The 72,089-nt window shown below is 44.1% G+C and overlaps 1 protein-coding gene across 2 annotated transcripts; it reads left to right on the forward strand.

Annotated features, from left to right (window-relative positions):
- The first annotated feature begins 920 nt into the window (after positions 1–920).
- LOC147630312 (uncharacterized) lies at positions 921–45,900 on the forward strand. 2 transcript variants are annotated; one of them, XM_086810152.1, is made up of 10 exons: positions 921–1,218; positions 2,245–2,329; positions 2,439–2,480; positions 15,485–15,653; positions 22,528–22,580; positions 23,077–23,283; positions 44,442–44,488; positions 44,657–44,678; positions 45,328–45,387; positions 45,756–45,900. In XM_086810152.1, exons 1-10 carry the CDS (start codon positions 1,043–1,045, stop codon positions 45,762–45,764), a joined length of 870 nt encoding a protein of 289 aa, XP_086666278.1. In that variant the 5' UTR covers positions 921–1,042; the 3' UTR covers positions 45,765–45,900. The 2 variants fall into 2 exon arrangements, with proteins under 2 accessions (XP_086666278.1, XP_086666277.1); XM_086810151.1 differs by having other exon boundaries at positions 45,328–45,900.
- The last annotated feature ends 26,189 nt before the right edge of the window (positions 45,901–72,089 follow it).

Raw genomic sequence — 72,089 nt, forward strand, 5'->3', positions numbered from 1 at the left:
TGACAAACAAGTTACAAATACCCATTTGTAAAAAGTTATCTTGTCACAAAGAGCATGCAAAAACTACAAGATTAGGTTAATGCTATGGAATAAATTATTACCAATCTGATGCTGGAGAGAACTTGCAACAGCACAATACACGATCTGAATTATCCCACTTCAAGCAATATATTACAATCTAGTGCAATACTCGATGCAAATTATCCCAGGACAAGCAATATTCAAGAGTAATAAAGAAAACATCAACACAAAATCAAATTAACACAATATTCAAGAGTAATAAAGAAAACATCAACACAAAATCAAATTAACACAATATTCAAGAGTAATAAAGAAAATGTTAACACAAAATCAAATCAACACACAATCCTCAACGATTAGATCACACAATCATTGACCAAGAAACCCTTTCACCGAACCAATAAACCATTCCTCACAATGTCTTGTAATAGGGAGGACCAAAAACAATTGATTGACCACCACCAAACAAAAAAACATCGTGACTCACCCAACCTCCCAAGTCTCTACAATGCAACCCAAAAGAAACGTTTTGGTGCCTTAGGCGGCCTGATACACAAAAGGCGGACGAATATGTGCAAAAAGTGGCGAGGATCTCACATAGCGCAATCTCATTCAAAGAGTAGAAAAAGTATAAAGATGTCTGTTAAAAAAAAGTTGTCCAACACCTCTAGCAAAAAGTGGCGGATGAGCTATCTTGGTTAAAAATCAATATACTTTGCCAATCGAGCAATATGATTGGTTGATATACTATTAGTGGCAACGTTTTTTTTTGTGGGAACAATAGTTACATATCCAAGAACAACTTTACATCTGTACATTTTTACATTAGAAGATGATAGGTGGACCTTAATTAGTGGCAGCGTTTTAAACCTTATTTGTGATGTGTGGCCGCCCTTTGTGAAGTAGAGGGCCTCTTCAGGGCAAGCAAAGATAACACACGATTAATTAGCGAATTTAGTACACAAGGTATTTAAAACATTAAAAATTACTTAGTGATTTGTGTCTGTCTCATACAGAAAGAATGCAGGGAGGTAGTCCATCTTCGCCTGCAGGGCCCAGGCTATGGCGGCCTGCAGCACAACGCAACGTGAGGAACTCGTGGTCCTCCATCGCCAGGCACCTCGGAGCGTGGGCTGCTGCATCCAGGAATGGACTCTCTGCAGCCACATCTTTGGTCAATTCCCTTCTTTCGGAGAGGTCGGCATCAAAATTTTTGGCTTAATCCAATATTTCTCTCTTCGATTATGTTGGGTTTTAACACCTTTGATATGTTGAAGAGACCGATGAACTACCATGACTTAAATCCTTTTTTTTTTTGGGACTTAAAAAAAAGCTAAGTTACTTGAATGGGTATTTTTTGGCTCTTCAATTCATCCTTTTGGATTAATTGAATGGGTTTTTGGATTTTGAGGAATTGAATTTCAATTTACACTTTATATATGGACTCAGAAGGATTGCTTCGTCCTTTAAATGCTGTTTATCCCTCTGGAAGCTAGCTTTGTGGGTGGTAAGATACATATCTAAAGAGGAGGGGTTTTTAGCCCTTTCTCATTTAAGTACAGACTAGTCGCTTGGATGAGATGGTCTATATGTGGATATTTTCTAACATTTTTGGAAATAACCCTTTTGTGTTGAAGGTTACTATTCATGCTTTTTATGGATCTTTCCTTCAAAGAAGGATGATCTATTGGACTTATACCTAAACACCTTTCATATCCCCTTTGCAGTATGGTTTCATCAGAGGCAGGTCTATAGTGGACAATATTTTTGCTGTTGCTTTTGTCTTTGAATATGCTCAATTTTCAAGACTGAAAGTGGTCACACTTGAAAAATATGTCGGAAAAGGTTACGATAGGACTCGTGGGTCCCCCCCCCCTTTTTTTTTTTCAACAGACCTTAGGTCTAAGATCTTCCTGTAGTTATTGTTTTTCACCGCCCATAGGTGCCCGCTCATAGGTGATGCTGCCAAGGAAGCACCTTGTGAGGTTTTGAACCCAAGACCTCATGGTCCTAGACAAGCACCTTTATCACTTGAGCTCTCACCTCATTGGCAAGACTCACTGGTCTTTATTCAAGCTATTCGGCTAAAAGTGGGTTTTGGTGACATATTAGTTTTCATGCGTTGTCCATACAAGATTCTTGTAACTTTTGTAATGGATTTTGAGTTTTAATAATGTTGTTTGGTAATCAAGAAGATAGGCTTTTGGGTCTTTCAATTTGCAGGTATGTGGAGTCTATGGATTTTGGAGTGCTGCAGGCAATGAAATGCATACGGGCAAAGGCGCGCAAGAAATTCTTTTGGCAGGGGGTATGTCTGAAATTCCCTACATGGCTATATAAGTGATGGTTAATCTGCATTAACCCTGTAATTTTGAGCCATATTATTGCACTTGACCTTTGCTTTATGTTGCATGCAGGAGGGTTCTTGCATGGAGCTGCTCAGAAGCTACAAAGAGTTGGTAAATCTTGTAATCATACACTTTCTTGTGTTAAGAGAAAATTGTCCAATGATAAGATGTTAAATAAGCCTTGTGGAAGTGGTTTACTTATCAACAACCTAACAAGCAGACCACCAGGAAGGGGGTAATTTTTTCCTATAAAAAGGAAATTCTACCCTCCATTCTTCATATCTTATGCTTGCCTCCCCTATTCTTGAGCATAACGCAAAGATTCAAGAGTTCAAAGCAGCCTGGTGGTCTAAATCAGTAGCAATTTCAAGTAGATGGATGGAATCCACCAGAAGAAGCTTGACAGAAGTAGATAACAACTGACATATGGAAGTAGCAAAAGGCAAAAGTAACTCTTTGACAAGTTCTCGGTTTGGTAGTTGTGAGAGTACAAGTGAGGTATCAAGTGGCATTCAGCCCATTTCTATATTGATTAAGCGAAAATTCTGTAGGGGGATATGGCTGAATCTGGCCGCCTAGGAGATGCACTGTTGGCAGGCCAGCTTCAGCTCAAATCAGTCCACACATTCATACTAATTCGGGGTTTTCACACGACTATAATGCAATTAAACACTTAAAATAAAGGCACTCACTTTATCCACTTAAAACCGTAGGCACACTTAAATACTCGACATCACATTGGGACGCCCTGTCCTTGGAATTTATGTCACATTACCAGGGAGTATTTGTTTGTAAAGCTTTGGGGGGCCTCTTCAGTTCTCACACATGAGGTTATCTATAATTACAACAATGCTCTAAAAGATATCCACATATCATAGATCGCATGTAGACTCATGAAATCCATAGAAGATGTCCACATGGGTTTCTACTAAACTCTCATAGAATCCATAGACCACAGAATCTGTCTTCAAAATCTTCAAATCTCTTAAAGAGCAGTATCAAGGTATGAGTGGCGGCCAAGAGATAGGCAGCCCTGACAGTACAGGTTGTACAACCGGCAACAATAGAAGTACAAGCATCAAATATACGTCGTCAGAGTGTGCAATAGTAGCACCAATGCGTACAACACAAGATGTACGGCTGGTTCCATTAGTTCTACCAGCACAGATGGTTCAGAGATTCATAGAGTACATAAGGTACAAAGGTACAATTGGTACCATTGTCAAGGCACAAGTACACTTGTGTACAGAGGGCAGCCACATCAGCAAGTTCTGTCCACGCCCCACAAGTATCGTCCACGTCAGAGTTGTAGAGACATGTACGTAAATATGGTACGGACAGGTACAATATGAACAGGAGGTTGAGTGGCAGTAGGTGTACAAGTAACATCCGAGCAGCAGTACAAATATGCGTGGTGCAAGTTGTACGGACAACAGATATAGAAGCGGAAGAGAGAATAGCTGCCGGCCATGATACCAATCCTCTTTAAGCGCACACAAAAATTGGGTGACGAATACATATATATATATATATGTATATACATACATACATACATATGTATGTGTTGTTGGGGTAAAGGCGTTATGCCCACCCTTATAGTGTGTACAAGCCCATAAGTTATAGTACATAGTACACTTAGTACTTTTAATGTACTAAGTGCACTATGTGTACTAGTGCAATATACATGTGTGATAGGGGAGTCACACACTCATGCTTTTCATGAGTTGACTTATCCCCACATCTCTCTCTCTCTCTCCCTTGCTTCTCTGTGTATGTCTCCCATGAATGAACTTTAAACCCTAATTCAGGTTTCTCCCCATCAACTGGTATCAGAGCCCTGGAGCAGTCGTACTGGTCGTGCTGAATTCTGGTCGCCTTTCTCTGCCCAGCCAACCAGCGTGGGCTGCCCAACAGCCACGAGGTCTGGCCAAGCTTGGCGCTAGAGGGAGGGCCATCGCTGGTGAGAAGCGTCATCAGCACAGTCGACTACTTAGGCTTGCAGCAAGGGACCTGGACACAAAAGCGTCGACTTCAAGCGTGAGCGAGTGCTGGGCGTAATAGGCGACAGTGGAGAGGCTGGTGTCGTCGATATCAAAGACCCAAATGTATTTGCCACCATTGCTCGTCTTGTTGTAGGCTTTGGCGTAAGCTATGGCCTGCTGTGTGGCACCTTCAGAGTCGTCAAGGTAGGCGGAGCCCGTCATGTAGGCTGGCGCTGGGTGTAGACTGGTGCTAGGCGAGCGAAGAAATTGACGGGCGACAGCCGATGGTGCGCTCAGCAGCAAGCTAACACAAGCGAAGGCAGGCGGACACGCGTAAGACTGTAAGAGCGCTGCGATTCAAATCATAGGCTTTTTCAACACCTACCCGACTAGCGATTCAAAAAAGTCGCCTAGTCGACTTGCTCAAGCCCTACTGGAAAAGCGGCCATCCAACATCAGCTTCAGCACAGCACCCGGCAGCACCAGCCCAGAAGCTAAGCGTAGGCAGCCAGCAGCGTGGGTGTGCAGCACAGCAGGCGCATCTCCATCAACACGTGCTCCCCCCTTTCTCCTGCAACAACTGAATCTCAGCCTGCAAGTCAAGAAAATTACAAGGTATTCTGCTTCAATTTTTTTTGGGATTTGCAATTGAGCAAATACAGTAATCAATTGAGCAGGTACAGGTGCCCAATTGCTCAATTTTTGAGCAAAATTGGCAAAATTGGGTGACATTGGTCACAATCAGGATAAATTTGCAGGAAATTGGTCAAATCAGGATCAATTTGCAGGAAATTGGATGTCGAAATTTGGGGCTTTTGATGTAATTGTGCAATTAAGCACTCATACATGCTGTATGATGTGAAAAATCGCACATTTGGGCAAAATTGCAGCAAATTGCAGTGCAAATCAAGGGGCTTTTGTGCCAATTTGGTTGATTTGCATGCAGGCGATCGCATTTGATGTTGTGGATAATGTGCTGATGCCTTACAAGCACTCAATGTGCCTGTAAATCAAGGGGCTTTCATGTATTTGATGTATATGTGGCCAGGGGGAAGCATCGTGAACACTCTGGATGCCTTCATGTGCGTCAATGTACCATGCATGATCAGAAATTGATCTCAAATCAAGGGGCTTTTCAAGTTTGTATGCTTGTTGAGCTTGGCAAAGCAGCAGGCAAGCCATTTATGCCTTGAATCCTCAAAAATCAGCTTGCAGTCAAGGGGCTTTTGCCCAATTTCTGTTCGGGACTGTTGTATGCAGTGTTCGGGACTGTAAAAGTCTGATTTTCACTCATTTGGACAGCCAGGAGAGCATTTATTGCTATTGTACCTGCTGGTACAGATTTGGCACAGCTTTGTGCAAGTTTTGGCATGGCTGTACACTGTTTTGAGTGACCAAAAGGTTCAATTTCAGCTGCTGAACTTGCCGGTACAGGTTTGGTACATCATTGGTGAGCACTTAGTACTGCTGTACAGTACTTTGGAAGGGCAAAAGAGCACATTTAAGGTGCTGTCCAAAATCTGCAGCAACCAGATTTTGGTGTTTTCATCACATACAGTGGGAGAAAAGTTGCATTCTTGCTTCCGCAGTGGGAGATAAAGCTTGGGAGAACATTTGTGAGCACTTTGTGTGCTTAGGGTGCAGTGTTTGCACATCTTTTGGTGCAGTGTTAGCACATTTGCAGGGAGTCAGGCATTTACAGGTTGCATATTGCTATGGCAACCACAGGTGAGAGCTCTTCATTGCTTCACATCAAGAAGCTTGAAGGCTCTCATAATTATGATATTTGGCAAACCCAGTGCTACAATGTGTTGCTTCAGAAAAAGCAGCACAAGCCTATCAAAGAAAGGGGTGTGATGCCCGCTTCTCTTACAGCTGAAGAGTGGGAAGATATGGATGAGCTGGCAAGATCTACTATCATGTTGTCTGTGTCAGACTCATTACTTTTCAGCATTCGTGAAGAGAAGACAGCTTGGGGAATGTGGCAGAGATTGCAGGACTTGTATGCCCAACAAAGTGCCTCAAGCAAAGTGTATTGGTTGAAGAAACTCATAGGCCTTCAGATGAAGGAAGGGGCTTCTATGACAACCCATCTAAATGAGTTTAATGGTATTGTCAGCCAGGTTATCAATCAAAAGTTGGCAATGGACGATGAGTTCAAAGCCACCTTTTTGTTATGCACTTTGCCAGAGAGTTGGGACACATTCAGGACAGCCACTAGCAATTCGAATGCTATGCTGTCATATGCAGATGTTGAGGGTGCTCTTCTTCAAGAAGAGATGAACAGGAAAAACAACTCTGTTGGAAAGTCAAATGCAATGAATGCACGTGGGAGATCCCAGCAAAGGGGGAAAAGCCAAGAAAGGGGAAGGAGCAAGTCTCGCTCCAAAAAGGATTTGGAATGCCATTATTGTGGCAAGAAGGGACACATCAAAAAGCAATGCTACAAATGGAAAAATGATCAAAAGGAAAAGGGAAAAGGCAAAGACAAAGAGAAGGATAAAGCCAAAGATGTAAAGCCAAAGGGCAAAAGTGGAGTCAAGATCGAAGAAATCAATGTGTCACATGGAGGTGGCAGTGAGGATGAGGTCCTCTTTACTTCTTCACTTGATGCCCATTCACTTCTTACAGGTGGTCATGGTATGCACTCATGGATCATTGATTCAGGTGCCTCCTTTCATGTCACAGGTTGCAGAGACTTGTTTGTCAGGTATACTGCTGGCAATGAAGGAGTGGTTTATTTGGGTGATAACCATGCATGCAAAATTCTTGGCAGAGGTGATGTGAGGCTTGTATTTTCAGATGGCTCACAGCTTATGCTCCATGATGTCAGGCATGTGCCTGAGATCAAGAAGAATCTGCTTTCTACTGGACAGCTTGATGATGCTGATTATGTTACCACATTTGGTAGTGGAAAGTGGAAAATTAGTAAGGGCTCACTGGTTGTTGCCAGAGGCTCTAAGGTGGACACTCTTTACTTCATGCATGCAGGTGTTTGTCACCATGCTAATGTAAATGCAACCGAGCTGCCGGAAATTTCTATGTGGCATAGCCGGTTGGGACACATGAGTGTCAAGGGAATGGAGCAATTGTCTCGTTTGGGTTACTTGCCTTCTCTAAAGTTTTCAAGTTTTCAATTTTGTGAGCATTGTATATATGGTAGGCAACTACAGTGCCCCCACAAGAAAGCTCTTGGACAGAAAGATGCTCAGTTAGAGCTTGTGCATACAGATGTATGTGAGATGCCTCAGCTTTCTTTGGGAGGGGCAAAATATTTTGTGTCTTTTATTGATGATGCCACACGCAAGGTGTGGGTTTATCCTCTTCGTTTGAAGAGTGATACTTTCTCAGTGTTTCAGAAGTTTGTTGCTCTTGTTGAGAATCAAACTGGCAAAACACTGAAGGCTTTGCGTTCCGACAATGGTGGAGAGTACATGTCCAAACAGTTTCAGGACTTTTGTGATGCTAAAGGCATCAAGAGGGAGCTCTCTACTCCTTATGATCCTCCACAAAACGGGACAGCAGAGAGGATGAACAGGACCATACAGGAGAAGGTCCGTTCTATGTTGTCACATGCTGCATTACCTCATGGTTTTTGGGCTGAAGCTGTTATGACAGCCGTTCACCTTATAAACAGGTCACCTAACACGAGGCTTGGTGGGAAAGTGCCAGAAGAAGTATGGACAGGGAAGCCTCCGTCATACAAGCACTTGAGAGTGTTTGGTTGCGTTGCGTACGTGCACATACGCAGGGAAATGCGCACCAAACTTGATCCTAAGTCTCACAAATGCATATTCCTAGGATATGGTGACAGAGGTGAAATGGGGTATAGACTTTGGGATCCCATGAATAGAAAGATCATACGTAGCAATGATGTCATTTTTGATGAAACATGCATGTATAAGGAGCCTGCAAGGCAACAGGAGCCTGGCAGAGTCATCTTTGATGATGATGGACATCATGGACAACAACAAAGGGCTGTAAATCAGCCATTACAGCAGGAAAACCAGCCCTTAAATGGTGCTGAAAATGGTCCAAATGGACAGCCAGAGATGGCAGAAGATATCCCTATGGATATACCACAGTTGGAGGAGATACCGGGCATGATATTTCAGCCTTATGGCATGGAACAGGAGCCACCAATGGGTGATATGCAGGCTGGACAGCAACCTGCAAATGATGGTCATTGGGTACGGAGGTCCACAAGACCCTCCAGAGCCCCTGACAGGTTTGTTCCAGGGGTTGACTACTTGATGCTCACTGACTGTGGGGAGCCCTCATGTTATAAAGAGGCTTTACAGAGGGCAGACAAGGCTCTATGGGAGCGTGCCATGAAGTCAGAGATGGATTCTCTGCATAAAAATGGAACTTGGAAGTTGGTGCCTTTGCCTGCAGGCAAGAAGGTTTTGCCATGCAAGTGGGTATACAGGCTCAAAGTTGCACCAGATGCAAAGCCAAGATACAAAGCCAGGTTAGTGGCTAAGGGCTTTAAGCAGGAATATGGTGTGGACTTTGAGGAGATCTTCTCTCCAGTCAAAATGACCACACTTAGAGCTGTGGTCAAAATGACCACACTTAGAGCTGTGTTGGCTTTGGTTGCGCATGATGATCTGGACTTGATTCAGATGGATGTGAAGACTGCTTTTCTTCACGGTGATCTCCATGAGGAGATATATATGCAGCAGCCAGAGGGTTATGCAATAAGTGGGAAGGAAAAGCTTGTATGCAAGCTGAAAAAGAGTCTTTATGGGCTCAAACAGGCACCAAGAGAATGGTATCATAAATTTGATACATTCATGAAATCTCAGAAATTCAGGAGAAGTGACATAGATCACTGCTTGTACACCAAGAAAGCTTTGGATGGCAGTCTATTGATCCTCATCTTGTATGTTGATGATATGTTGATTGCCGGGAAATCTCGTAAAGAGATGGATGCCTTGAAGAAGAGGCTGCATGAGACCTTTGATATGAAGGATCTGGGTGATGCAAATCACATCTTGGGTATGCGGATACTTCGGGACAGAAATCAGCATGTGTTGTATTTGTCTCAGAAGGAATACATTGGCAAAGTCTTGCAGAGGTTCAATATGGACGGGGGGAAGAAAGCTAGTACTCCTTTGCCTCCATATGTGAAACTCAGTGCTATGGACAGCCCACAGTCAGATAGAGACAGGGCTGATATGGCCAAGATTCCGTATGCTTCAGCTTGTGGCAGTTTCATGTATGCCATGGTTGCTACTAGGCCGGACATTGCATTTGCAGTGGGAGTGGTTTCTAGATACATGGCCAACCCTGGCAAGAAGCATTGGGAAGCAGTGAAAGGTGTCATGAGATACCTGAAGGGCACACAGGATTTGTGCATTTGCTTTGGCAAACAGGATGCATTAGTGCATGGTTACACGGATTCGGATTATGCCGGTCATCCAGATAACCGGAAGTCTACTACCGGTTATGTATTTACATTCACAGGAGGTGCTGTGTCATGGATATCCAGGATGCAGAAGTGCACAGCCTTATCTACTACAGAGGCCGAGTATATTGCAGCCACAGAGGCTTGCAAGGAGGCATTATGGCTATCTCGGTTAGTGGTTGACTTGGGCTATACAAGGGATATTCCATTGTTGCATTGTGATAGTCAGAGTGCCATCCAGTTGGCAAAGAACCCTGTCTTTCATGCAAAGACGAAGCATGTGGATGTGAAGTATCACTTCATCAGAGAGGTGATAGAGAACAAGCAAATTCAGCTTGTTAAGATTCATACGGATGACAACCCGGCTGATCTGTTGACGAAGAGTTTGCCTCCGGAGCGGTTTGCTCATTGCAGACACTTGATGGGCATTGGATGAGGCCATTTTCAGCCTTGATATGGCCTTGTATATTATCATGTACATGCTGATTTTTTCTTTTCCTTTACTTAAGGGCACTTTGCCTTTAAGTGGGAGGTTGTTGGGGTAAAGGCGTTATGCCCACCCTTATAGTGTGTACAAGCCCATAAGTTATAGTACATAGTACACTTAGTACTTTTAATGTACTAAGTGCACTATGTGTACTAGTGCAATATACATGTGTGATAGGGGAGTCACACACTCATGCTTTTCATGAGTTGACTTATCCCCACATCTCTCTCTCTCTCTCCCTTGCTTCTCTGTGTATGTCTCCCATGAATGAACTTTAAACCCTAATTCAGGTTTCTCCCCATCATGTGTGTATGTATGTATGTATGTACGTATGATATTATATGTATGTATGTATGTATATGATATTATATGTATGTATGTATGTATGTATGTATGTATGTATGTATATATATATATATATATATATATATATATATATTCTACTCTTCTCCACGCTTTTGTTTTCGTTGCTTTTCTTTGTCCCAAATGTACAAGGCTAAGGTCCAAATCCATAATGTGTGTGATGTCCAATATTTCCCTAGTGCCTCAAATAATAATGAGTGTTAAGCCTTTTATTCACGAGCCAATCTCATGAATTTCGAAAATGGTGACATAACCCCTCTTCAAAACCATTGTCCTCATTTGTAAGAGGAATCATAAATCCAGAACTTCTTGTATAATCTAGAGATTCAAGACCATCAAGTCTTGCATGATTCAAGAGCCCTAAAAAACACTGGATAGAGGATTGATCACACTCAAAGTGACTAGAGCAACATCATATGTCCAAGAATAGTTTTTTCTAGAAAGTAAGTCTAGGAGTGCATAAAACTAATCCGTAAACCTATACACAGCATAATAGATAGTACAATGGTCAGGCTGAGACAAACCAATATATATATATACCTAGATGAATCCAAGAACATGCCCAAATTCACCTTATAAGAAAGTGCAATTTCTAACCTCATGGTAGTCATCCACAAGACAAAAAACCATCAACTCCATCATGCATAGTATGGACTAGATACTACGACATCCCCACTAATGTCATCAGTGCCCAATAGTGGGTGTAGAACTTGGTATCAATATATACTCCCATACACACCCCCCACGCACACACACATACACATAAGAGCATATATCCATACAAAAGGTTTGTGTATTGAGTTTCTGTCAAAGCTTCGGAGATACAGGGCAGACTCAACCATAATGAAGCCTAACACTAAGGATTATAACAAATAGAAAGAATTATTACAACAAAAAGGTAGTTGATAGGACATATGCACCACAAAAGATAGAAAGAATTAACACAATATCAACTGCCTCATCAGGAAGCTCCCGTCCAATCTGGTGTCCATCAACCAAATCAATGAACCATTCTGCTTCCGAGTAAGCCAAGTCCTGGAAACTTGCTGAAGATCACGCAAGGCCTTCTGAAACCTGTTGACCACTCCCTCTGAATCCGGAACCACAAAGCCTGGAGAATCCACCTCCTTTTGCAAGTAATCAACTGCCACCTGCCTGGCTTTCCAAGAGGTCCCCGTGGAAAGAACATCCTCATCTACAAGAGTTTCTTTGTCCCGAATACTACGAGACATCAGAGCATAAGTGACCTGTTCAGTTTCCTCTGACTGATGAACACAAGAACCACCAACATCAGTACTGGAAAGTTCCTGCCAACTGCTGCCATCAACTGGCAAGCTATCCACCATCTGGTCCCGGAAAGCCTGCATTTGCAGCGTATCCACACTTAAGTGGCCATTACCAGACTGCCACTCATCACAAACCTGAGGACCTAAACTCCATTCTCCACTCCGCCTTCCCAAACCACCTGGCCTGTTGCTTTGTCCCGGAGAGCAACAAAATGCTCATCAAACTCCACCCGTACGCCAGTCTTGCAAACCTAATGCACTGACAACAGATGAAAACCAAGTGACAAAACATACAACACCTGGGAGGAATGCTTCCCCCCTCTGCCATTTGGGAACTATCTCCAACTTGCCCTCACTGTGAACTGGGATAGGGCAGTAAGAATGTGACCAGAATACCTGCAGAGATCCTATAAATCTGAATGGGAAGGAGTCATGTGCCTGGAAGCACCACTGTCCAGAATCCACTCCCGAGTATCCGTTGCGGAGAATCCTCCAACCCCCTCCCTGCCTGAAGAAAATGAAACATCGGTGTCCATCACCTCCAGGTGCACAAAAGCTGGAGTCTTCATGATTGCTGTTGAGGAATCTTCACACTTCTCGGTCTTTCGCTTGGGACACTGCCTCCAATAGTGGCCTTTCTCGCCACAATCATCACAGGTCCTCTCTGCCTTTAGTTTCTTGCGATCAGCGACGACGGACTTCTTCTCAGAAGATTTCTCCGATGAAGCCTTCCCTTTGCCCGTGTTACAGCCTTTCGACCGTTGGCCAGTTAAGGCCTCCGAACCTCCACCCTGAGGAGGGTTCGTGAATCATTCCTCCTGGTCCAAGACCATGGGCACAAGCTCCTCCCACGTGATGGTGCTGAGCTTGCCCCACTGGTAATCAAAGACGAGTAAAATGCTGAGTACTGAGAGGGCAAATGCGACAGCAACGTTATGGCCATGTCCTCTGACGATATCTCCTTCCCAGCCTGAAGAACTTCCTGCTGGAGAGCCTGCAGCTCGTTAATATGCTCCCGCATCGTCAACGACTCTGCAAGGCTCATAACCCGCATCTGTACTTCCAAGGAAATCCTCTTCATGGGCGATACCTTGTTGTAAAGAGAAGCCAAATGCTGCCATATACCTCTGGCCAGCGTCATATGCTTTATATGATTGATTACTTGCGGTGTGCAGTTGAGGAGGATAAACGAACGGACCCTGGCGTTGACACGATCCCACATCTGTGCCTGTGCCTCCCGGTCCTTTTGGATCGACGGTAACTCCCCTTCCTCTACTTCCGGCCGTGGAACCCCAACAACGATGATATCAGCAAGGTCGTAAGACTCCAGAACAGATTCCATCATAACCTTCCATATGCCATAGTTGTTCCCGTCCAACTGACGGTCCACCGGGAACGTGGGGAGTGTGGGGATCTTCACATGCCTCTCGGCCATCTCTAACAGATCTGCCATTGCCGGGATGTACTCTGAAAAAAAAGGTGGGTGGGTGGGAACAAAGAAGAACTTACACCTGCAAGTGGCTGTCCAGCAAATCAGCCCGTCGTCTTCTTGCTTCTCCTCTTCCCAAACAGTCCCGTACAGTCCACCAATCAGTAACACAACAGTCCCCCTCTTGCTCACACAAATCCCAAGAACTATCAAGAGCCTAGGGCTTTGATACCATGTCAGAATGCGCAGTGGAGATGATGACCAAATTTAGGAACACGAGCAAACGCAATGCAGAAAAACAGCACAAGAGAGAGAGAGAGATAGAGGCGTGTAACTCTGCTCTATATACACACAGAAGATCCCGAATATGATACAAATGTGACAAGGGACAGGGGGGCCTTTTTATATGGCCCCCAAAGTGCAGTCGGCTTGTTTCAGAGGCAGCTGACTGGCACTAGACCTCCGCGACCAGCCAAAAAACAGTCGGCCAGCTGCAGGGGTGTCGGCCAGCTCATGTGGGAGGTCGTGAACCTGAAGCAACACAATCAGCCAGCACCAGCATGTACAAATGCAGTCGGCCAGCATCAAAGGTCCTCCTTCCACCACAGGGCTGCCACCCAAGCCACAGAAAAATAGGGAAAATTGGGGGAAAAATACGGAGAGTGGGGAAAAATGAGAAAACACCTACAAGGGCGGGCACACCCACAACAAAGGCCCTAGTGTCTATAGAAAGACAGGAGATGACTTCTAACAGGAGTAACTGTCTGCGTTTGGATTTTGGAAATAGCGTCATTGTGGAGAGCATGCCATCCCTCTCATCCCCACTATGAGGCGAGGTCTAGTCCTCCTCATGGGGGGGATTTTGATCGTGGATGGTTTATGTTGGTACTCTTGCTGGAATTCAACTCCGCAATGCACATGTGCAAACAACATGAAAGCTTCTTTTTGCAAGAGAATTTTTTTAATTCTCCAAACTCGGTTGTTTAGCCTTAGCTCTAACACCAATGTCAATGTCAATGTCAAGTAAGCCTTGCGGAATTGATTTGTTTTTTAGCAAATAATGCAATGAATCAATTAAACAACGGGATGGAACGCAAAATCACTTGCATACATGAGACGAACCCCCCCCCCCCCCCCAAAAAAAAAACTTGCGGAGTATCTGCTTACTGTTTTAGGATTGAATTTAAAGGCTGAATGCCATTTGATACCTAACTTGTGCTCTCACAATTAGCAAACAGGGAACTTGTTTAAGAGTTCCGTCAAGATCCGTCCGGTGACTTCCACCTGATTCTCTTAAGCTACTTTCATCGGGTTCCATCGGTCTACTTTGGAAGGAATCCTACAGATTTTTTCCCACTGGGCTGATCTGTCCTCTTTGGTGATTGCATTTTGCATAAGAACAGGGGAGGCAAGAAAATGGGGGGCAGAACTGCCTTTTTATACAGAAAAATTACCCCCTCCCTATCAGTCAGCTTGTTAGCCCGCTAATTACCCCCTCCCTATCAGTCAGCTTGTTAGCCCGCTAATTGATGGGCCAAAGGGTGAAAATGGCCTTTTTTTAGCCCCGAGGGCTTCATTGTGGCCTTTGAAAGTCTCTGCAAATGTGAGGCATTGCCTGATGGGTGGGGGTTCTTCTAGTCTTCATTCGATCTTTCCTTTGGTTCTTCCGATCTTGTCTTGCAAATCATTTTCTGCACACATTCCCACACAGAGCATAGAGCATCCCACTTCTAGCTGTCTTCTAGAGTCCCAGGCTTGTTCGTCTCCATATAACCAGTTGTCTGCAGGTGGCCTTCTCCCGTCATTGGCATGCACCTGCAACTACCATGTGCGTGCAAACACCAACTTACTGTCAGTCACTCAGTCAACCACGTCCCTTTGTGAGGGCTCACAAAGGTCTGCTAAACCCTAAGTCTCTTAGACTACCTTGGTCCTGTCCTTAGTCATCTTGGCACATGCAACTGAGGATTGATGCTTGTGACATTAGAACTTCAGGCTGTGAGGTTTTTGCTTCTTGGTGGCAGCACACCTACATATGCTTGCATGTGCAGTCATATGCCTCTATGAGCTTCATTAACATGATCTTTGCTCACTTTTCTACAGGTGAATATTCTCGTTTTAAGTAGGTAAAATTGTGGTTTGCATGATTGTTTTCCAGCTGGAGAATCTTTCAATGATGTTAAGAGCGAAAGGATCAATGAGGACTTACTTGAAAGGCCCAATTAGCAGCCCTCTTGTCGAGTTTTCTGATCGACAACAGCTGAGTGAGGACATGGGAGATGGAGATGGGCTGGCAGTGTTTTCAGCTCTCTCACTTTCTACACATGGTAGAACTCTCTCTCTCTCTCTCTCTCTCTCTCTCTCTCTCTCCCCCCACATGTTCATGTACTGGTAATTAGTTTTTTCTCTATTTGTTGTCAGTTTTCTGATGGATCAGCATTTTCATGCTACTCTTTGGTCTCATAGACCCTTTGGGTCGATCTACTTAGCGGCCTAGATGCCAACGACCCAGAGGATCATGACCCTCCATCCAGAACTGACAAATACAGATACAGGAGGCTCTTCGACGCCATGACATGCTTCCATACAGAGGCCTTATATTCTTTTGGCCATCAGGTTGGTATTGGCTGAGGCGGGCATCACCATTAGTTGATAATGGCTGGTTTACCTAATATTGTTTTTCATTTTCTTTGAGTTACTTTTTCCGTGGCTCAGTATACCCATTGTATCACTGACGGTCTCATAGACCCTCAAGGTCTTTTGTAGACATTAATATTACTTTCCTTCTTTCTCTTATTTACTCTTTGTATAGATACGTACTTGCATGATTGGGTCTCATAGGTGGTGTTCGGCCTCAAAATATGACAATATAATCTCTCTCGTGTCTCACCACGACCCACTGGAGTCATTGTGGGCAACGCCCACCAGCTACAACAGACTCAACGTGCACGGGCCCTAGGTGCACGGCAGCTCTCCACGATAGCAGCTCCAAATTGGGGAGATTCCCGAACGATATATAGATACTCCCCCATTGAGTGTGTTCTTGGTGAGTCTCTCAGCAATGTGAGAAATCTGTGCTACTGCTGTAAATCTGAAAACAGAGAATAAAACAGCATATGTATGTAGACAATAGACTGCAAATGATCAAGAACCTGAATATCAATGAAGGTGCAGCACGAGGGAGGCCTGTGAGTGTTGGTATGTACAAGTCAAGGCTGAAATCAGAGATGAAATGATGTGGGAATGAGGCACCTATTTATATAGGTCTTCATGAGCTGATCGGCTAGGTCCTACAGGCCGACCTGGACAAGAGTCCATAAAATAAGGTAAAAATTATAAAATGCTCCTAAAACTGGTGCAAAAAGTAGCAGATAAATATGCAGTGTAGGGCCTCATAAATGGGCCAGATACAAGCATGCAGGCAGTCCATGTGGGGATGAACCATATTTCCAACACCTCCTCTTCAGCACTAGATGGGCGGACCAATGCCGGCACGTTGAAGTAAGACCTCCAAGAAGCACGAGGGAGCGGTTTGGTGACGAGGTCTGCAAGGTTGTCCTTGGTAGAACAATACACCAAGCGAAGAAGGCCAAGTTCGATCCAGTCTCGAACAAAATGATAATGCACTTCGATATGTTTTGATTGACCACGAATCACCGGGTTCACTGCCAAAGCACTAGCGCTCTGGGAGTCTGAGAAAATTGTGACAGGAGAATCTTGTGCACAACATAAATGTTCTAGAATCTGATGAATCCACAAAGCTTTACTCGGGGAGAGAAGAAAGGAGTTATAATCAGCCTCAGTAGATGATGTAGCAGTAGTCCTTAGTTTCTGAGACTTCCAAAAAACCATTCCAGATCCAAGCAAAAAACAATATCCAGAAGTAGACACTATATCCTTTCTCCGCAATCCGAAAAACTGAGAGGAGTTGCTGGAGAGCTTGGAAACATGAAGCACATCCCGGATGGTAAAAGGATGGCCTGGGGAAGAGTTAAGTCGCACATTACCAACCGAAGACGCCTCCAAGTTGGAAGTATCACCAATGGGCACCATCGAAGAGTTGGAACGAATGTCATGAAGAATGGTCCTGTTAGGAGTCATGTGAGTAGTACACTCACTATCAACCACCCAATCCATAAGACGTGAGGTGGAAGGAACAGGAGAGTCAGAGGGAGGCTCCTTAATACCGATGAAGACAGTTCCCTTGGTGAAAGAGGATTTTTGAGTTTGGTTTGGTTGGTTAATGAAGATGTTTGATTGGGTGGTTTCTTAGCAGAACCACCTTCTCTCTTCTTCTTACGACAATCAGGCTGAATGTGACCTTTGAGACCACAATAATGACAAGTAAGCTCTTTATGAGAGGGATTGTCGGCAGGCTTTTGGTCACCTTTGTTGCTCGTGGAAACCTTGAATTGCCATTTGCTTTTGCCCTTGGCTTGAAGAAGGGTCTCAGAAGTACCTTGGCTGGTCTTCTTTCTCATGGCCCTATCCTGAAGCATGCCAACAATGGTATCTAGATTAGGAGTAGAAGGAAAAAGTGATATAGTATCACAAAAAGCAGAGAAAGTCCCGGGCATTTTGGCGAGGAGTCGATTGACAAAGTCCTCATCGGTAGCTTTGCTCCCCAAAGAGGCCAATTGCTTCTGAATGGTTGAATCCATGATGTTAACAGTATCAGCGATCTTCAGGTTGGAGAGCTGATTCTCCAAGGCTACCTTTTGTGCAGAGTTCTCACGGTGATATCTTCATTGAATGGTATCCCCCAATTCTTCTGTAGTTTCCTCATCATTGTTGTCAAATTGACAAGCAAAAGAGGGTTTTATGTCGAAGAAGATAAAGGCATGAGCCCTTGCATCTTTGTCAGCCGAGGCATCAATCTTAGCTTGAGGAGAAGTACCATTAGGAGAGGCATTAGTACCAAAAATAATACCCCATAGCCAATGATATCGAAGGAGAGTCTTCATCTGTAGTGCCCAATCAAGATAATTGGTTTTGTCTAAGATGGATTCCTTGGGAAGTTGAGGAATGTATGAAGAGATGATAGTTGGTGTAGAAGCCATGGAATCCTCCTCTTGAATTTACAGTGGAAAGGTTGCAAGTAGGTACCCGGGGGTTGCCCACTCCTCCCTAGATGCTAGGTGAGGTGAAAGAAAGATGTAGAATTGTACTCCTATTGGAGATCAAGGCGCACGGGTGAAGACGGGAGCCGACCCGATGTGTGATGAAGTGAGGGAGGGAGAGGCTAATGGAGCAAGTGCACGGTGCTACGACTAGTCCAAGGTAGAGACTGAATACAAATTGGGAGAGGAGAGGAGACAGAGGGCTCGGAAAAAAACGCAGCAAGGAAGGTGCTGCTGTGGGAGAAATGCAGTAGAAAAATGCTGATTTGTATGATGAAGTAGATCTCCAAAACTCGGCCGCCAAGGGACAATACAAATTGGGAGAGGAGAGGGAGGGCTGGGGGAAAAAATGCAGCAAGGTGCTGCTGTGGGGGAGACACAGCAGAAAAACGCTGATTTGTGCGATGAAGTAGATCTCCAAAAACGCAGCTGCCAAGGGACAGAATACAAATTGGGAGAGGAGAGGGAGGGCTGGGAAAAAACACAGCAAGGTGCTGTTGTGCAGTGTGGGAGAAACGCAAAAGAAAAATGCTGATTCGTGCGATGAAGTATATCTCCAAAACACAGCTGCCAAGGGAGCAGAGGAGAAAACTAATGCAGGCTGAAAACTCTTCTTGCTGATTTGTGGAAGCACAATATCTCTGATACCATGTGAGAATATGTGAATATTAAGCGGAAGCAAATAGAGATCACAAAAGAGAGAATAGACAGCCAAGAGAGATCCAACACTTGAGCTAGAAAATGAAAGTATTGAATTAATAAATGAAGGTACAATGGCCATGCTTATATACATCTCATGTAGAGTAGTCAGCTAGTAGCACTGGAGGACAAATGTGCACGACAGATAAAAATGCCTAAAATAGCCTAAGAAATATGGGAAAATTTCCTAAAAGTATTAAATAAATATCTGGATAAAAAGGGGATAAATTAGAGTAAAAGAGAGCTAGAGATGACATGTCCAACAGGCGCTCCTACTAGCCTACATGTTCAATAGAGCGCTTTGTGAAGGATTTCCATGCTCTTGGTCTGCTAACACCATCATCCCCAGCCTCAAAGTGGCGATCCACTTGATCCTAATAATTGTAGTAGATCTTGATTGGCCACACATTGGCCAAACCCTATGGATCGGTGCCAGAGGCCGAGCTTAGTTCATCGGCAGAGAGATAGGGATGCAAAGCCTCAAAACAACTAGGCTTTCGGAGGAGCCACTCTACCCATGACCACATCTTCACCCTTTGTGCCATCATTGAGGAGGATAGATCACGACATTAGAGGATTTATTGCCGCTTTGTGGATTTTCGCAAGGCTTTTGATACTGCACCCCGAGCCTGCCTCCTACAGCGTCTATAGAGGAGATATGAGTCCCATTTGACATGGTTTGGAATATCCTCGCCCTCTATGACTCCGTTGTCGGACGAGTGAGGGCCCTAGGAGGTACATCACAAGAGATTTCCAGCACTATTGGGGGGGAACAGGGCTGCCCTCTATCACCCACTCTTTTTTGCCTCTACGTTGATGAGGTCTCGAGCTTTATTAACAAATTAGGCGGGGCTGATCTCACATTGGTAGGCATATTGATCCCCCTACTACTTTATGCAGATGACATCGTCCTCCTTTTAGATTCAGCCGCAGGGGCTTCATAGATATTTGGATACCTTACAGGATTTTTGCACTCAGCGGGATCTCACTGTTAACCTTGGTAAAACTAAGGTAATTGTCTTCGATACCTGCCGCCCTTTCACATCTAGATTGAGATTCACATACAGAGGGGATTTTGTGAGAGATTCTGTCTCTACCCTGGTGTCACTTTCAGTGGCCCACGCTTCACCATGCTTCGCACAGCACTTGCAAGAGTGACACGGGATATGGAGCCTTGAGCGGCATTGCTTCATGGCACATTTCCAGGAGCCTAAGACGAAGGGTTTGCTTTTTGACACCCTTGTCACACCAACCTTGATGTATGGAGTAGCCTTCTGGGGGCAAATTTATCCGATGAGGATTGCAACGAGTTGAGAGGCCTTGGTCATGATGTTCTCCCGTATGATCCGCATCAAACCATTTGTCCCACACGAGATTATTCAGGTAGAGATTGTCTTCTCGGCCTCAACCCACTACACATGGATCACACCTTCAGAGCTCGCATCAAAGATGCACTTCTACAAAGATCACTTCCTCAGGCTCACTGAGGATGGATTCATTTAGTAGCTGGACGTTCACATGTCTCATGGCATGCGGATTGCGATTGGCTTGATACGGGTTTCATCCCACCACCTTAGAGTGGAGACAAGGAAAGTTTAGAGCGTTTTCAGGGAGCTCATACATAGACCCACAGAGGAGAGGATCTGCCGGTTATGCCACACAGAGGTTGAGACAGAGGAGCATCACATATGTCGTTGCCTTGTATACTATGATATCCATGGGAGGTTTCACACTGTGTTCCATGAGGGGTTTGGCCCACTTTCCAGGATCATTGACTTCTTGGACTAGTGCTGCCTAGGGCTCTTCTTGCTTGAGCTTCGTTGACACAGGGACACTTTCTTGAGACAGCTTTGGCCCTAGTAGCCACCCCGACCCTTCCCTCGCCAGCCAACCACCCCGTACACAAGAGGACACCCATATAGTGGATCCTGTGGACCCACCTCCAGCTGTTGTGGACCCACCTTGATTGAGAGTGAAAGAGTGCACAGAGCGGAAGCAAAGGAGCACTAGAGTGTGCTGAATAGAGAGTGCAAGAGAGAGAGAGATATGGAGCAACTATGCTGAATATATTGAAGCAAAATAGTCCCAAGCAAGAGACACAAGTAGTCTCATAAGTGAGGGAGAAAAATATGTACAAGACTGAATGAAAAGTGAGAGGCCAGCCCCACCTATTTATAGGTGAGGAGGGCTGGCCGACTGGAGCTCAATAAGCTGGCCGACTGGAGCAGATGAGCTGGCCGACTGGTAAAATACCAAAAGGGCTGGGAAAAATCCCAGAAAAGTATGGAAAAAAAGAGGTGGCCAGCCCACAATCAAGGGCCATACAAAAGGGACCAAAAGGACACCAGAAATGGGTAGAAATTGGGGATGAATGTGCTAATAGAGAGGAGTTAACTCGGACCGGGCGGCCGGATTCCAGTGGTGCTTGACGTTCGGGCCGATGCCCCCGACCCCCATACGTCGGCCATGAGCCCCTCATTAGCGCTCCAGATCCAGGGCATGCTCCATTGCCATTGAGCTACCTTCCATGTGAGGTAGCTGAGGGAGACCCCTCAGTTATACTAATTAGCCTCAGGCTTGATATTTTGGAGGGTGGTATACCATCTATTGGGAGCTGATTCTCCTCTCATGTTTCATCTTCCTGGTCTTCCATGATGAGATTTCCATGGACAATTTTGTATCACTCGAGTGAGATAGTTTTGATTTGTTCTATTTTATTTTCCGTTCCATGATGAGACCATGGACATTATTGTATTCCTTTGGTCTCATAGGCCCATTGGGTCTTTTAGTAGATGCTTAATATATCTTCCTTCCTTTCTTTCCATTGCCATCAAGCTACCTTTCCACGTAATGTTGCAAAGGGAGACCTCTTGGCCATACTCGTTAGCCCCATGCTTGATATTTTGGAAAGTGGTATACCATCTATTGGGGGCTGATGCTCCTCTCATGGTCCATGTTCCTGGTATTCCATGATGAGATTCCATGGACAGTTTTGTATCACCCCAGTGAGATAGTTATGTTTTGTTTCTATTTTATTTTCTTTTCCATGATGAGATATGCCATGGACATTATTGTATCACTTTCATAGGCCCACTAGGTCTTTAGTAGACGGTTAATATATCTTTCTTTCTTTCTCCCATCATCATCCATCCCCCCCTCCCCCCCCTCTCTGTGTGTGCATGTGTTGGCGGTAGTATATATCTATACTCCTGTTAATTTGATGTATCAAATCACTAGCTAGGTTTGTGCTCTTTATTTTTATACATTCCTGGGTCACAGTTTTTGTGCTAGGGAATGAAAACCATCCCTGCTTTTCATCATTTATAAACCTAATGCCAGTTGTATGCGTTGATAAACTCTTTTGCGGTTTACTATTCAACAGAGATGCTGGCAGAGGAGCTGATAAATATGTTTCTGTCTGAGATCAGAATAAAGGTAACATATACTTACATAGCTACCCCTGTAAACTCTTCCTGAAAGAAGGATTAGAAAATGTTTTTCTAATTAGCAAAAGTGGCCCGATTAAACTTTGTAATGCCTCTTAAAAATAAATGGGGAACAGTTCCTTTTTCTCGAATTAAAAAGAGCTTCCTTGACTTCAGATTTTTTCTTCCTATGATTTCACCTAATAGATTTACTTTTTAAACACAAAAGCTGGCAAAAATATTGGAAAGTGTTGCTAGCCAGTTAGAAAAGGCCACATTAATTAGAATGCCACATCGCATTAAGCTTGGATTTTGGAATATCTTCAGCCAACTATTTGCACTGTAAACTTGCGCATTCATCAAATTAATTGTCCATACAGCTGTGTGCCTATCTATGGAATGCAATGCTCGTATGACATGGCATTAGGTTCTGTTTCATTTTTTGCTATTTTTAAAAGGTTTTCACTGAGATTTTTCACAGCTATGGTTTTTGTTGTGTTATGTAGTGGGTCATTGTCTCAGAGCTTCACTCTGTACTGTATTCAAAAGTAGAGGATGATCATCTCAAGAAGCAAATTTCAGAAGAGATGATACAAAATATTTTACTGGAAACAAATTCAAAGGTGCCTGGGATAACTTTTGGAGAACAGGAACATGATGTTGGGACACTCCAACAAGGATCTGGGATTCAAGCAAAACGAGAAGTATTAGAGGTAGAGTGTCTAATGTTACTTGGTTATTGATACACCTTCTTTTACATTTCTTTTGCTAAAGCTAGGTAGTTGTCATTTGGGAATGTTTGTCTTAGCTCAGTTTTCAATAAAACAAACTTCACCGAGGAGTGGGGTGAGGTAGCTTGCCTTTGGGTCCTAGCACTGATGTACAATGTATGATTCTTCTTTCCCTTCCTCTCTTTTTTCTTCCAGTTAATCGCACTGTTTGAATGACTGAAGCACTCATTATTTGATTGCTGCAAATTACTCCTGCACTCAAGTCCTCACAAGGCATCAAAAACAGGAATTCGCCTTTTTTAGCCCAAGGAAAAGCCACGTTAGGGGGGGCTCCCTTTCCAGCTGACTTCTCTCAGAGGGAAGTTAGATGAGGGAAAAGCCACATTAGGGGCTTGGACTGCCAAACAAGTCCAGAGGTCCTTGAGTGAAGGGGTCCAGGCTCCAAGTGTGTAAGAAGGCCGCATGGTGTTGCTGCATTCGTTTTGAGTTGCTGGCGAGGCGCTCACACAGTGGCCCTAGAGGGTGTGGATAATGTCCGACCAAAAGGAGCGGATAGTCTCTGTAGGTGGGGTGATGGAATCCTCTATAGTCTCATTGCATTTGGTGTGCCAAATGGGCGAGGCTGATGCGTTTCCATCTTTGACTGACAGGGTCAGTGAATCACTTGGACCGAGGAGGCAGGAATGGTCGACATTCAAAGGAGTGTGAGTTGCATGGCAAGAACTGTGCCACCCTTTTTGCAAAGAAGGGCTGCTCCCACCTCTGTGGCCAAGCAATCAATCCTTAGGTGATTGTAGCAAAGGATGTAAGGCTGGAGGATAGATGAAGAATCCTCCACTAGACCTGCTCTCCCTTTGGGCAATCCCAAAGGCAGTGATGTTGCGATTCTAAGTGTTACATGCATCACCCATGTGAGTGCCATGTGGACATGCTTTGTTCTTGCAACCGCCTGCTAGGCAAACCACGTGGCAGGGTAGTATGGCTTGTTTGGGCTGTCTTTTGTATCCATGATGATGAGGATGGTGATCCTCCATGATCAGGATGACAATGATGATCTATACATATCTACATTTACCTAGGGATTAGGGTTAGGTTTTTTTGTTATGTTGTCTTTTTTCTTTTTTTTTTTCCGTGATGAGATTCCATGGACACATTGTACACCTTTTTGTCTCATAGACCTGTTGGGACTTTTGCAAGACATTAACATATATTTTCTTCTTCTTCTTCTTCTTCTTCTTCTTCTTCTTTCTCTCTCTCATTTAGGTGTCTCGATCAACCTCAATAAGAAGTCATCAGTGCGTTAAGGGACAGGGGTATGCAGGCAAAGGGGACAACATTGGAACAAGATGCAGATTTTCAACGCCAGACATGGAGCAGATTCATAGGTTTGACAAGGAGTTCAGTTAAGTTGCCGGAAGAAGTATGACAAGTTGGAGTCCCAACGCAATCAAAGGATGATGAAACTTATCCAAAGGCAAAAGACAGTGAAAGTTGGATTCCTGTCATCAAGCTCAGCAAGAGGGGATGTCACGGGCACGTAGTGTGACATGGCTAACCTCACATGTAATCCTTCATTAGGTAACAATCCACTGCATCATGTTAGCATTTAATGTCAGTTGGTTAGCATGCACAAGCATTTAATGCTTATAATACTCGGACGTGGGCATAAATAGTAGGCCAACGGCATCTTCAGTAGACCGACTAGCAGTACATGAGCCCTATAAATAGAAGGGTCATAATTCATTCATATCATCTCTCTCCCTTTTGGAGATTGGTCTTAGATAGTCTTATTTTGGAAGGCCATTGGCCAAGCATATATGTAACCTTTTCATGTACATAATACATATACTAGAAAACCAGTCTTTCTATCTATCTCTCTTTCATGCGTTTTGCATTAAGGTTCCTACAGAGTGCTCAAGGGCTGTGATTAAGGCACACAGGATTCCGCTATGTCACATATAGTAAGTCATTATACAAGCATGTGTGGCATCTTAGGACTGTCTTGAAGATATTGAGATTGGAGAAGCTTTATGCAAAGGAATCCAAGTGCGACTTTTTTAAATCAGAGCTCCTTTATTTGGGTCATATCATCACTCAGGATGGTATGCATGTTGAGCCGGACAAGGTGAGACAGGTTCTTGAGTGGCCAATGCTGCGGACTATACAACATGTGAAATCCTTTTTGGGTTTTTGTAACATGTGGAAGCTTAGAGACAAGATTATACTTTGATAATGAATATTCAGCACCTTGGTTCTTGATGATTGCACAATGTAATAAAGATAAGAGAGAGAGAGAGAGAGAGAGAGAGAGAGAGAGAGAGAGAGAGAGAGAGATATTAAGCGTCTACTAAAGATCCAATGGTCGTATGAGACTAAAGTGATACAATAATGTCCATGGCATATCTTATTATGGAATGGAAAATAAAACAGAATGAAAACATAAATATAGCTATCTCACTGGGGTGATACAAAACTGTCCATGGAAACTCGTCATGGAATACTGAGAACATAAAAACATGGGAGCAACCTCAGCTCTGAGTAGATGGTATACCACTCTCCAAAATGTCAAGCATGAGGTTGACGAGTATGGCCGAGAGGTCTCCCTCAGCTATGTCACGTGGAAAGGTAGCACGATGGCGGTGGAGCATGTCCTGGATCTGGAGCTGATGAGGTGATCGTGGCCGCCCGGGGGGGGGGGTCGAGGGCGTCGGGCACGTTGGAGTGCAGAGGCTCGGTTCGAGGTAACTCCTCTCGGGCGAGGTAGGTCCGGAGCAGCTCGTGGAGGGTCCACAAGATCCACTGTGTCGGTGTCCTCCACCTCCTGGGTCCGGAAGAAACTGGTGATGGTTGGCTGTCGAGGGAGGGGGCGGGGTGGCTGGGGAAGAAGGTGTCCCTATGTCTGCGGAGCTCAAGCAGGAAGAGAGAGAGAGAGAGAGAGAGAGAGAGAGAGAGTTATATTAATTATCTTCAAAAGATCCATAGGGCCTATGAGAGAGTTATATTAATCATCTTCAAAAGATCCATAGGGCATATGAGACCAAAAGATTACATGATGGTCCATGTTATATCTTGCCATGGAACAAAAGAAAGAGAAAATGAAAAATGAAACTGAAAATATAACTGACTAATGAAAAATGAGAAACAATTGCCTAGAAACTGCCATTAAAATACATCATCATAAGAGCTAGTGTGATCATCCCCCCGCGGTGGGTAGAGGGCCATCTAGGATATCTAGCATGGGTGATACAAGTATTTCAGATATCCATGGCATATCCATTGGGTCAGAAGGGGCTGAGCGGTGTTGATGGAGCATATCTTGTATTTGCAGCTGACGGTAGATGGTGGGCGTTTGGGTGGAGGCAAGTGGGTCCTCGACACATCTATGACTATAGAGGGTCTATCCACTGCCTGTGGAGGGGCACTCTTGTATCTTTGGACATACAGTATCGGCTTGGGCGAGGATGACTCCCCTTGGCGGTGTGGGATTTGTATTAGGAAGGGATCGTGCTGGCGGCTGTGTGGTGAGATCTAGCCTCTCATCATCCTTGGCATGTCTCTGGAAGAAACTGGTAATGGGCTGTTGTCGAGGTCCAAGGGGTGCTTTTGGGTGAGGCTCTCTGAGAAGGGACTCTCTGTGTCTAGGAAGCTCAAGTAGAAAGAGCCCCAAGCATCGCTGGTCAGAGTAATCAATGATCTGAGTCAGTGGATCGAATCCCTCTTTGAAGAGGCAATGGAATCTCCCTCGTATCTCATAATTAATTGGACAAAAAAAGCCTCGAAGGACTGAATACAAACTCGCCTCCATGTACGAATCGAGGACCAAAGAACAAAAGGGGAGGAGGGATACACTCTCCTCCGGCCGGCCGCTCTATGAGGAGAAGGCTATCTTATACAGGGGGTGGGGGAGGGAATAACCACACCGGTGGTTTGTAGTGCCAAGTGGGCTCACCACCTCTATCTATGAGAAAAGGGCTAGGTCGCCAGAGCCTCAAGAAGGCTTCCCGATGCTTCCGCATCAAGTCATAACCACCTTGAAGCTTCTCCCATTGGTTGCAGAGGGTATGGATGATGTCGTCCCAGATGCTCTTGATGGGACTTCGCAGGTGGAGTGTGGGTGCCTTTGATGACTTCGCTACATCGAGCTCTCCAAATGTGCCATGCGGCAACGCTGCTACAAATCTCCCATCTCTGGCACGAACCAGGAGGCCAATGACTAGTAGATGGGGCTGGGGTTGGCATTGTCGATATGCGATGGCCTAAGCAATAGTGCCCCATGTAATAGTACGAGAAGAGGCCCCGCCCATAGTGAAGACGCAGAGAACCCGCTACCAAACCAGTTGAATCTTCGAGCAATCACAAAGACAATGTCACTCAGACTCCTAGGGGTGGCCACGTCCCGGACATACTGCTGGTCTACTGCCAATGGCCAACCACATGCCAACCACCAAACTCCTATGTGCCAGCAACCACAAAAGGAGGGTGATCTTCCGAGGTTGAAAACTGTCCCAAAGCCTCTTCCAAAAATCTGAGAGAAAACGCGGTGAGGGGCCTTGAGATTGCCAGTGTCCTGCTGCTGTTGCTGTCGGAGTGCCCTTAACCTCGGGCATATGGATCCTATGGCCAAGCTCTGGTGTATGCAAGAAACGGGGTACCCAGAGACTGTTAGAAGTCATCTCCTGTCTATATTTATACACCAGGGCCTCTGTTGTGGGTGTGCCCGCCCTGTATAAGGTGTTTTATCGTTTTTCCACACTCCCCGTATTTTTCCCTATTTTTTCCCATTTTTTCTAGTGGTGGGGAGGGTTGCCAGAGGATGGCAGGAGCACTCCAGAGTTGGCCGACTGTCCCAATAGCAGTCCTGCTCTGCTGGCCGACTGCATACAGATGAGTCGTGGGCAATCTGCTGCTGTTGGCCGATTGGACACAGATAAGTCGTGGACATTCTTCTGCTGGCCGACTGCATTTATGCAGTCGTGGACACTTTTTATGCTGGCCGACTGCTCTCCCAGGGGCATATAAATAGGCCCCTTGCCCCCACCACTCATTCATTCAGTTTTCTCGGGATCTTGTGTATAGAGAAGAGTTTACACACCTATCTCTCTGTGTTTCTTGTGCTGTTTATTTTCTGCAGTCTACTTGCTCTTGTCTACCCAAGTTTGGTTATCATTTCCGCTGCATATTCTGACATGGTATCAGAGCCCTAGGCTCGAGATAGATCTTGGGAGTTTTTCTGAGCAAGAGGGGGAGTGTTAGGCTGCTGATTGGTGGACTGTTTTGGGCTGTACGGGAAGAGAAGGTGCAAGAGGAAGGCGGGCTAAGGTGCTGGACAGCCACTTGCAGGTTTTCAGATTTTTTTTTCCCACCCACCCACCCTTTCAGGTTACTCTCCGCGATGGCGGATTTACTAGAGATGGCTGAGAAGCACGTGAAGATTCTGACTCTCCCCACGTTCCCAGTGGATCGTCAGCTGGACGGGTCCAATTACGGCATCTAGAAGGTCATGATGGAGTCGGTGCTGGAGTCATATGACCTTGCTGATTTTATCATCATCGGGGTTCCACGGCCGGAAGCTGAGGACGGGGAGTTACTATCGACGAGGAAGGACCGAGAGGCACAGGCACACATGTGGGATCGTGTCAACGCCAGGGTGCGGTCGTTTATTTTCCTCAATTGCACACCACAAGTGATCAATCATGTGAAGCACACGACGCTGGCGAGAGGCATATGGGAGCACTTGGCTTCTTTGTATAACAGGGTATCACCCATGAAACGGATCTCCTTGGAAGTGCAGATGCGGGTTATGAACCCTGCAAAGTCCTCGACGATGCGGGAACACATTAACAAGCTGCAGGCCCTTCAGCAGGAAGTCCTACAAGCTGGGAAAGAGAGATCATCTGAAGACATGGCCATCACTTTGCTGTCCCACTTGCATGGTCAGTATTCTGCTTTCTATTCCTCATTGATTATGAGTGGCAGGCTTAGCACCATAACCTGGGAGGAGCTTGTGCCAATGGTCTTGGACCAGGAGGAACGTTTCACGAACCCTCCTCACAGCGGAGGTTCGGAGGCCTTAACTGGCCAACGGTCGAAAGGCCGGAATAACAACAAGGGCAAAGGGAAGGCTTCACCGGAGAAGTCTTCTGAGAAGAAGCCTGATTCAGAACGAGAGAAGCTGAAGGCCGAAAGATCTTGTAATGATTGTGGCGAGAAAGGCCACTACTGGAGGAAGTGCCCTAAGCGGACAAGGAAGAGTGCTGATTCCTCAGCCTCAGCTACAAAGACTCCGGCATTTGTGCAGTTAGAGATGGTGGACTCCGATGCTTCATCATCTTCGAGCGAGGAGGCAGTTGGCTTCACCGCGAAGGATATCCGGGAATGGATTCTCGACAGTGGTGCTTCCAGGCACATGACTCCATCCCGTGACTTCTTTCTGGATCTGAAACGGCAGTCAGGTCGCATCTTTATTGGCGATAAATCTAGTATTCCGATACATAGTGAGGGCCGAATGGAGATTATTCCCGATGGCAAGGGGGGCAAGCATGCTTCCCGTGTTCTTTATGTCCCTGCTCTGGGTTTTCATCTTCTGTCAGTGCATGAGGTATGCAAGACTGGCTTTCGGGTGGAATTTGAGGAGCATTCAGTTGCTCTAAGGGACCGTGAGACTGGCCAGGTTGTTTGGGAAGGCAGTGTGGAGAATGGTATCTACAAGCTCTCTGCACTCTCCCCTTTGACAGGTTCTCAGGTCGGAGATTTGTGGCACTTTCGTTTTGGCCACTTAAATGTGGATGCTTTGAGGCGCGCCTTCTGGGACCAGATGGTGGTTGGCTTGCCAGATGTTGGTAGTAGGCAAGGGCGTTACAGCTCTTGCATACGTGGTAAGCAGCTGAAACCGGCCTGTACTACTGACTGGGCGGTAGATCTTCTTCAATACACACGGCTTTCACCAGTTTATGTCGTCACTTAATACCTTAGCTTAAACACAGAGCAAAAACAACAAAATCCTGTGAACTAGAATGTCCCCAGGAGCTGACACCGACACCAGATAGGCCCCAAAGCTTGGCGCCCCTTTCGGTATTTATTTATTCTTTAGAAAAAGAGATTTTTTACAAGGTATTGAGTTTGCTGAATTTTCTGCACATTCCTGAAAATTTCGCCAGCATAACTGTCCCAAAACTGACCCAAAATATGTCAGAATCATTCCAAACCACTTCTGACCTCTTCAGTACGTCGAAACCCTCTCAACAGAGCATAAAAACCAGTAATTCAGCTTGCTGTAATTTCTGCACAGCACTGAAATTTACTCTGTTTTGCACACATATGGCCCTCTGTTCACTCTGGAATCCATCTGGCTTGACCTTATTGCGATTCGGTACCTTCTCGGGCTCCGAAACAGCCCAAAAACAGTCATAAACAGCAACAATAAATTGCTGAATTTGACACCTGCTTTGTGGGGTTATGACCCCCACAGGTACCTGCTATGGTACGGTGGTTAACCGCGCCTGTTCCTATCAAAGGAGGCTCTTGCCTCAGCCAGGAAGCATGAATTCCTCACAGCTGTACATACACATAAGAAAGCCTCTTGCAGGCATAATCATTCTGAGAGAGTAGAGGAGTGGTTTACAGCCACGTATGGCTCACTGCATCTAGGCAAAGGGAGTAGGCAGCTCTCAATAGCCCTTAACCTGCTTCAATCCACCTGCAAACTCACCAAATGAGCTCCCACAGAGAGAAAACGAGTGCTCAGCCTCCCACGAGTGGAAAGTTTTTGTAAAATGTGACAAATGGCACATTAATAAGCAATTTCCTGCTTTGGATTTCCAGCCTAAAAATATCCTGGCCAGCTCATCAGCTCACTGCAGGTCTTTGGGGACTATTGTTCCCCATTTAATTGCCCTCCTTTTGACGCGAACACATTTCAATTCCGACATAGGCCAAAAATAGCAGGTTCCCCTAAAATTTAGGAGATGTCAGAATCGCGTCCCTCTGATCTTCTGGATGCTCTTCTATCTCTAGAGCACTGACAAATTCCAAGTGCACTGCCCTCTTAGCAGAGATATTTATCTGTCTTCTTCTTCTTTCGACCCACCCTTCTCTTAGCCTTAATCTAATGTCAATATTCAGTGCCTGTAAACCTTAGGCCATCCAAACTTAGACTCTCTCACTGAACTTTAATGCTGTCCACTCCGACTGAGCAATGCAGACATTTTGGATTCCAAAAGGGGTTTCTAAACAGGAAACCAATCCGATAAAGAAAGCAAAAACAAAGTTAGTCATTGCCACAGGCTCGTGACATACCCCCCTCTTGAAATTGCAAATGTCCTCATTTGCATGCGTCGTATACATGTTTCCAGTTAACGAGATGAACCAACATCAAGTTAAGACATGTATACTACAAGCATGGTCATTGCTCTGTCGATGAACCCAACACTAACAGTGACATTCAGTCACACTGCAATATAGTTCACGTAGAGTCTAAATTCAGAAATACATGTTGACAAAACCAAAACCATAGTACTGAAACATATGCCAAAATTGGTGACTACATGTATCTATTAACTGAATAATCCACAAGACAAAAGATAGACTAGCTGTACATGATCGATGGAGCAATTGTATTATAACAATCTATACAGCTCCTCAATCAATGGGTCAAGGTAGGCTGCAGACTAAATGCCTCAAGGTAAAGTCCCAATACATTAGGTGACTCAGCGAGTTCACCCTCTTCCATCCACTTAGCATCCAAAGGTGGATAGTTTCTGAACTTCACCAAATAGCGTCTAGCAGCCTTGCCTTTTACTTTCCGTTCCTTATGTGCCAAGATCTGTTCTGGAACAAGAATTTCATCATTTCTTCAACTTCAGGTTGATCTTGAGGTGGCATATCCACTGGCACATCACCCACAAAGGGTCTAAGAAGACTCACATGGAACGCATTGTGAATCTTCCACTGCTCAGGCAATTTCAGCCGATAGCATACATCGCTGATCTTCTCTGTTACTTGAAAAGGCCCATAATACCGCATACTCAGCTTAGTAAACAGGCTTTCCTTGCCCTTACGTTTCTTAAGCCGTGCCTTTTCAAAGCGTAACAAGACCCAATCATGCTCTTTAAACATGAGCTCTCGGCGATGCATATCTGCTGCTCTTTTCTGCTTAGCCTGAGTCTTCTCAAGGGCATGCTTAATCTTCTTGTATGTCTCATCCATATTCTGCACAAACTGATCTGCCTCAAAAATTTTATCTTTTGTATGCAAAATGGGGGGCACTTTCTTGCCACCTTCTACAATCTCAAAAGGTGCTTTGCCAGTTGAAGAGTGCACTGTATTATTATATGCATACTCAACCAATGGCAAATACTGCTCCCACTTTGCTTTCTGCTCTGATACATAACACTTTAGCAGATCAAGGACAGTAGAATTTGCCTCTTCAGACTGCCCATCAGTTTGTGGATGAAACGAAGAAGAAAATTTCAACGTGCTGCCCATGTTCTCAAATATGCCTCTCCAGAAAAGACTAGTCATTCGTGGATCACGGTCACTAATCACAGACTGTGGCATCCCATGGTACTTGAAAATGTTGCACATAAACAATCGTGCCATCTGCTCTGGCTTAATCTTCTTTCGAACAGGAATGAAATGAGCCTGCTTACTGAACCTACATATAATGGTCCATATTCCATCATTCCCTGTCTGTGTCCTAGGAAGATCAAACACAAAGTCCATTGCTATGCTTTCCCATGGCTTCTCTGGAATAGGCAATGGCTGTAACAGCCCTGGTGCTTTTTGCCTGTCAAACTTGACCTTCTGGCAAATCACACACTGCCGTACATAATCTTCAACATCTCTTCTCAAAGTAGGCCAGTAAAAGAAAGTCTCAACCGCCTTAACTGTAGCATCTATACCACGATGTCCAGCATACGGAGGAGAATGACTCTCTGTCATCACTTTCACTCTCAGTGGCCTAGTGACACACAGTCTCCCATGCATCAACATATAACCCTCTTTGAGAAGATAGTGGTCATGAGGTTGTCCATTCACAATGTGATCATAGACTCGGGCAAAATCCTCATCAACAGCATACTGCTCCTTCATGTCATCTAACTCATGATGATAAGGAATAGACACTGCTGAAATCTGTGGCTTCCTTGATAAAGCATCTGCCACAACATTCTTCTTGCCTTCCACATGCACAATCTGAAAGTGGAACATAGACAAAAAGTTTGCCCATCTCATATGCTTCTCCGACAATTTTGTCTGAGTCAGAAAATAGCGTAAAGTCTGATGATCTGTCTGAACAACAAAATCAGCACCTAAAAGGTAGTGTTTCCAACTTTCTAGAGCATGAACTACAGCCAGCAGTTCTTTCTCATAGACCTGCATAGTCTTCTCTGGCCCTTGTAATATTCTGCTTTCATATGCCACTACCCTTCCTTCTTGCATTAAGACAGCACCAACACTGCTGCCACATGCATCACACTGGACAACAAATGACTTCCTGAGGTCTGGCAATATAATCACTGGACTAGAAGTCATCTTTTCTTTCAGTAGCTCAAAAGCTGAAATCTCTTTCTGTGTCCATCTGAAAGAGACGTCTTTCTTTTGCAGAGCATGCAACGGTGAAGCAATCTCAGCAAAATTTCTGATAAATCTCCTGTAGTAAGAGCATAAACCAAGAAAACTTCTGACATCATGCACAGTCTTCAAGGCTGGCCATGTCTTGATTGCCTCAACCTTAGCAGGATCCATTCTGACCCCATCCTTAGACACAATGTGCCCCAAGAACTGAATCTGTTCCAAGAAGAACTTACTCTTCTTGCCATTCACAAGCAGTCTATGACTACGTAATTCATTGAACACCTCTGACAAGTGGTCTCTATGCTCCTCTTCCGACTTTGAAAAGACAATCATGTCATCAAAGAAGGTGCCAACAAACTGTCTAAACGGTCGGAATATCCGATCCATCATCCGATTAAATGTGGCAGGAGCATTCGTCAGACCAAATGGCATCACAAGGAATTCATACAGGCCAAAGGTCGTCCTGAACGCAGTCTTATGCACATCTTCAGTTCTAATCCTGATCTGATGGTAGCCACTTTTCAGATCTATCCTGCTAAACATAGACGCGCCTTCCAAGCGGTCTAAGATGTCATCAATCCTTGGAATAGGGAACCTGTTCTTTATGGTGGCCTTATTCAAAGCGCGGTAATCTATACACATGCGCCATGAGCCATCCTTCTTCTGCACTAAGAGCACAGGAGAGCAAAAGGGAGATGAACTTGGCTGTATCAACCCTTTTTCCAGCAGCTCATTCACCTGGCTCATAATCTCTTTCTGCTGCGCTGCACTAACCCTGTACGGAGGTCGATTCGGTGGACTACTGCCTGGAATCAGATCTATACCATGATCCTCTGACCTCTCTGGTGGTAACTCAGACGGTAATGAGTCAGAAAAGACATCACTAAATTGTGACAAAAATTCAGATCTGTCTTTCTCAAGTACTGACAAATTTGACTCACTTACTTCATTCAAATCACGTGCAAATATCAAATACGCAGAAAGATGATTCTTTATTACCGAGGTAATAGCAGAAGCTGAAATTATAGGTACAGACTCTCCTTTGAGCTTAACATCTAGCACATGAGTCTTCCCTCTACTTTCCAAGGTCACAGTCTTCTTGAAGGAATCCAAGATGCCATGCACTCTGTACAACCACGGCATACCAAGCAATACATCGCATCCCTCAAGCGGCATGATATAAAAGTCTTCTGCATCCACATAGGACTGTATATGCAGACGTAACTTTCCAAGGATGGGTGTCACAGACTCTGAATGGCCAGGACATGCCAAACCTGCCTCAGCTGTGTATCCCATCTCATCAGCTCTGATGCCCAACTGTGCAGCCAACTGTGGGGAAATGAAGTTTGCCTTTGCCCCAGGGTCAAAGAAAATGAGAACATGCTGATCTCTGACCTTTCCCCAGGCTCTACACAACTCACTGGCATCTGTCTGAGGTCTATCCCCTAGCATATCTGGCACTAAACCTGCCGAAGGGGTGACCTTCTTTCCTTTCTTGTCTTCTTTCTCTTCTGAGTCAGCTGGCCTTTTCTTGTCAGGACAAAACCTTGATATGTGACCAGCTTTCTCACAGATAAAGCATTTACCCTCAGTCCTTAAAGCCTGTGTTTCCTCTTCAGTTCTCTGCTTAAACTGAGGCTTGTTGCTCTTCGACTGACGCCAAAAAGCCTTGTCTAATTTCTTCTTTGCTGATCCAGCTTTACCTGTCTTCTGAGGGCCCTGCTCATCAACCTTTTCAACCTGTTTGGCTGCTGAAATTCTGGCTGATTTGCCCTCTTTGCTGCTGCCCCCAAAACCACTAGAACCTCTCTTCTTTCCTGGGAGGAAGAGAACTCCTCTCTAGCTTCTTCACGTCGGTCAGCCATCAGTGCTCTGTGCTTCTACCCAGCAGGCCCAGGCTCACTTCAATAAAACAAAGTGATGTTTATCCCGGCAATGGAACCATGAAACCGGCCTGTACTACTGACTGGGCGGTAGATCTTCTTCAATACACACGGCTTTCACCAGTTTATGTCGTCACTTAATACCTTAGCTTAAACACAGAGCAAAAACAACAAAATCCTGTGAACTAGAATGTCCCCAGGAGCTGACACCGACACCAGATAGGCCCCAAAGCTTGGCGCCCCTTTCGGTATTTATTTATTCTTTAGAAAAAGAGATTTTTTACAAGGTATTGAGTTTGCTGAATTTTCTGCACATTCCTGAAAATTTCGCCAGCATAACTGTCCCAAAACTGACCCAAAATATGTCAGAATCATTCCAAACCACTTCTGACCTCTTCAGTACGTCGAAACCCTCTCAACAGAGCATAAAAACCAGTAATTCAGCTTGCTGTAATTTCTGCACAGCACTGAAATTTACTCTGTTTTGCACACATATGGCCCTCTGTTCACTCTGGAATCCATCTGGCTTGACCTTATTGCGATTCGGTACCTTCTCGGGCTCCGAAACAGCCCAAAAACAGTCATAAACAGCAACAATAAATTGCTGAATTTGACACCTGCTTTGTGGGGTTATGACCCCCACAGGTACCTGCTATGGTACGGTGGTTAACCGCGCCTGTTCCTATCAAAGGAGGCTCTTGCCTCAGCCAGGAAGCATGAATTCCTCACAGCTGTACATACACATAAGAAAGCCTCTTGCAGGCATAATCATTCTGAGAGAGTAGAGGAGTGGTTTACAGCCACGTATGGCTCACTGCATCTAGGCAAAGGGAGTAGGCAGCTCTCAATAGCCCTTAACCTGCTTCAATCCACCTGCAAACTCACCAAATGAGCTCCCACAGAGAGAAAACGAGTGCTCAGCCTCCCACGAGTGGAAAGTTTTTGTAAAATGTGACAAATGGCACATTAATAAGCAATTTCCTGCTTTGGATTTCCAGCCTAAAAATATCCTGGCCAGCTCATCAGCTCACTGCAGGTCTTTGGGGACTATTGTTCCCCATTTAATTGCCCTCCTTTTGACGCGAACACATTTCAATTCCGACATAGGCCAAAAATAGCAGGTTCCCCTAAAATTTAGGAGATGTCAGAATCGCGTCCCTCTGATCTTCTGGATGCTCTTCTATCTCTAGAGCACTGACAAATTCCAAGTGCACTGCCCTCTTAGCAGAGATATTTATCTGTCTTCTTCTTCTTTCGACCCACCCTTCTCTTAGCCTTAATCTAATGTCAATATTCAGTGCCTGTAAACCTTAGGCCATCCAAACTTAGACTCTCTCACTGAACTTTAATGCTGTCCACTCCGACTGAGCAATGCAGACATTTTGGATTCCAAAAGGGGTTTCTAAACAGGAAACCAATCCGATAAAGAAAGCAAAAACAAAGTTAGTCATTGCCACAGGCTCGTGACAGCAGCACAGGGAATCCTTTCCGAAGCAGGCTTCCAGGCGGGCTTCGAAACCATTGGAGTTGATTCACACTGACTTGTGTGGACCTCAGCAGATACCATCTTTGGGAGGATCTCTCTACTTTATGCTGCTTGTTGATGATTGTACCAGATTCACGTGGGTCTACTTTCTTTCCCAGAAGGACCAAGCTTTTGCTCGGTTCAAGGATTGGCACGTGATGGTGGAGAAAGAGTTTGGATTTCAGGTCAAGACTCTCAGGGCTGACAAAGGAGGTGAATTCTCCTCGATTGTATTTCTCAGATTTTGTGCAGATCATGGCATCAAAAGGGAATTGGCCAATACCGGATCACCTTCGTAGAATGTAGTTGTTGAACGCAAGAACATGACTGTGGTGGAGATGGCGAGGACCATGCTGGAGCATCGTGATCTTCCTCGTCCACTTTGGGGTGAGGCTGTGGCAACGGCTGTCCATACCATTAACCGATCTCCGACGACTTCAGTACCCCATATGACTCCATTTGAGGCACATTTTGGCAGGAAACCCGATGTCTCGCACTTCCGTGTCTTTGGGAGTGACGCGTATGTACATATTCCGAAGAAGCAGAGGGGGAAGCTTGAACTCGAAGAAGCAGAGGGGGAAGCTTGACTCCAAGTCCCGCAAGCTGGTATTTGTGGGGTATAACTCTCTTTCCAAGGGATACATGTTGTATGATCCAGCCGGGATGTGGTCTTTGACGAGCATGTTCCAGGATCCACTGTCGAGGAGCCGCCACTTCTTGGAGATCCAGAGGAGTCTAATGATGATTCCCAGTCTATCATTCCAGTTGATCCACCTCAGTCATCACAGGAGGTTGAGCCCGCAGCTGGAGTAGAGCCCTCGCCGCGACCACAGGAGGCTCCACGATCTGTTCGAGTACCTAGGTGGTTGTTAGACACCCTTCGGGAGTCAGGTGTCACGGAGCTACCCTCCGAGTGGACCACAGAGGATGGCCCTCGAAGATCACATCGAGTCCGAGATAAAAGCAACACAGCGGAGCTTCTTCAGGTGAACTATGCGTTGATGTCTCGTATCATGCGGGATAAAGAGCCCACTTCCGTAAAGGAAGCCCTTTCACAGGATACTTGGAGGAAAGCCATGCAGGTGGAACTTGATGCCATCGAGAAGAACCACACTTGGGAGTTGGTACCGAGGCCGTCGAAGCGGTCTGTCATTGGTGTCAAATGGGTCTTTAAGACCAAATACGCGTCTGATGGGTCGGTGGACAAACACAAAGCCAGGCTTGTGGCTAAAGGTTATGCTCAGCGGCCAGGCATCGACTGCGAGGATACCTTTGCACCGACAGCGCGGATGTCCACGATTCGGACCGTTCTTGCCCTTGCTTCTTCTCAGAGGTGGCCTGTGTATCAAATGGATGTAAAATCTGCGTTTCTTAATGGTGACCTGCAGGAGGAGGTGTACGTTGAGCAGCCTCCAGGCTTTATTGTTCCAGGATCGGAAGGGATGGTTTACAGGTTACGTAAGGCCTTGTATGGTCTTAAGCAGGCTCCCAGGGCTTGGAATCAGAAGATTGATTCCTTCTTTATTCGGACTGGATTTCAGAGATCGGTTGCAGATCCGAACCTGTATCTCTTTCGGGAACGCGGCATGGTCACGCTTATCATCCTTTATGTGGATGATCTCATTCTCACCGGCGGTCATGTGGAGCACATTGGAGTGACGAAGGCTGCCTTGGCAAAGGAGTTTGAGATGACCGACTTAGGCTTACTCCACTTCTTTTTGGGATTGGAGATCTGGCAGACCCAGAGGGGGTTTTTCGTCTCTCAGCAGCGGTATGTTCATGAGTTGCTTGAGGCCTTTGGGATGGAGAACTGCAAGCCTATTACCTCGCCGATGGACCCGAACACAAAGTTAACCGTTACAGATCCTTGTGAGCCAGTTGATGCCTCGCAGTACCGGAAGTTGGTTGGTTCATTGATCTGGTTGCTGAACACCAGATTGGACTTGAGCTTCTCCGTGGGGCTGTTGAGCTCTTTTATGTAGACGCCATTGAAGTCTCATTGGGACGCAGGATTGCGGATCTTGCGGTATCTGCAGAGTACGAAGGATCTGGGACTCTTTTACACAGGAGGGAATGGAGTCAAGCTCCAAGGTTGGAGTGACTCAGATTGGGGAGGAGATCCAGACACGAGGAGATCTACTTCAGGATATAGTTTTACCCTCTGCTCAGGAGCAGTTTCTTGGAGCAGCAAGAGGCAGCCAACTATTGCCCTTTCTTCGACAGAGGCAGAGTATCGGGCTGCTTGTGGTGCTGCTTGTGAGGTTGTATGGCTGCGGAGGCTGCTAAGGCGAGATTGGGTTTCCACAGAGGGAGCCCACAGTCATCCAGTGCGATAACCAGAGTTGTATAGCTATTGCTCGGAACCCGGTTTTCCATGCCCGGACCAAGCATATAGAGATTCAGTATCACTTTGTACGTGAGAAGATCTTGGCTGGTGACATCTTGCTACTTTATTGTTCGACGGAGGACAATGCGGCGGACCTCTTCACGAAGTCTCTACCTCAGGCTACGCTCAGGCGGCACTCCAGCTCCCTTGGGTTGGTTTCACAGCCAGGAGCTGAGAGGGGGTGTTAGAAGTCATCTCGTGTCTATATTTATACACCAGGGCCTCTGTTGTGGGTGTGCCCGCCCTATATAAGGTGTTTTATCATTTTTCCACACTCCTTGTATTTTTCCCTATTTTTTTCCATTTTTTCTAGTGGTGGGGAGGGTTGCCAGAGGATGGCAGGAGCACTCCAGAGCTGGCCGACTGTCCCAACAGCAGTCCTACTGCTGCTGGCCGACTGCATACAGATGAGTCGTGGGCAATCTGCTGCTGGCCGACTGGACACAGATCAGTCGTGGACATTCTTCTGCTGGGCGACTGCATTTATGCAGTCGTGGGCACTTTTTATGCTGGCCGACTGCTCTCCCAGGGGCATATAAATAGGCCCCTTGCCCCCACCACTCATTCATTCAGTTTTCTCGGGATCTTGTGTATAGAGAAGAGTTTACACACCTATCTCTCTGTGTTTCTTGTGCTGTTTATTTTCTGCAGTCTACTTGCTCTTGTCTACCCAAGTTTGGTTATCATTTCCGCTGCATATTCTGACAGAGACTCCTCCCTATCTGCAAAATCACACCAAGTCCACTTCCCTGGTTCCCAATGGAGGCACGTGATGGGCCTGCTCTCCCAGATCCATAAACACCAGAGTCTCTCCCTGGCCACCTTGGTTGGGGAGGTGGGTTGATGTGCATGAAATCTGATCACCCTTACCCTCTGTAAGGTGCATCTACTCAAGTCATCCAAGGGGGGCTCTAATCTCTCTAATGCGCCATGAGGTCCAATTGAAAAAGTGAGCAAGGTAGAGCTCTCATTTGGCCATGAACTGCTAGGAGAATATCATGCCTGGTAAACACTTCCAGCCACTACGGGGGAATAGGGTCAGGGATAGGGGTCAGCCACTTCGGAGGAATAGCAGAGTCGATGTCGAGGTTGAGTCTCTCTGCCCCGGATCCCAGTTAGGCCTCTCTCCTGAGTCTCTGGTGGAAGCTGTCTGAATGCAAGCCAATCTCCAAGTGACCTAGCAGGTCCCGTGCTCAACGCTTCCCAGGATACATGAGGTTGGGTCCCTAGCATGTGGCCACTAGGTAAATGGATTCTGGGGTTCCAAATTAGAGTTTGTCGAAGACGCTCCTTGGAGGCTACCGGAACTACCTGTTGGAGGGCTGGCCTGAGGTGATGCCATGCTCGTACTAGAATGGTTGCAAATTTGCCTCAAAAGTTGGGCTAAAGCCGCAAGCCCGCATCTTTGTGAAGATCCATCTAGTGCTTTGCGGCCAAGGGCCCCCTAGGCTCGATGTACAGGTTGAAATCTTGGGCAAGAGGAAATCCTTCCATGGCTTGTTGCCTGGGAGAAGTCCTCTAACAATCAACTTGCCTAGCAGGGCATGGCTCTGAATGGCGGGGTCGATGATGCCTAGGCCCCCTCTATGGCACGGTTGTACGATCACTCCCCGAGCCACCTTGGCTCGGGCAGGCCTCCCATCGCTTCCCGCCTACAGAAAATTGGGGATCAACCGTTGAACTTGACCAATGAAGGCCTGGAAGAAGGCCCAGCAGGAAGTAATATACCACGTGGTAGCAAGAAGAACTTGGTTCGCTACCACCACTCGGCCGGCTAAGGAAAGCCTCGCTGAACTCCAGTACAGAAGCTTCTTCCGAATGCTCAGAAGAAGAGGGGCTAGCTGCTGCTCTGGGGAGATATCGATGCCCACTTGGCATCCAAGATAACGGACTGGAGTGCCCCTCGGGATCCACTGGAAATCCTCTACTGGATGCTCGGGGGCGGATGGAGAGCCAACCCAAAAACCACACGACTTGTGCCAGGTGATCTGTTGCGCTCCTGATGCGCGACATAAGTTCTCTATGGCCTCTGCAATCTCTGAAGATTCCCCACATCTCTGGATAAGTATGTTACTGTGTCATTTGCAAACTCTGAGTCTAGCAGTTCCTCCTGAGTATGGATGGGGAGATGCAATCCCAGGAGCCTAGTCTCCTGAGCTGAGAGAAAACTTCTCATGGCCTCGACGACGAATAGAAAGAGGTATGGTGCTAGAGGACAACCCTGCCAGACCGAGCGAGAGGGGAAATCTTTCGCCTCTAGCTCCCTGAATGAGAACCTGACTATGAGAGGTCGAATAAAGTCCAGAAACACCACGGATCCACTCCACTGGAAAACCCATGCGGTACATGGTGCCCTCCAGAAAGCTCTAGTCAACTCTATCATAGGCTTTCTCAAAGTCTAGAAGGAGCACAATAAGATCCTGCTGCCGCATCCTAGCCGAAGCTGTTGCCTCCCAAAAAGTGAAGATGTTGTCTAGAATGCTCCGATCTTGAACAAAACCTATCTGAGTGGCATGGATCAAGCAAGGGAGTAAAGGTTGCAGTCTTCGGCTGATGGCCTTGGCCAAAATCTTGTAGGCGGTCCCAAGGAGGGTGATGGGTCTTCACTGCTGAATCTCCAATCTGTCACCACCCTCCTTAGAAATCAAGTGAATCAAACCCTTTGAAAGCCTCTCTGGCATGGTGCCTGTGGTCATAATTTCGTTGAACGCTGCCTTCCATGAGATCCCAGTGATAGAAAAAAAAATTTCAGCAAGCTTTAGGACTATTTTGTTGAAAAACAACCATCCGGGGGTGCAAGATGGTGTAGAGAAGTGAAAATCATGTTCCCCAAGCTGGATATGGCTATGGTGGGCTTATAAATGAAGAGAAATGGTGAAAAATCAGAGTTTTCAGCTCCAAAAACCTGCTTGAAGCTCAAACTCGCCCAAGAGATGACTCTCTCATGCTCAAATAAGCAAGAAAATGCTACAATGCCATGTGTAGAGTTGAATTGACAAGTGGGAGGACACTTGTCTCACTTTTATCCTCTTATCATCTGCCACATGTCCCAAATCTAGAGGCCAAAAATTCCACAATCTTCAGCTCTAAAATATCCCAGATGACAGCTAATTTTGCTTTCGCAATCCTCGATCTCTGTTGAATTTCGGAGGTAATGACGCGAACGAAAATTCCATTGGAGATTTCCAAAAATAGCAACTTCCCCGAAAATTTAGGAGATGATATCACTCTTTGTGTTCCACCACATGAGAAATACATGTAAACACCATGTAGAAACCCGGTTCATTGCTCGATCTCTCCCAAATCCTCAAAGAGTTTGTCATACATACTTTCCACTTGACACTTGAGCTCCAAAGCCCATTTCTGTGTCTAAGAAACCGTTTCGAGTGCTTGGACCATGCTATGAACACTTGGTGCTCTATACTAGATAATCCCCCATTCCCAAAGCTTGCACGTTCTTGATCTTTTGGGCATCCAAAGCCCATCCACACACATGAATTCTGGAGATGCCCAAAATGGTGACACATAGTCATAAGTAATTATAGGGCTAAAAGCTTATAAAGCACTAGGGCTAATTATAAAGCCCAATGGTCTATATAACTGAAACCTAGGCTCATAAGTTATTACGATCGTGTGGTTTGACATAGTTGAGCATGGCCCATTGGGGATGTTCACGTTGATGACACGTGTAGGGTGTGGCCTGGTGGTATGGGACGCGAGGTCTTACTCCAAGGGAGCTTCTCCAAGGATACAGCTATGGCCTTGAGCTCGGGGGATAGTCCGAAGGACAATATGGCTGGGAGGTGAGCCTTAAGCCTCCTACGCGGTTTCTTGTCAGATAGTTCTAGGGTTGGGTCAAGGGGGACCTTACACTCCGCCCTGATGTTCCAAGTTGAGGAGGGAGTGGCAACTGCATTGAGCCTTAGATGCATGTTTCCATGAGTACTGAGGTCATGTATAGGCTAGTTGTACACTGTTGAGCTTGTTGGAAACGTGGGATGCTGGAGAAATATGCATGTTTGGGCAAAAGCAGGTTCAAGTCCAAACTTACAGGCTTTGAGAAGCCCGAAAGGAGTTGGCGAGGGGCTGCAGGTGAATGCCTCTTAGATAGGGGTAAATTAAAGTTTTAAAAATCTTCATAAAAGGCCCAGGACTGCTGGTTGTGGGCCAACCAGAAGTTGCAGGGGGGATTTTAAGCCTATAAATAAACTTGTCTATCCGTTCCATTTGGACAACCTTGTCCATACCCGTGGCTACTGGGAGCTACTTCTGGGCAGCTGTAGGTCTGCAGGAGTGGTAGGAAGCTTTTTTGCACATTTGAAGCCTGTACCTTTCCTGGCTGAAGGTGGGGACTGGATTGCAATACAATCCCCCAATTTTCCTCCCACCCCTGCATATGTTACCTTCCTTCAAGAGGAGCCAGCCATGGAGGGAGTACCCCCCCTCCCCTTTCTTCCTCCCCAATTTGTTGCTTCATTAGAGGACCTTTATATGTATTCCCAGATGTATTTCTGTTTACGAATTGCATAAATCTGTAGTAGGGCACATTAGTTGACTGTTGGACACATTTGATGGGGTCACGGGTGCCCTGTTTATTTACACATTTGTCGTTCAACTGCTTCCTTGGCATTAACTCTGTGATGACCTCTGAATAATGTAAACCATAGAATATTTAGTTCCTCCCCATGTTTGGATTGTGATCGTTGGGCCAATGCTACACATTACACATAATTTGAGGAATAATGATACATGTCTGTTACATTTTTGTGTGCAGGTTTACTTGACTGCTTGGCTTGCTGAAGTGAACATCAAAAAGAGCAGGTAAAAAGAACAAAAGCTGGCCTTTGAACTTGAATACTTTTCTGATAGGCATTTTTGGACGCACAGATGCAGCATGGTTATGGGCTCTTTTCATGCTAGCAGTAGACATGTATTTTGTTTTTTTAAACCATGTTAACAAGAGTGTAATTGTCAAATGATCTGTTGCAGGAAAGATGAGATTTTGAAGACGGTGAGTGAGGAAATACAATTCACTCTTTCAGTTTAGAGTCGACTTTAAGTCTGGAATTAACAGGCAAGCCAGCGGATACCTGCCAAGGAAAGCTGCTGATTTTAGGGACCTTTAGATCACATGGGTGGGCTATGGACCCATGAGTAGCCACTCCCTGTACATCATCAATCAAAATCCCCAAACAGCAAGGATTGACGGGGTACACGTGTAAGGGGCCTTAGAAAGCTAGGGAAAGGTGGGTGTTCTTTATCATCATGTACAACCTAAAGCTTTCACGAGGTTTTGATGTTTCTACAAAGATAGGACTTTGCAAGATTGCTGTAATTAGGAAGTCCAGAGGGCCTAACCAATGTTTCAGGTGGCCAGTGTGCAGTAGAATGGCTTGAGGAGATGCCCACATGGAATTATTTGAATGATTAAGGCGAAAGGCTCAATGGGGTTTTGAGTCTTAATGTAAAGAATGGGAAGGGGGAGAATGATCTAGCACATACAGAAGCCACAATTTGTGGGAATGCCCAATTTGGGGCTTTTGAATGAAAGAGTCGTGCAAGAGAGCATTTTTTTAATGGCTGGGTGGAAAAAGAGAAGCAGCCCTCTATGGTGCTTTAGGGTTTACACTTTGATTAAGTTGGCCTGCTGTTAATTGCAGGGGAAAATCGATGATGGGAGCACAAAAGCATGTTTTCAAAGATCACAAAATCTTGTAGAAGTAAGATTTATTTACCCACCTTGAAGCCTTAATCAAGTTGCCAATGTCTGGATCATGCCCTATAACGTGCAAATTATTGTGTAGGCAACACACAACTGCGTTCTAGGCACGAGTAGAAGCACCAACTATATCGGTTTTTGTGAACCCGAGTAACCTATCACTACCAGCATGCCAAATTTCCTCATTTCATTTGCTTTTTGGGGTGCAATAATGGTTTTCGAAGGTAAAAGGAAACCAAACTTACTATCTGCACCTGCTAATCAAATTTGGGAAGATGTAGGCAACAAGATAGAGAAGATTTACTAAGGGTGAAACCGGAGTATTCAAAGTGAGGGTCGTGGATTTTTTTTGTGAAATGGTTTATGTAGGTTTGTTGAGCTAGAATGACGACAGCTCGTGCCTTGTGGACTCACATCTCATGGCTCATGTATAGCCTTCTGAGCTTCAAAATCGTTTAAAATAAGGGTTTTTCCCTTTCAAGTATGTAAATAGAATGTATGATCTCCTAATCAATGCTGTGCAATATTGAGTGATCCCAATAGCTTGAAATGGATGGAAAAATGAAGCTAAGCCAAGTTCTACGCTAGTCCTCTGCGGTGCTAAATATGTTCAAGTCAAGTACCTTAGCATATGTTGGAAAATAAGTGTCGTTGGGTACTTCACCATAGAGTCAAAAATGTAACTTCCTTTTTGGGTATGCTACCCCATCTATTGCATCTTTAGTCGTCGATTGTCATGCACCACAATGCTTCCATCACTATAGGAATGCAGGAAGAGCTCTCTTTTTCTAGATGGAGGCAAGTAAAGAAGAAGAGCCTTCACAATGGTTCTCTCTTGCAAGAGGTGGGTGAACAAAAATCTCATGAGAGGGAGGAGAAGCTTACACTCAAACCTATTCAAGCAAGCAAACCATCAAGCATGCCAACACAATACAAGTAATCAAAAGAGTAAGGAAGAGAGAGAGCTCGTAAAGTATTCTATTGTAAGGGAATGAAGTGTTTTGCTTAATGCCAAAATTGACTTATATACAAATGAATAGCTTTCACACTAGGTAGAAAAAAAAAATTCATGAGCCACTAGTTCTAGACTAAGCAAGTATGTACACAAAGTTGGTGACTTCCTTATTTGGCATTAGCATGTACACTAAAGTTGGTGACTTTTCTATTTGCCATTAAGCTTAGGATAAGGCCGTTGTATAAATTCTAGCACCACCTTGAAAAAGATGATCTTCTGTGAAATGTGAGTAAGATGGCAACGTGTCTTAGGTGAGTGAAGAAAAATATACATCATAAGCAGATACATATTACCAAAAAAGACCAAACATTCTTGAAAGGTGCTTTTGATTTCCTAAACCACCATTGCATGATGGTACTAAATTTCGAGTCACACCCTTTTATAACGTGTAGATGGTGGATGGCTAGCTATCACCTATGTGAAATGACCTACCAATCACACCCTTTTATAACCTGCAAGTGGTGGATGGTCAGCAACAATCAACCATATGAAATGACCTTCTACTAGCCTTGACCCCAATTAGTTGTGAGTTTTGTGCTTGAGCTTATTCACAACATTATTTCTTATCTATATTGGTAAGGTTTGTTTTGTTATTGTGAGTATGATAGATAAGTTGGTGTGTAAACATCCATGTGTTCTTGTCCTCTCCTAGAACTTTTAGGCCACTTGAAGTTTCCTTTTCTAGTTTCTTTTGAGGCCTTAAACAAGGGGGTTCTTCCTTGCTTGGATAGCTTGTTGCTCACGCCACCCTCATGACACGTGCTCGAGGAGGCGGCAATGGCGATGGCGGAATACGTGTGGTTAGTGGTGGGAGTGGACATATATAAAATAAATCTTATGCTTTTATCAAAAAGCTGAACACATTGGCTTGATGGTAGAAGTGAACATATATAAAAGGAATTTTGTGCTTTTGTAAAAAATACTCAGATTGATTAGAGCTTACAAGTGCTTTGATTAATGGAACAAAGTGGTCGATTGGTGCTATGAAGGGTACTGATTAATGTTTTTGAAAGCATATGAATAGTGCTAGTTAATCATGCTTTAAGCATCATAAACTAAAGTAAATCTTTAATGCCTTAGTAAGACCTCTTAAACCTTAGTTAATAGGGCGAACGAAGCCTTATTCAAGGCTTTGCAACAATTAAAAAGTATCTCACCCTGTTTCATAAAATTTATGCATGCCTCATGCTCACAACCCACCCTTCTCTATACTCAGTGCATAGGCAAACCAACCCATGAGTAATCAACACCATTGAGGCAATCACCATAAAGTGCCTCTCCTTTCCAAGAAAACAAGTTGCAATTTTTTTTAAAAAAACCAACAAGCGCAAGAATTAATTAAGAGAGACAGAATTTACAAAGTCTGGCTAGGAATCAGCCCAGCACTTACAACAATTACAAAACTCTTTATCTCATATCTTCAATTCTGGATTGCAAAGTAGATAAAAAACGAAATGCCTCCTCCGTCTTCATTTGGAGCGCACGTTGCTGAGCTTGTGCCGGATTGCTTGATTGAATTGGAGGTTCTCCAAGTACTGCATCTTGTGTGGTATACAATCTCATCTGAACGAGGTGGATGTCATGGATCTGCACATGAAAATCAGCAAACAACATTCTCAGATTTGGAATCTAGTAAGCAGCCTCATAAGCAGTCGCACATCTATCTTTCCAAATTAACCAGAGGAATTCAGCTCTAACTCCGGCCCAACAATGAGAGAGCACCCCAACCGAATCCCCTAGAAGGAGTTGTTTAGCAGATGGTAGGCTACCCAGAGTAACCCCAATCGGAGATAATATGTCAACAGATCTCTGACAATTTCTGAATAGGTGCCCAATATCTTCGATGCAAAGCTTACATCTAGCACAAATCCCGTCTGAGATGCCACATTTCCTACATTTGTCACCTGTCCAAATGGCTTTGTGCATAATCAGCCACATTAACACAGGTTTCTTAGGCTGAATCTCTTTAGACCAAAGTGAGCGGAATTTGAAGTTCCATTAGCGCCTGTCCCTCATAGAGGACTGCCCATCTCTTGTTGATAATCACATGTATCGGGGTAGACAGAACAGTTAGCACACGGGGGGGGGGGGTAACAGAACGTTGTGCCTCCTCTCCAACATAAGCCTTTGAGGGAGATGGGCTCGGAGACTGAAATCTGCCAGGCCACATCTTCAGGAAAGATGCTGATACGTTCTTGCACCAGCCTCACTTCCCAAGGGAGGAGAGAGAATTTTAACAGCAGCTTATCTCATTAGTCATCCACCTATGGGAGGGAAGGTGCCACACGTCAGCCCAAACTTTGATTCCTTTCTTGTGAATACGTAGGGCAGTACGTATTGAGATGCTGGACACCGGAGGCACTGGACTAAGAGGAAACCACAGAGAGTCGGAGGCTCTGATAGCGAAGCTGTGTCTACTTTCCCACACAACTCCTACTTTGTCACGATATTTGTTCCAAGCTCCTCTCCTGAAAGGGTCTCCTGACCAAAGAAAGTTCCTACACAACTTTTCAATTTCCTTTAGATGGGAGTCTGGGGGTCTCCAACAGGAGAGGAAGAAAGGACGTAAGCAGCTAAGAAATGATTAATTACCAGCACTCTGCCTGCTAACGAAAGCTGCATACCCACCCATCTATTCAGCTTACCCCTGAATTTTTCAACTACCCAGTCCCACCTTTGTTTCAGGGTAACTCCGAAGCCCATAGGAATGCCCAGCAACCGAAAGATTTCACCAGCCTAATGCTCTGACAGCCCTGCTGAGTCAGCCACAAAGGGAGATTTCCTTCTACAGAGAACACGCCGGTTTTTGTATGATTGACCCTTGAGCCAGAAGCTAAACAAAAGGTGTCCAGCACTTTCCAGAAGGTAAGAAGAGAATTCTGATCATTGATGAGCAAGGCGTTGGTGTCATCCGCAAACTGAGAGAGAATTTGAACACCATTTGAGCTCGGAAAGGGAATGCCTTGGATTAGCCCCAGTCTCTGGGATCTTTGCACCATACAATTCAAGCTATCCACAGCTATCACAAACAGCAGAGGAGCAAGAGGACAACCCTGTCTGACCGACCTGGCCAGGGGGAAAACATCTGACAATGAATTGTTAAGCGCCACTCTAGCTGAAGCGTTGCCAAAAAGGGTCTTAACAAACTGGATCAAGCTCGGGCCAAACCCCATCTTCTCCGGACTGAGTAATACAAAACTCCACTCCAGCCTGTCATAGGCTTTGTCAAAATCAACTTTGGCAAAAATAAAGTCAATACCTTTCTCCTGAGCATACTCTACTCCTTCCCAAATTGAGATTACAGCTTCAATAAGTCTTCTTCCACGGATGAACCCTTTCTGCTCAACTGAGATGTGTTTCATTAAGCTGGGAGTGATCCTGCAGGCTATCACTTTGGCGAGTACTTTGTATACAGAATTCAGCATAGTCAAAGGCCTCCAATTCTCAAGGAGATCCTGAGGACCTCGTTTGTGGATAAGTTTTATCACTCCCGTATTAATAATAGTGGGCAGGGCAGAGTACGTAACCGATTCTTCCCAAACCTTCTGAATGAAAGGGGCAATCCAATCTTTAAATGCAAGGAAGAACTCACCCGGCATACCATCCAATCCAGGAGTTTTGTTAGGTTTCAAACTCTCTATGGCCATCTTAATTTCTGAGATTGAAATAGGTACATCAAGTTGCCTTGCCAGCTCTGCAGAGATGACATTATATCTAGCCTCCCAGACAGTGTCACGTGCCTTAGCCTTCAGCTCACTGGGCTCTTCAGGTGAGCTAAAGAGCTTTTGAAAGTGATTACGAACCAGCACACAGTTTTCCTCCTCAGTCCTAGCCGTGCCATCATTTGTGGACAGCAGGGGTACAAGATCCCTCACTTGTTTTTTCCTCAGGATCTTGAACATTTCTTTAGATGGGCGGTCTATCCTTCCAGCCCACCACTCTCTAAAGAACACCGTGGCATGCTTGAAGGCTAGTTCCTCCTCAGATCTAAGATGGGCCCTTAGCTTGGTGATCTCTTCTTGTTCCTCAGCTGCAGCATTGTTCTTGGCTTCAAGTTCCATAAGCTGGAGATAGATAGATTCTCTCCTTTTCCTTCTAATGATAGTCACCTCTTTCCTAAAGCCAATGAGAGCTTTTTGGGACTCCCTCAGAGCTTGAGACCAGGCCGCGGCAGGGGAGTGCGCTTTGCTGAATGCGTTCACCCAGATCTTCTTGAGTTCATTTTGCACCACCTTAAGTTGGAAGAGGGAAGCGTCAGTGTGAAACCATGAGTTTCTAACTTTGGTGGCTTTGTCATCCAAGGTGACTACTAGGGGATAATGATCCGACAAACAGGAGGAGAATTTAGGTTTGGACTTGACTCTGGAGTATATGTTGGCTAAATCCGAAGAGATGTAGCATCTGTCTAGCCTTGCCTTCCTGACATTATCGCCAGAGGAGTAATTCTGCCAAGTGAACTCAGATTCCTCTCCTACATCCCACAAAGAAAAGAGCTCTTTGACTTGGTCCCACCTCTCTTTCTCTAGTCCTTTGATTACTTGTCCCAGGCCTTTGTATCTATCCGCTATGGACTCCACCATGTTGAAATCTCCTACAATGACTACTGGGCCATCCATTGCACTGAGCTCACTCCACAAATTGGCTCTGTCAGCAGCAGCACCCCCTGCATAGACGGAGCAAATCTGAAACTTAATTGGTTTATCTATCTTGGCTGAAATCCAGTTAGAACCCCCAACAACTGAGCTAGGGGAGACATCCCAATTAGCAGGTACACCCAAGACAGCACCTCCAGAGCCTCTAGAATGCGACGAAGAGAACCATCTATGATTCTCAGAGACCTCCTTAAGACGGCTAGATAGATCGATGCCAATGGTTTTGACCTCCTGGAGAGCTATTATCTCCGATTTGTTAGAGCAGAACCACTGTTTCAGCTTCCTGGCTTTGATGGGGTTTGAAAGCCCCTTGATGTTCCACGAGATAATCCTCATTTATGGGACTTCTTGGACTGAACTTTGATGGGCGAAGCTTGTGAAGCAGCTTGCATAGGTCTTTTGTGGTCTTTGTGAATCTCCATAGGAGTGGACAGCCCAGCCTCCTCCACTTGTGCTTCCTTGCCTTTAAAAGTAGAGGTGTCTCCCGCCAGCAAATTAGAGTTCAGTTCTCGCATTACAGCTTGATCATTTTAATTGACCTGATCTTCCAGAGATTTGCCCACCTCTGCTTCTTCATCAGAGCTCGAGAGAAGAGACTCATCAACTTCAGAATCAACCCACTCCGGCAGAGAGGCAAGGAGGGCAAACTTGTTAACAGATTTAGCCCTAGTCTTAGAAGCATCCTGCCATGTTTCTTTGGTCGCCCTCTTAGGGGGGGTGGCTCTAGCTGCTTTAGGGGCTTGCTGGAGCGGGGTGACATCAGGGGAAGCAGGGGAAGGGGCGTTGACAGAGGTAAGTCGAGGACAGTTTCTGATGAAGTGCCCAGTGGCACCACAGTGAAAACAGGCGGAAGGGAGGTATTTGTAAACTATGGCTTGCTCAAAATGTCCACCATCGTCGGTGAAGATATCAATCGCTGAGGGGAGATCCAGCGAAATGTCCATTTCTATGAGAACTTGAGGGTGCCAAGAAGGCACATAGTCCGAGCGGGGTTTTCCTCCCAGGACTTTCCCGAGTTTCGAACCAATGACTCCTAGGTGATTATGGTAGTGGAGGGGCAGATTAGGGAACTCGACCCAGACAGGGTAGTTAACCAAGGCAGAAGCTTCAGGATTGAAATCTTTGTTCCATCGAAAAAGGCTGAGGGGGGAAGTGCGGATGAGCCACTGGCCTCTGCTGAGGACATCAAACGCCATATGCGGGAGCTTGAAAACGAACAGATAGTGGTTTTTGGGGAGGGCTTGGATGGTTTCCACTTCAGCACCAATCGCACCCCACTGGAGTCGAATCCAATTTCTAATAGCCTCTGCTGGGGGTCTAGGACCCGCCAGCAAACCGATAAGGGCCCTATTCTCCAGGTCGTGCTGTATTCTTCGGATTTGAGAAGAAGGAAGGGTGACTGAGGGCTTACCTCCAATGTGTGAATCTGCTCCAGCAGCGCCAACGCCCCCGTTGCAAAGACGGTCAGATGAAGAAGGACCTTGGACATCCGCCAGCGAAGGAGGGAGATTCAGGGCAGAACCGGCGATAATCCCATGTGACTTGAGAGCGGCTTCCATGGGCGGTCCATGGAAGGCTTCGTGAGCTACCTGAGTAGGAGACGGGAAGCACGACGGAGAAGGAGCCGCCCCGTTGAGGTCGGCCGGACGAGGTGCATTGAACTGAAGAAGAGAAGGCGCATGTAGATGCCACACGTTGGGCTGAGGGTAGCCTGACGCGGCGGCCATGCACACAGCCTCGGCCCCGGTGAAACTATTGATGGACTGGAGTTGAGAGCTTCTGTTAATACGCTGTTAAACCTCTGCAAAGAGCGGATTAATTACCGCTAATCTCACTCGCAAGCTATGAAGCGTTTCTTTCACTTCAAATTCACGGTTTGAAAATCCGCCTTTCCATCCTCTGACAAGTTGCAAATTGCGATTCACAAATGGTGTCCTTCCTTTAATGTTTTTTAAAAGTTAATGTTATTACCTGTTTTTTTTTAAATAAATACAGTAGAGGATTATAATTAAGGTGAATATATGTAGTGCATTTTTTGATGCTATATAAAAATATTGTGGAGTGATCACTCTAGTGCTTAATTATTTTATTTTTTGTGTTCTTTCATTGTTATATTCAAAATGTTGCGAAGTGTTCACTCTAGTGCTTTGCGTAAACGTTTTATGTCCATAGATTATCTATTTGTTTGTGGTCTATTATTATTGATTTATGCAAAGATATCTATTTATGTGTGATTTATTATTATTGATTTATGTGGTTAATTGATTACTTATTTTAGCATGATGTTTCTGGAATACTTTTTTACAAACTATCTCCTCCAGTTTTCTTCTCTCAGCAAGGTGGTTTGCTTCCATGTTTCTCAGTTGCTGCTGTAATGTAGCCACATGTTGATTGGGGGAGATTGGGGGTGCCCTCTGTTTCATCTGATGCTTCAAGTCCAGGAGTTCTCTATGGATGGACTGGCATTTGCTTTGTTCCTGCATGAGCTTTGTCTGCAATTGTTGGCGGTCGGCCACCAACTGTTCATCTTTCAGCAAGCTGATTATCCTTGCCCTGCATTTTCTGATGTAGTTCAATCAGCTGCTTCCGTTAGCGGTTTCAGAGATTTGGATGGGGCCTTCCTGTGGCGCAAGCTGCTTGTCTGACTGTGTTTTGAGCTTAGCAGCCTCCTTCTGTGCATGCTGCAGCTTGTCTTTCAGATCTGCATTCTCCATTTTTGAGCAGACGGAGCTGCTGCAGCTTCGTCCCTGAGATTGTCTCTATGGGGGGCTCTTGCTGGCCAGTGGCCTTCTTCTTTTATGCCCGTGTTCTTGGTCGTGTGGGCTCTTCTCCATGCTGATCCTTCAGCTCAATGTACTTGGCCTTCAAGGTATCCACCTTAGCATAGGTGGTTTGTAGCTCCTCCCATGTGGCCTCATACTGCTTCCTTAGTTCGTCTGCTACAGTTTGATGGGTTGCAGTCTCATTTTTTTGAATTGTGAGTTGCTGCTCCAGAATGAGGATCTGCTCCTTCAGCTGATTGGCCGGTCATTGAATCCATGGGCAGAGCTGACCTCAGAATGAGCTGTTTCTCTGGTTCAGCTTGCTGCACCGGCTTCTTTCCTGCTGCTAGTGCTTGTTTTGTCTTGTTCTGTTCAGCATGAGGCTGTTGCTTAAGTTGCTGGATATCAAATTGTTGCTTTGCCAGGTGCTGCTGAGTGTCTGAGCTGCTACCTGGCTCTGGCACAATGGTTTTCATCATCTCTTTCAGTTTCTCAAGTTCAGCCTCTAAGGTCTGCTTGACCTTCAGATGTAATTCCATTTTTGCTAGTTGCCTTTCTAGGCTTGTTTGTCACTGAGCTGCTGCCTCAAGTTTCCTACTTGGGTCTACAATTCCTGCAGCTGCTGCTGATGCTGTGTGTGAGTTGTGGTGATTGTGGTTGTTGTCGTTGTGCTGCTAGTCTGTGACCCTGCTGCTGCTGTTGTTGTTGGCCATATCCGCCTGGGGTTGAGCCTTGTCCTCCTGATTCGCCGGCACCATCCTTGTCTTTTGGAGGAACAGGGGGAAGTGGGAGGTGGCAAGTGGGGGGTGGCAGGACCATGTAATTTTTTAGCAGCTCAAGGTTGCTTTGCCAGTATGCCCTCTGCATGTCTGCCATTTCTTGCTCCCACTGGTTCATCAGCTCTAGTGGCATTTCTACCACTGCCAAATCCCCTTCCGCTGCCTCAGCCTGCTGGATCTGTAACTTCCCTTTACCCATCAGCAGTTCCTTGCGTGTGGTTTCTGCTGCTGCGGTCTCCACATTCCTGATTATCTGAATGGCGTGGTCAGTGATCTCTGTGGCCTTTTCCTTTGCTGCTTCAGCGGTTTTTTCTACTTCAGTTAATCTGTTGCTGAACTCTGCATTTCTGATCCGTAGTTCATTCACAGTAGCCTCTAGCTCTAGTGCCTTGCTGGTCTGCTTGGTGACTTCAGCTTTAAGCTGTTTTATCGTTTGCTGCAGCTGGAGCTGCTACTCAGCAGTAATCTTCTCGTTTTCCCTCAGCTTAGCAGTCAAGGCTTGAAGTTTGCTTTCAGTTTTAGAGCTACTTTGGCGACTGCCTCTTCATTCTCCAGCGTGTCTAGCACGCAATATGTTATGACAGCTAGTGAGGACAGTACATTTTGCGTGTGTAGGCTTTCTTTGTGCATCAGCATGTTGAGGCGATCCCCCAAGGCAGCAAAACTTGCCTGACTGGTTGGTCCCTCTGCCTCTGTTTTACTGTTTCTGACATGTGGGCTTTGAGAGGGGTCGACGGAGGGGACTTTCCCTTCAACTCGGTGGCTGGTTTGATGGGGGAGGCCCCTTGGGCTGCCAAGAGCTTAAGTTTACCTTCAGGCCCGCCTTGACAGCCCTTAATAGCTTGTAGTTGGTTCAGCTGATGTTTGTGTTCTTGGCCAACATGCATATCATATCCAGATAGAACCGTATCTCCTTTTGCATGGATGGATTTGCACAGGTGTGGAGATCGAGTATTCCCTATCGATGTCGGCCGGGTAGGAATCGACATTCATTATGCCGGCGGTTGGGGAGATGTAGAGGTCTCACCATAGTGTCGATGGTCACATGGATGGGTCTGGCATCTCCAGTCTGCACCCTGTTGTGCGTGGCTAGGTCAGCAACCTGGACCTCTGCTTCCAGATTCTGCTGTAGGTCCTCCCAGTTGAGCGAACAAACTCGTAGAGGCCTGTCTTCTCCAACCATTTTGCATGATGGAGAGGGTCAATCAGTGACGTGCAAGCATTGAATTCAATGGACTTGCTGCTTCCTGCCGGTAGATGTCGTCTACGTAACTATTTACTGGAGAGGGAAAAGGGGGCGAAGAGGTTTGAGCGAGCGCGAAAGCAAAAGTGAGGCAAGATTGAGCGGGGGAGAATGTGAATTTCTGCCGGGGGGGCGAAGAGGTTTGACCGAGTGCGAAAGAACAAGTGAGACAAGTTGAGCAGGGGAGTATATGATCTCTGCCTACCGGGGTGGTGGTTGTGGCCGTTGTGATGTGACGCCCGTGCCGTAATTCTTCTTGGGGGGCGAGTGCATCATGCCTCTTCATATATGTAGTAGATTCGAGGTAACTGTTGCGCTTCTTCATGATTGTTCTAAATGCGAGGCATCCTCCCAAGAAGGTCATTATGCCCACGTGCCCCGCTGCGTGATTTTTCTTGCTGCCTTTTCCAAAATTAGTTGGTGTTGCATGCTTTTTTGCATGGCTGACTCAGTCGGATCAGCAGATGCAGTTTGCTACATGTCTTCCTCCATTTGGACGTTGAAAATTGAAACTGTAACACATGCTTCCGCATCCTCATCCTGGTTTGCCACTACTGCTTGATGCTTGGTGTCGTCACCCTTGTAGTACATACGGAGTCTGAATCCATTTACTGCTTTCGGGAGGCTCATCCCATCTAATGTTCTTAGCCTGAATGTTCCTGATCCCAATTGCTCTTCAATCTGGTAGGGTCCGATCCATCTAATCTTGAGCTTCCCTGGGTGTGGACCAAGCTTTGAGTTGAAGAGCAGCACTTTGTCGCCGTCCTCAAAAATCTTGTACTTGGTGTTTCTATCAACCCAAAGCTTCCTCCTCCTTTGGGCTGCCTTAGCAATCCATGCGTTGCAGAGCCTATCTTCCTCCAATTGAAGGAGCTACTGTATCCGATGGTTAACTGATTCTTCAGGCCCCATCCAAATCTCTGAACCGCCTACGGAAGCTGATTAAACTACATCAGAAAATACAGGGCAAGGATAATCTGTTGAAAGCTGAACAGTTGGTGACCGCCAATGATTGCAGACAAAGCTCATGTAGGAACAAAGCAAATGCTAGTCCATCCATAGAGAACTCCTGGACTTGAAGCATCAGATGAAACAGAGGGCACCCCCCATCTCCCCCAATTAGCAAGTGGCTACATTACAGCAGCAACTGAGAAACATGGAAGCAAACCACGTTGCTGACAGAAGAAAACTGGAGGAGAGGCTGCACGTTAGGCAGCAGCACAACTTGGAGTACGCTGCCATTGCTTTGCAGAAGGTTAGGGATGAATATGAGCAGCATGATGTGGCTATGCCTGTTAATCTCAGGACAAGCTAAAAGATTTTCTTCATCATGATTACCTTCCTACCGACAGCACGTCTGCTAGGCCATCCCCTCAGCCTTCTGGGGCTACTCCACAATGATGGTTAGCAGTTGCTCAGAACCACGCAAAGAAGATGATCAGCCTCTGCAGAGGCAACTGACTCAATCAGACAGCATCCAACTGTCCGCTGCCCTATTTTTACAAAGCATGAATTATACAACCAAGCATACTAATACTCTCAGGGTTTTTAAGTCTCCAAGTACTATTGAAATGCTTATTTTTATTTAAGAATTTCAAGAAATGTTTTCATAAAGTGTGTGTTGGATGTGTTGTATTTTGAAAGGCAGTGTTCTTGAGTTTTGTGTTCAAGCACTTTTGTAAGCAAGACATCCTACCTAGATCAGCATCAAAGCTCCTTACTCAGAGCACACATAGGTGGCCATGAAAGCCTTTTACTCGAAGCACACATACATAGCCATCACAGTTTGCAAGCAGTAATATTGTTTACTTTCCACTTCTTTCTACAATTCAATAATTTGTATTATGAAGCTCTTTCATCTGCTATTTTATTTTCTTACATAGTATTAAAGCTAAGGCTCTAGGCAAATCTTGTTTTACCAGTTTGCTATTTGAAGGTAGATTTGGAGAGATGGCCTAAACCTGCAAATAATGTAGCCACTCATGCTCTTCCTTGACCGTTTGGTGAAGGAAAGTTGGATGGGACAAACTACAGTCTTTGGAAGTTCAAGATTAGGCCTGTTCATGATTCATATGAATTGTGGGAAAGTTTAATAGGGATTGATGCAAAGCTGGCTCCTACTTCATATCTATCAAATCCACTATGGGCCATACCACACCGGATCCACTACATACCATGCCACCAGATCCACTACATACCATGCCACCAAACCGCTACATACCCTACCGCAGATCTTGCCTCTTGCTTTGGCATAGAAGAAAAGGAATGTAGATATATTATGTGCCATTGTTAGTAGTGTCCCTAATTTGGTGATGACCCTAATTCAACATACTACCATAGCTTTTAAGGTATGGCAGAGGTTCTTAAAGAACCAGTATGAGATGGAGAATCAGACAAGGATTTAAAACCTTGAGAATCAGCTTGCAACAAAAAAAACATTCTTTTGAAAGAGAAACAACGGTTCATATCTCGGATAAAGTTTGTAAAATCAGATGGTGGCAGTGGAGATAACCAAGACTAGTGAAGAGATAGGATGCATGTGCATTAGAGTGTTGTCCTAGAAGTATGACATTTTGGTGACCTCACTAAATATGTAGGTGCATGACCCGCCTCTTACTTTTGAGGAGTTCGGTGCAATGCTGGTGAAGGAGAAGACCCATTTTAAAGCCAGATATGGTAGTGATGTTGCGTTCTTCCTAAATGCAAAAAAAGACAAAGGGAAGGGCTTTGGTAAACCCATTTCTTCTGAGAACAAGAAGAAATCAAAGGAAAAGTGTTTCTACTACGCGACAAGCCTGGTCATGTGATAACATCATATGGACTGAAGGAAGTAGATTAAAAGAATGGTACTTTGAAGCCTTTGAAGTAGTCTGAGAATAGTGATAAAGTAGAATTAGAGTTGTTTGTGGGGCAATCAAAGAGAAATGTGCAAAGGTAGAACATTTCTCTTCATTCGATGGTTCATGGATCATCATTGACAATGGAGCAGCTTGACATATGACTAGTCAAAAGGGCTGGTAGCTCCCTTAAGTTTGTAGGAGAGTCCATCCTTGTAGAGGTTAAGAATGATGCCAAATGTCGACCAACCATGGGAAATGCCCACCAGCCATGGGATGAGGTACCATTTCTTTTATTTGTACGGCCTCCACATTTGTTCCTCACAAGTATCCGGCTTTGGAGGTGGTCTACAATGGTGGTCTTAAGAGCTAGCCGTTCACCAAGGCAAGGTCTAGACTTATAATTTTAAAATGCGACCAATCTCAATAATCCTTATAAATTCTTTCACCTAGTTGCAAGCAAAGGTGAAAGTAGCTCCTAAAGAAGAAGGAAAAAGAGTTATGGCCTCTCAATAAGTCAAAACACATGCACCAATCCCAAATGAGGCCAAGGATAAGTAACTTGATGATATTTAAGAATGATGGTTAGGAGCCAAGGATAAGTAACTTGATGATCTTAAAGAATGATGGATAAGAGATATTAGTCCAAAGGGAAAAAATCCAAAAAAAGATGCAAAAGATGGTTAAAACAAATAAAGTGCAACTTGATAAATCTATCAAAAGTGCTATGATCCTCATCATTAAATAGAGAGGGAAAAAGGTCACCTCAATATTGGATGGTGGTTTTTGTCCCAACCTAGTCACCAATTGTTGTTGGGAGAGCCATCCCTAAAAGAACAAGCATAATGAAAGCTTGCAAATGGAAACACAACTAAAGCATTGGGGGAATGAACCTTATGAGACATTAAAATCAAGATATTTGGGCAAAGAGTTTCACATTTGTGGTTATGAACTTTCAACAAGTGAGCTCCTACCATATCATACTCAAACACTCATACATGAGAGAAAGAAAAGCTACTAAAGCATTGGGGGAACGAACCTTATGAGACATCAAGATATTTGGGCAAAGAGTTTCACATTTGTGGTTATGAACTTTCAACAAGTGAGCTCCTACCATATCATACTCAAAACACTCATACATGAGAGAAAGCAAAGCTACTAGATGGCTTGGACACAAACCACATCTACCTTTGGAAGTGGGACCAAATTTGTAGAGAGAAGCCTCTTCTTTTTAAAGCCAATATAGAAAATGAATGACTTGAAGAACTTAAAGATGGAGGTAGAGAATGTGGCGGTGGAAAGTCGAGCTAAACTAGATAATTGACACAAGAGGAAAGAAAGCTGCTAACACCCAAGCTAAGCTATTAAGATATAAGATGTACAAACAATCAAATTAATAATTTTCTTTCCCATTATAATCATTTTCTATTGAATAAATTATACAAATAAATAATTCTCTGTAACCTTAATGCATAGCACCCTAGATCAAGGCTAGAACCACCTTAATATAAATTTGTATAAGGCTAAGGGTTCCATTTTATCATTTAGATCCTTTTTCCCAAAGGGTCAATCAAACTTCTTAAAGTTAGGATAGCTTATTCATTTTTAGATTAAATTAAGTCTCTACGTAAGACCCTAAAATAGAGAGCCCAAAGGTCTAAAATGGACCTTTGCAAAATAAAGGTTTGTGACATTAGGTTATTATGTAAATTTATGAGCATTCTTCTATACCTACTAGGATGAATTGATCTAATAATTAACAACTTGATCTTGGACTACCAACCAATAAAATTATAGAGAAGTACACATGCCCAATTTATCATAGTGATCTTTTTTATCTGCATAAAAAAGGTTTACTATTTCAAGGATAGGGCCTTAGAATGGATTTTGGATAGTTGAATTTTATTTGGCAATCTAAAATAAAGTTTATGCAGATATATTGTGAGAGAAACTCCTAGAACTGCTCATTAATTAAGTACATAATCAGTCTTCATAAAGATGTGTAGCTTCCTTTCCACTTTATGAAGAAAAGATAGATATTTGACCCATGTGAATCCAGCTTATCCCTAGAAAACCTCGCTGAGTTCACATTTTCTTTCTCTAGAAAATAGTGAAGAAATTTGCCAAACCCTAAGAGAGACCATGTGAATCTAGTTTATCCTTATGAAACCCCGTTGACTTCACATTTTCTTTCTCTAGAAAATAGTGAAGAAAATGGTCAAAACCTAAGAGAGAAAACAGAATCCGATCGATATTAGAGTTAACTAAATTCGGTATGGAGTTATATCATCATAGAGAGAAACCTTAAGGAGAAATAGGATTAAAAACCTAGGGGATATAGTAGAATAAGTCCTTAAATAAGAGGAAACTCCAATAGAAATTAGGGTAAGAGACAAAAGACACCATCCAATAATCTTTGGAGTAAAGAAGTCTCTTAGGCTCAATGAGCATAGTTGTGCACCAAATTAAGGCTATAAGACTCTTAGAGATCATAAACATCAATGTGATGAATTTTAGATAAGAGAAGCTACGTAGATTGCCTTTAGAAAGATCCCTTTGTACCTGATAACTTTAGCTTAAAGTTGTGATGAATGACCACATGGTTAAGGAGTCATAATATCCTAAGGAAATCCCAAGAAGTTAGAAAGGAATGTCTTGAGAAGACCTTGTCAGGTGCCACATAGGTTCATGGATTACCATGTGGATGTCATTCACATCAGGGTGTATCACACGAAGGTATCTGAGACCTTGACCCCTCATAGCTGAACGTGGGTGGGCTCTTGGAATGATTAGTTTGATGACAAGGAATCGGCTCTAGATTGATTGTAAGAAGGGTAGAGCTTGGTGTAGGTATGCATGCCGGTACTAGATATACGTGGCCCTTGACAACACCAGATATTGGAGTGTACGAGCTTTTAGGAGAACTAGTAAGGGCAAGGTGAAGCGGCTCCTAGGATAGCGAGATTTGATGACTTTGGTGGATGTGAGACATATGTGGGCTCCTCCATGCACTAGTCTCACAAGATCCAAGAGTGATCGTGCTTGGCAACACATGCCATCTTGTTGATCATGATCATGATCATGGTGCAAGGAGATATATGATGTGAAATTGATGTGTTACTTTGTGTTATGTTATGAGATATGTGGACCTTATAGATTGCATGTAAAAGAATTGTATGATGTTATGTGTTTGTCAAAAGAAATGTTTTCATAGGAGTGCGCATGTGAATTATATTAAGTGGTGTGTGTGAGTTAAATAGAAATTCCAATTATGGGTGTGTGAGTTCACACCAGCTTTATAGGTCCAGAGAGGCATGGAATAAGATGGGGCTACACTAAATTCTGTTAAGCAATGTATGAGTTAAAAATAGAAATATCAATTATGGGTGTGTGAGTTCACACTAGCTCTATAGGTCTAGTGGTCAAGCAAAAGGCTAGACCCATGGAATTTGATGGGGCTAGGCTGAGCCTATGGAACTGGGTTAAGGCAAAAGGGATCAAACATTGGAAAGTGGGAGGCAAGGTGGACTAGAGCTTCTTTCCAAAAGGAGACCAAATTGCATTTCAGAAGAGGAAACTTGGGAAGATTAGTATTCATGAAAAGAATAGCGACTTTAGTTACCTTTATAATTGAGGGGCCATGAAATCTTGTTGAGCCTCAAAAAATTTGACTTGCTTGTGAGAATTATGAAGGGAAAACCCCAAGTGGAATTATTCACCTTTCCTTTTGTAAGGATTATTGGAGATACACTAAATAGGTATCTTCAACCAAAAGGTGATTTGACTCTATAGATATCACAATGAAGATACCTAAATAAAGTAGGAATATTAACATTGAAGATTGTGATAGGAACTATATTTGCCTTTAATGCAAGTACTATAGATCTTACATTAGATGTTCAAAACTAGAAGCAATCCTCTACCATCATGGCTAGAATTTTGGAAGCTTTGAACATAATTTGCACTCAAGGTAAAATGGAACGGAAAATGGCATTGTGTTGAGTAATATGTAGCCATATTTGGTAGCGATGTGTGTGAACACATTAGGATTAGCTGGGGTACTTTTTCCCTGTTTAGGACATTTATTTTCCCATGCTCGTATACACCCATCTTGGAATATACTTATCGTCTTTGTACAACAAACATTCATTATCTATTTGTCATCTCATTGTGTGCTCCCTTGAGCTTCTCCACTCTGTGTGTGTGTGTGTGTGTGTGTGCGCGCGCGCGCATTCCTGCAACCATATTTCCAACATTTGGTATCAGAGCATACGCTCCTCACCCCTGTGCTGATGCCTACCCTTCACCTCGAGTTGCGTGTCTTCTTGAATCAAATCAAGGAGCCCTTTTGGGAGAAGAAAGAGGATGATGACATGTGAAGTACTTTGTACTGAAGTTTTTCAGTTAGATTTTTGTTCCGGGCACATTTTGGGGTCGTTCGTGTGGTTTTCAATTTTCTACAAACATCTTTGGGGTCTAGATTTGCATTGTTCTTCATCAGAATTTGAAGTAGTATTATCAGATCTACTAAAGATGGGTGTGTCGATACACGTGAAAACATCATCAGACACTCACCACATCGGACATTGTCTACGAGTTACACTTCAGTGACATTGATCTCTACATCTTATGATGTTAGGAGAAATAAGCAAACACCAAAATCATGTACATGAGTGTTCAAGGCTCATGTCCTTTGCCTTGGTTTACTCATTGGTCAGGTGTTTTTGTTTTTTTTTAATGCCCTTGTAAAGAAATCTTAGACTAGTGGCAATAAGTTTATGTATCCATATGGGTGTAGCATTTTTGGCGTGTGTATGCATTTTCATCATATCTACAAAATATAACATATGCTTGTTGTGTGGGTGTGATCATGGGTTCAAGAAACGATGACATACTTGAGAGCTTTCTATGCGTTCATACTCTAGTCTAAGTGTGATGGCACCTTGATGGTCTCTTGATGATATCTATACTTGACATCAGTAGAGATGCTATTGCCAGATGGTGATGCCCAAGGAAGTTTAGGTGATGCAATTATGGTTGTTGCTTTGGGATCTTATACTTTTGGCATAGATGGCGGTGGGCTTGCCTCAAAAATTAATTTAAATGTTTTAAACCTTAGTGCAATGGAGTCGTCAACGTGGCCACGGCATGGAAATAGATGGCGCTCGATGGAAAATGGGCAGGTGATGATGTAGTGACGTGGCAGTACAGACAGCCAATTTGGCAAGGAGATGGCATAGAGATGGAGCAGCTTGGATGCTTTTGGCTTATCACCCACAGCCACGTGTTGGATCCATTTCGCATGTGCCAAAATATGATCTCGAGCTTGGGATTTTGTATGATTGCTTGTGTGTGACGTATCCAAAAGAGTTCTTTTGAGAGTGTGTGTTATTAAGCATAATCCAAACCCTTCATGTGCGTAAGACTTGAGCTTGTGAATGATAGTGCCATAGTTCGGGAGTGTGTATGTGTTTTGAGAGTGTGTTGTCACTACAAGTTTAATAATCTCTCTCTCCTTACTTTCTCAACTCTGAAGGTGTGGGTGTCTCGTGGGTGTGTGATTGTGATGAAAAGCTTGAAGAACTATATCATGTACCTTTCTCTTACAGGAACTCTGCGTGTGACGTATAAGAAGTGACATGGTTGGCTCATTCCAGATGGAATTTGAGTGGTTTGTGTTGATCATGCTTCCTTCATGAAGGGGAAATGTTACCATTCCTTTGGAGTTGCCTGAGGGAATCATAGATGGTGAATTGTTTAATTATGATGAAGTAGATATTGAACCACCCATCTTGATGTTTTGTATATAATTAAAGCACTTACTATTAGATTGAACCACCCATCCATCTTGATGTTTTGTATATAAATAAAACACTTGCTATTAGCTCATATACTCAGAGTATCTATTGCAGTTTTATAAATCCACTTGAAAGCTATTACTTCGATTAAATATAGCCCATTCACCTATCCATGCGTAAGTTATATTGTGCTTTGGAGGATGGAAGTGAAAGAGCATTGATTGTATATACCTTGTGGGCTAGGTGTTGCGGTACTATCGATGTTCCATAGCGTAAGGTTGGGTTTGCTATAGTTTTTTGCTAAATCTAACACTATTTTGGTGCCCCAAGGAGGATTGAATGCCTTCTAAAGCACGGTGAGCTCACGGTGAGGAAGTGGAAGTGTAGCAAAAAAGTGTAAAGAATGTCTTTTCAAGTCCAGCAAAGAAGACACCATGGCTCAAGATTTTCCTAAGTTTATGGGGCTACCCAATGAAGACGCTTCCCGTTTCTTAGAGAAGTTGGAATTCACAACATTGATTAAGGACAAGGTAGAACCTAATGTTTTATTAAGGATCTCAAAGTTTTGCTCTTACAGGGGGAGGCAAAGACATGGTTGCAAAATTATGTGATTTCTTTTCATGGAGCTACTACTCCACCAGGACATCCTGAGTATCGAGATGTGAAAGCAACCTTTCTATTACAATATGCAAGGACCAACAACCATGACAAAGCTTGGAGGGAGCTTTTCAACTACCAGCACGAGGAAAATCAAGATGTGGATCATTACCTTACCTAAGAGGAACTCATTAATGAAGACGAGACAATGCAAAATAGTAATGAGGGATGGAAGAGATATGATATGTCTAGTCGAGAGGAACGCATTAATGAAGACGAGACAAGTGAGGAAGAGAGTGATGATGAAATTGAGGAATCTAGTTTTGAAGAAGGACAAGTATCTTTTTTGCTTAAAGAAGAAGACTCACATGTGATGCAGGTTCAAAAGACAGATACCGTTGAAGAAGAGGGCACTTGTAGAAACCATCGAATGTCTAATGCAACCTAAGGTATCTACTGTAGTAAAAGAACACTTGATAAAGGGGATGCTAAGCTCAAACTTAGCTCCTTTTGAGCAGGCAAAGTGCCTTAATCTTCTTTCCAAATTTCCAAACCTATTTATCACTTCATATGAGGAGATAAGAGGCTTCAATGGAGAGGCCCTAAGAATTGAATTAAAGGAAGATGCTAAGCCTATTTTACAAATACTAAGAAGGATGGGGAGAGACCAACTTTGGGTGCTTAAGGAAGAGGTGACTAAATTGTTGAAGGCTGGCTTTATTTACCTAGTGGAGCACTCAGATTGGGCTAACCCAGTGGTCTCATAACTTCAAGAAAGTATGAAAAGTGACGGCGGGTATGTGTAGATTATTACAAGCCCTTGAATGTTGCAACCAAAAGGAACCATTATCCTTTACCATTCTTTGACTCTGTTGCATGCCATGAGTGGTACATTTTATGTGATGGCTTCTCATGATATTTTTAGATTGCCATTGCACCAGTGGACCAAAAGAAGACAACCTTCATATAACACATTGGGGATGTTTTTGTTATAGGGTGATGCCTTTTGGTCTAACAAATGCACCTTCATGGTATCAGCAAAGGCCCAATGAGGTGTATGCCTCATTTATTGTGACAAGTTTGTTAAGGTTTTTCTTGATGTTACTTGCATCTATAGTTCCAGGATAGAGTACTATACTCAATTAGAAAGAATCTTTTAAAGGTCAATTTCCCAAGAAGTGTTTTTCAACCCATAGTTAAACTCCTTGGACATGTGGTATCTCAGAATGGAATTGAACCTGATCCCGACAAAGTGAAGAACCTTATCTTGTTGTCGTCTCCTTCTACTACCAACAAGAAGTTACACACTTTCATATAGAAGGTGAAATATATGTCAAGGTTTATTTCTTTAACATCTCAACTTTCATTTCCTCTACAACAAGTGACAAAAAAATATCCTCTTCAATGGACTGAAGAATGTGATGAAGTCTTTCCAAAAGGTGAAGGAAGTGTTGGGAGAAGTAACCAGTGTACAGGCACCTGACTTTAAGAAAATGTTTTATGTGGACCCATCAGTGGGTCTAGATGCATTGGGAGCTATTCTACTTCAACAAGTACAAGCACCGCAAGAAAATGTTTTATGTGAACCCATCAATGGGTCTAGATGCATTGGGAGCTATCTACGTTAACAAGGACAAGGCTTAAGGTATATGCAACCAGTCTATTATGCTAGCAAAGTGAAGACTGAAGCAGAGAGAAGGTATAGTGAGGTAGAATTAGTTCTTTCTAGCTTGGTGTATTCATGTAGAAGGATTAGATCTTATTTGCTTCCTAAATCTTTCATTGTATTAACTATTCAACTTTTCTTTTTTGGTGGAAGAATCTACTCTAGCTTCATTGGCAAATCTTCTTACCTACAAAGAAGGTCCAATATTGGTAACGATGTGGAGAGCTAGTCGTCGAAAAGACGTAAAAATCTTAATTATCTACTAATCCTAATTAGCCAAGTGATAATGGGCTCACAAATTGATGGCTCCTTTAAAAAGAGTCTTTAGGAGGCTATAGCAGGGTTTGTGATCCAGCATCCACAAGGACATATAGTGAAACAACAGAGTATTCGGTTGAAAACTACAAGTAACAATGAGGCGATATATAATGCCCTACATCAAGGTTTGCTTGAATGTTTGCTTGAATGTTTGCGACTAGGAATAAGAAGACTAATGATTAAAGGGGATGCTTTGTTAATTGTGTGCTAGGTGTTTGGCAAACCAAAAATGCCAAGCTCAAAGCTTTAGTCAATGAAATCAAGAAACTTCTTAATCATTTTGAAGCATGGAGATTATGTCATATAAAGAGAGCAAAAAACCATCTTGCTCATGAGGTGGCTCAAGAAGCTATCACTAAGGCTTTGTATGCAATGAAGGTGGAAGGCCCCTTATATCTTGGACGGGAACATCCGGCTTAGGAGGAATAATTTCTTATGACGGGAACAATCCCTACAGATTTTTCAAAAGCAAAGAAGTGCCAATTTTTGAAGAAAAGCCAACAATACATCGTTCTTGATGATACCTTATACATGATGAAAGGTGCTGATTTGGTATTGAGAAGAGTGCCCTAGCGTGAAGAATTGTACCACATTTTAGGGGAGAACCATGAAGGAGCTTGTGGAGGGTATTTGCCTTCAATAAGATAACTCCTCGATAACTCTTCGAAAAATCCTACAAGAAGGAGATGTGTGGCCATCTATCTAAAGAGATGTTCAACACTGGTGCAAGTCTTGCCATCAATGTTAACGAATGAGTAAAAGAATCCTCAGATATGAACCTAATAATATGATGCTTGCATATGATATTTTTGAAAGATGGGGGATTGATGCCATTGATCCATTGCCAATTACTGCAAGAAGAAAATGCTATATCCTTATAGCTATCGATTATTTATCTCGTTGGGTTGAGGCAATAAAACAAGTGAATGCCAAAGAAGTAGATAAGTTTGTGTATGAAGATGTGTGTTGCCACTTTGGTGGACCATTGGAATTATTGTTTGACAGGGGACTAGGTTTTCAAAGTGAACTCATGGACCTATTGTGTGAGACGCTAAATATTAAACATCGGTATGCCACACCTTATTACCCTCAATGTAATGGCTTGTAGAACTAATATGAATGATAAGAAAAATTACGAGGAGTCATGGGAAAACCTAGGATGTGGAGCTCCCATGTGCATTGTGGGCCTACAGAGAAGAACAATTAAGGAGGGAACATGTTTCTCACCCTTTCACTTGTTGAAATTTGAGCATAATGATGAGCTATGGTGGATCAAAAACTAGAATCAACATCATTAACAAAGTGATTAGTAAATGATTAAGACGTAATTAGTGAATAATTAGCACATAGATTAATGTAGGCATGGATACTCAAAAACCAACAAATTCTCATTAGGGCTATGCCTCAATTTATAGAGTTTACATCAAGCATCTAATCCCATTGATTTCTCCATGATTCACTCCCAGAATATCTCCACCTTTTGCCTGATTCTCTCCACCTCTTCTCTTTTCCTTGAATATCTCCCAAAATATCTCCACACTCCTAAATTCTCTTATGCTATCCTTTATTCTCTCCCAGTAGATTCTTCTCACCTTTTCACAGGTTCTTTCACAATTACATCTCCTCTTTTACAGACTCTAACCAAGAGCTTGTTCCCACACACACCCTATTCACTTGTATATTTCAACACCTCCCCTCAAGTGAATAATCCTAGCACACCTGGACCCTGTATCAAGTTTCCCTCTTACTTGATAGCCCGCGACCAGTGCCTCAAGTCCCTAAACTCCATAGTTCTTGACACTCTCTCTCTCTATGTGTCCAAGGCTACTATAAGTGCCCGCGACCTTGACTAAAGTGCTCACACATACATCTACCACGTGGCCTACATCATCGGTGGCTCAGAGGTGGTTTTACTTTATTGGGGCAGGTTACATTGGGTTGTGGGGTCTCTCTCTCTCTCTCTCTCTCTCAGAAAAGATGATCCGACTCCACTTCCCTTGGAGCCTCCATGAAGTTTGCCGATGTCGTTCCTTCTTGGGTTTGCTGTAGCAGTCTCTCGCCATGTGTCCTGGCTTTCCACATTTGTGGCAAGTGAAGGTCCTCCCTCCTACTCTGCCTCTTCCTCGTCCTCGTCCTCGAGAGAATCCTCCTCGGGTGAAGAATGCTTTTTCCTCTCCTGCTGTTGAGTCGAGCCCTTTCTTCTCTTTGCCTCTGCTCTCTTGCTCTAGTAGAGCTACTTCTATCTCATGTATCTTCAATTCAGGTACATTCTTTAGTGTTGCTACAATGTTTTCATAATCTCCTTTGTCCACACTCTTCAGAAGTACAGCTAATGCTTCATCATCTTCTACCTTTTTGCCAATAGCTGCCAGTTTGTTGCTCAAGTGTGTGATTAAAGGTTCACTTTCCTTCATGTCCAATTTGTAGAATTGCATTAACAGATTTATCTTTGAATTTTTTTTGCTTGTGTACCAAATAATTTATTGAGTTCATCCCATGCATCTTTTGCCCACTGTATCCCTGTGATGTGATGAATGATTTCATCATTTAAACTGAGTGCAATAAGTCCCAATGCTTTTTCATTCTTGCTCTTCCACTCATTTTCTCCTCTCTCTGGGCATTCATCTCTCCCTTCAACTAATCCCCACAGATTTTTCCTCATCAGCAAATACATGGTTTTTGTCTGCCATGTATAAAACTGTTCCCCATTAAATTTGGCTATTTCCTGTGCTGAACTCATGGTGATGTGAAGGGGGTCTTACCTCTTGATCCAATTTCAAGATTCAAGGGCAGTGTCTACCCTTTTACAACTCAATCTGGTATTTAATAGATGATTACAACAATTTTATCAGCATAAAATCACCAAAAATTTCACTAAATTAAGGGTAACCAATTTGTACGGAATGGTTGGAGTATCAAACCAACTCCGATTTGAAATCTGAAGCTTTAGAGATCTATATCAGATACCTAATGGTTCATTTGAACCCTCAATTGCACCAAAATACAGTGATTAGCACTGATTAGCAAATTAATGCCCTATTTTGTGTGCAAAAAACAGAGTATGTGGGGAGTCCAGATCTGGTGCCTTAGACTTCAAATGAGCTCAAATGATTTCAAATGCAGTAATAGCAATGAGTCTAGTAGAGGATTAAGCCAAGAAACACAAGATTTGACCAAATATTGAAAGCTTAATCTCTGTTTTACCAAAGTCCCCTGCAGATTTGATGAAGAGCTTGGATCTCACTGTAGACTTGATGAAACTGAATTCTGTCTTCACCAGCTTGTAGAGCATGCTTCAAAACCCCCGGGACTAGGAGGAATTAGAGCAATTTGATTTGATGAAGTAGGAATTAGTGATTTGCTGCGGGAAAACGTAGCCTGCTAAAACAGCGATTTCTCCCAGCTCCGTTGACGGTTTGCCTATCTTTCTTGATGAGCTTGAAGAGCACTGAGATAGCTATCATGTGCTAGAAGGGTTTGGCCTAATTTTATGTGTGCAAGGAGAGGGAGCTCCTCCACTGGCTGGGGGTACAGAGGTGAGTTGAAAAAAGAGGGAAAATTATAATTTTCTACTAATTCTAATTAGCAAAATAATTAGCAAGATAATGGGCTCACAAATTAGCATGGCTCTGATACCATGTTGAAATTTGAGCATAATGATGAGCTATGGTGGATCAAACACTAGAATCAACATCATTAACAAAGTGATTAGCAAATGATTAAGACGTAATTAGTGAATAATTAGCACATAGATTAATGTAGGCATGGATACCCAAAAACCAGCAAATTCTCATTAGGGCTATGCCTCAATTTATAGAGTTTACATCAAGCATCTAATCCTATTGATTTCTCCATGATTCACTCCCAGAATATCTCCACCTTTTGCCTGATTCTCTCCACTTCTTCTCTTTTCCCTGAATATCTCCCAGAATATCTCCACACTCCTAAATTCTCTCATACTACCCTTTATTCTCTCCCAGTAGATTCTTCTCACTTTTCACAGGTTCTTTCACAATTACATCTCCTCTTTTACAGACTCTAACCAAGAGCTTGTTCCCACACACACCCTATTCACTTGTATATTTCAACATCACTTGCTTTATGGCGAAAAGGCTTTGCTTCCAATTGAAGTGGAAGTTCCCTCTTTGAAGATGCTTATCAAGCTACAAGAAGAACCGTTCAGTTACTATCAAAGCAGGTTGACAACTCTCCAAACCATGCAATTGGATCGTCATGCAATTTAAGCATTATCAGAGAACACAAGAACAAAATCAAAGGCGGTTTAATACAAAACTCAAAGAAAAAATGATCAAAGAAGAGGACTGTGTTACGATACAATAGCAAACTGGATAACACTTTTCAAGCTAAGTTTCAAACTAAATGGGAAGGACCTTTTAGAGTTAAACACAAATACCCCAATGGTTCTTACCAACTCTCTGACCTGGATGGCACCTTGCACAAAAGAAGAATGGATGGTCTTAGATTAAAGAAGTATTTCCTTGTGTCATGGTAATCACCAACGAAGAATTTATTAAAGATTGATGATCCATCTTTCACTCAACAAAAAGAAGAAATGGAGATGGATCCATGGCATCTTCAACAACTCTTTGGGGGAAAAACATGTTAGAAGAAATTAGCAAACCCCAAAATCATGTACAAGAGTGGTCAAGGCTCATGCCCTTTGCCTTGGTACACTCATTGGTCATGTGTTTTTGTTTTTGTTTTCTCCCTTGTAAAGAAATCTTAGACTAGCTAGAAATAAGTTTATGTATCCAGATGGGTGTTGCATTTTTGGTGTGTGTATGCATTTTCATCATATGTACAAAATATAGCATATGCGTTGTATGTGTGATCATGGTTGGGAGATTTCTATGCGTTCATAATCTGGTCTTAGTGTGATGCCACCTTGATGGTCTCTTAATGATATCAATACTTGACATCAGTAGAGATGCTATTTCCCGAGATGTGATGCCCAAGGAAGTTTAGGTGATGCAATTGTGGTCGTTGCATTGGGATCTTGTCTTACAAGGAGTTAT

This window comes from Cibotium barometz, chromosome 16, assembly GCF_041138505.1.
Source record: "Cibotium barometz isolate CiBa-2024 chromosome 16, ASM4113850v1, whole genome shotgun sequence".
In the NCBI taxonomy this organism is placed as follows: domain Eukaryota; kingdom Viridiplantae; phylum Streptophyta; class Polypodiopsida; order Cyatheales; family Cibotiaceae; genus Cibotium; species Cibotium barometz.

What these genes read in the sequence shown, in the direction of transcription:
- LOC147630312 (XM_086810151.1), top strand. Translation starts at nt 1,043, where the DNA reads ATGCAGGGAGGTAGTCCATCTTCGCCTGCAGGGCCCAGGCTATGGCGG. An exon ending in AATTCCCTTCTTTCGGAGAG is followed by an intron (nt 1,219 to 2,244) that starts GTCGGCATCAAA and finishes TTCAATTTGCAG; the next exon opens with GTATGTGGAGTCTATGGATT. An exon ending in TCTCTCACTTTCTACACATG is followed by an intron (nt 15,654 to 22,527) that starts GTAGAACTCTCT and finishes ACTATTCAACAG; the next exon opens with AGATGCTGGCAGAGGAGCTG.